Below are 72089 nucleotides of genomic sequence, written 5' to 3' on the forward strand. Positions count from 1 at the left end.
TTCTGACCTAAATATTATTTTTAATAGTTCTAGGTCTACATAATGACAATGCAAATGATCTGCATAATAATATCCATAATTTTAAAGCTTTTTACTCTTACTCTTTGTCAACAATATCTTAATTGTTTTGTATTTCTGAGATGTCTGATACATAAACGAAACATAACAAAGGTCTCCATTAAGGCTCATAAGCTTTAAAAGAGCAGTAAATCTGTGGTGTGGTCACTCACCAGGGGTGTCTGAGAGCCTGTTCTGTGTCATAACGCATCTTAGGATTCTTCTGCATCATGTTGCGGATGAAGTCCTTTGCTACAGAGATAATAATTATACTTGAGGTTAAAGGCAGAAGGTTGCAGGTGTGTATTAAATGAGATGATTTAGCGGTAGGGAAGTATAGGATGCTGACCAGACTCAGAGATATCATCCCAGAAGGGCGAGTCGAACTCGTACTGTGCCTTCATGATTTTAGAAAAGAGACGAGTCTCTGTTTCTTCATAGAAAGGAGGATATCCACAGAGACTGTGAAGATACAGCAACATAAATAAATGAAAACTTCCAGAAGGGGGCGCCATCTATCTGAGAGACTTACAATACATTGTGGCTTTAAAAAGTATGGCTAGGGTGAAGCAGTGGCTCATTCTGTGCTAATCTATCAGTTTTGTCAAACAGCCAGGTTTAGGTTTCTAAATTAAGAACATGGCATCTGTTTATCACTCTCTGTAAATAGCAGTGATTTTTTAAAGTCCAACTCACTTGTGGAGCACATATAGTACAGAAATTACATCCCTACTAGGAAGAGACTTACAGGATGTAAGTGATGACTCCAATAGACCAGCAGTCAACGGCTTTGCTATAGGGCTTCTGGGCCAAAACTTCAGGGGCTGGGAGAAATACAGATAGAAACAACTTGGTTTTAAAACAGACCTTGTTTATTATCTTGAATGTCCTTGGATCTATACACATACATACATACATATTCAATCAGAGTCATCAACTATAAGTGTTAAGAATAAGTGCAAGCCTACAGTTTGTATCTAGTGATTTTCCTACTTTGCATGCTGTGTTAAGGAATTATATAGTTTCATTTGTCGAATAAGTGATTCAAGAAATACAATCATATTGGTCTTAAATGATCCCAAGTTAAGTGAACCGGAAGCACTATGTTGTTGTTTTTTAAATAGTGTTTGATGTATGTAAATTAATGTTTGCATGTAATTTTATTCTTTACTTTTAATATTGTGATATGGACCTAAGGGTCTGAAATAAAGAGAGAATAATACACTATTACAGCGCACTAACCAGTAAAAATACTGCAGTATTATCACTCAGAGAAACGTCACATTACTGAAGGTAAGCATTTTGTGAATGCAGTCTCATGATGCCTAAAAAGACAACGGATTCCAAACCAGCTGTGTATTTGGCCTTTTTCGGGCTGTTTTACAGATGTGTCTCTGGTTCTTTGACATTCACTGGCTGTTTAAAACCCCATTTGTTTGACATCATTCTTACCGACATATCCTGGGGTCCCACAGGCCGTGGACATGACACCATTATCTTCCATCTTAGAGAGGCCAAAATCACTGATCATGATCTTAGAGTTTTCATCAGGGCTGTAGTAGAGCAGATTCTCTGGCTGTAGAGAGAACACAGATGCAGAAAGTCCAAGTTTTGTGGTTTATCTGTGGTATATTGCATATGTTTGTGTGAATGTGGCGGCTCTGTACCTTGAGGTCGCGGTGGACAATGCCGTTTTTGTGCAGGTAGCTGACTGCCTCCAGCACCTGTCTGATGAGCCGACTAGCATCAGCCTCTGAATACATGCCCCGGTCCAGGATCCGGTCGAACAGTTCACCACCTGAAACGCTGACGGGATATGAGCAATGTCACAACATGCTATTGAGACACAAAAACACTTGACGTAACGGGTTCCAGTGGGTGCTTACAGCTGCATGAGCAGGTAGTAATGTGTCCGACTTTCATAGAAATCCTCCAAGCAAACCACATTGTCGTGTTGGATCCTATATGACAACAGATTAGTAAGTTAGAAGATGGTTGTGTCAATTTAACATTGGATAAAAGTTGCTGAACATGCATTTTATTCTCAGTCTATTTTTTCTTCCAAACTGTAATCCACAACACTCCAGCCCATCAATGAACATACGGTGAAAACAACGAAAAAAATCCATCATTGAGATGTTTTAACTTTAAACCGTTGCCTCCAGCTAAAATATGATATTTTATATTAATAATGTCCAATGAAAGAGTCGCCTCATCTGAATCAGGAGAGAAATATGCACAGAAGACAAAGTTCTATATAAATACGTTGGTGGATTTTGATAAAAGAGGACAATATGGTTTCTATTGATTATGAGCTAGTGTTTTGGCAGGAAGCTTTTAATTTCAGAAGACGTTTAATTGGTGGACTGGAATGGTTTGGATTATTGTGATGGTTTTATCAGCTGTTTGGACTGTCATTCCGACGGCACAAATTCACTGCAGAGGATCAGTTGGTGAGCAAGTGATATAATCTGATGAGGAAACACTCATCTACATCTCGAATGACTTGAGGCTGAGTACATTTTCAGCAAACTCTCATTTTCTCTTCCTGTAAGGTTTTGACACCTCAGCATTTTACACACAGTTGGTTTCATCGAGTCTTACTTCCTCAACACGGCGATTTCATTCTCCAGGTTGACGTCCCTTTTGTTTTTCTTCTTCACACACTTCATAGCAAAAGGCTTCCCTGTTTTTCTCTCCTTCACCATGAAGACCTCTGAGAACGCTCCCCTGGAGAAAGCAGAGAAACAGAGATGAGGTAAGGTCAGATGTGCAATTATCCAGGATTATGTTTTTATCCATGGATCTGAGAGAGAGCACGATCATTGGTTTATGTGACGCTGATGTGGCTCTTCCCCTGAGAGCAAAACAGGTTTTAATGAAGGTGAGGATGTGACCTTTTAAACCTCGCCGAGACCTCAGGGAAGCAATGCAAGCCATCTGTTTTATTACAGCTAGAAATGCTTGTAGCGTTGCTAACAGGTACATGTGAAAGTGGCCAGGGCTCTGACGAGATGAAGAAACCTGTGAAGCGATTACTATAAGTACACTAGTACTAGTACACTAAGAGGCTAGGTGCAATTAGCATGAGATTGGCTGAATAAGACAGTCTTATCTAGAGTATAATGAACGCTCCTCTGATTTGCCCACTGCAAATCTTCATATTACTCATGTAATACTCTTATCAGTGTTTAATAGCTGAGGTTTTCCCATCTGGGTTTTTACACTCTGAAAATCAGATTTTTAATCATCATCTCTGTCTTCATTATCACGTAAACAGATCAGAAAAAAAGTAAAACTGCATAAGACATAACATCTCAGAGAACATAAAAAATATTAAGGGTATCTCTCACTAAATGTATTATGTATGTATTAAATATATATAACATTTACTGCTTAAAATAAATATCAAGAGAATATATCTTGAAAATAATACAGCAATTTAAGTGTAAATCTAACTGAATATATTACTTTTAACTGCATACAATGCTTTAGTAGCATTTATAATTCAATATTATCTTCAAAATAATACAGTATAATTTGAGGTTAAACCTCACTGAAAGTATTAATTGTGTATAATATTGTAAAAACCTTTAATATTTAAAATACTATTCTATTCTAATTCTATTCTTACTTTTTTTTACCTTCCTTTCTTATCTTTTTGTATTCTATTTTCTTTTCATTTATTATGCAATTGTGTGTGTGTATGTGTGTGTGTGTGTGTGTGTGTAAAGACCTCTAACACTAGCTTGCTCTATTCTTTTTTTATTATATCCGTTTTCTTTTTATTTATTATATTATTTAAAATCCCATGCTACATGTACTGTGTTAAGCTAACTGAGACTTGTTATAGCACTTATATATCATTGCTCTTTTGTTGTTTTTGATTCCTTCCACTGTCCTCTTCAAGTCGCTTTGGATAAAAGCATCTGCTAAATGAATAAATGTAAATGTAAAATACACTAATACTGTATATTCAAGATATATATTTTTAATTGTATAAAATATTTGTATAGCAAGTATTAAAAGATGTATCTTCAGTGTATTTTGAGTGTATATCTCACTAAATGTATTATTTTTAACTGTACAAAATGTCCATAACATTTGCTACTTAAAATATAAGCAGTTGTTGCAGTGTAGGTCTTTCCTGATATAACACTGAACTGGTAATGCAAAGAAAACTGCCAAAGAAAAAGAAAACTGCCAATGAAATATATAAAAACATGATTTTTTCCTCATAAAATCTCTGGCTCACCAATATAAGCCAATTTTAGATGCCGTACTTCATCCTGATGGGTGTTAAGTCCAATAGAAGCCTGGTGAAGGATTCTGGGAGTTTAATTTGGGTTGTTTTTGTCAGTGGAAACCACCGCGCTCAACTCCCCGCGGCCCATAATGCCCCGCTGGTGTCATGAACACCCATAGGCAAAGGCAGGTTGTGACAGAGCTATGTCTGAAACTAGCTGAAACTCGATAACTATTTTGCTTTATAGAACCTGTGTGAATTGTAAAGTCAGATTTTTGGTTTTTAATGCACACATTATATCTGAGGACAAAGTGATTTTTAATTACAATACATATCTTTAAAGGCTTTGTTTTAGTTTTTTTTTCTCTTCAGTAATGCTTATAAAGACTATACCGTTTTATTCCTCTATATACTCTGAAGGTTTTCATACTGATTTTTATTCCTAAAATATGATTAAAAAAATACTTTTTCTGGATATTGACAGTATTATAATTTATAGAGTGGGAATAAATTGAAAACTGTAAGAGATTTTTCAAAGTTGTCAATAAAGCAAAGATTATTGAATTACATCTGACAAAAAATTCAGTATTTGAACTTCAAAGTTTGAATGTTTAATGTAACTTGCCATTTCTGTGTAATTTATATTTTTTTAAATGTATAATTTATTTGCAATTTCTGAGTATTTTTTTTCTTTTTTCTTTTTATGTAAAAAAATGTAAAAGGAGAGTTCAGATGATCAATGTTACGATTATTGTTATGTAAATGTATGCAAATTAGTACATATGTAATTAGATAATACCGTGTTCACACATAACACTTTAGAAAACGTAATACAAAAAAATTACATAAAAAACAAAACAAAAGTGCAATTATTAATTGCATCAATCAAGTGGGAAAGTATAGTCATATTTGTTAGTTACATTTTTACCATATTCGGTGTCTGGCCTTATTTATGAAAATAATCAAGTATAATAACTTACACACACACACACACACACACACACACACACACACATACACACACATACACACATACACACACACACACACAAAATCAGAATCAAAGCAATAGACAGCACATTGCAGGCCATGTCCTGTAGATTATTGTAAATCTGTCTCTATCCCGTTAGCTGTGTACTGATGCCTGTGATCCCTGTTCATGTCTGCCAAAGCGATTAACACACTTAACCTGTGCTTTACCCTTGATTCACCTACAGACCGATTCAATGAGAATGACAGACGCAGGGTTTCCTGAATACTGCACTCGCAGAAAATAAAGGAACAAAAGCTATCACTGGGGCAGGATCTTTTCGAAAGGTACAGCTCGGACCTTTAAGGGTCCATACACCTTAAAGTGTACATACTAGGGGAAAAAAAGGAGGTGACTTGTGGCCAAGTATGGTGACCCATAATCAGATTTTGCACTGTTTATTCCACTCATCCAAGTGCACACACACAGTACACACACAGCAGTGAACACACACCCCTAGCAGCGGTCAGCCAGGTGCCATGTACCTAAAAGGTACAAAAGATTTGAAAAGGTACAATCACACTCACAGCTTTTGTACCTTTTTTTTTTTTTTTTTTTTTGAGTGTACAGCCTGAATAAAACTCAACATCAGCCAATCAAACAAACAAACAGAGACATTCAAATCCTACTGTCGCTGATCATGTAGTCATTAATGGAAACAGGAATAACTGTTTCTGATGCTTTTCTTCAACAGCCTTGACAAACATTATTCTTCTTGGTGATCGCTGTACAGTCAGCAAAGAAACCGTACAGCTGCTCGTGTCTGCTGAGCTCATAGTCTAGTCAGCTTTTTGCCCTCACAATGACATCACCACGGATTCAGGCCGGATCACTGGTGTCTAGTTTACAGTCTGAGACCTGTTAAGTTGCTCAGATGGGATAATGGATTTGGGATTACACATTTAAACAGTTTATTCACAATCTAAATCATAATTCAATCTCATTCAAGGTGAAGAAGCGTCAACAAACAGAACTGAAATAATGTTTTCAGAGAGGATTCCTGAACATTTCTCCTTTCTACCTCCTATTGGCTGGTCAGAAAGATAGTCCCGCCTACAAACTCAAGCGATTGTCTTGATATCATCCTCATCATCATCATCACAGACCAATAGTGTTAAACTTTTCAGTGAAATCAGTCTGCGAAAGGTTTACATGACTCTGCGTATTAAATGTAATAAATCGAAATAGAAAATAAAGAAAAAGTTGTTTTCTTTATCAAATTACTGCAAATGACAACACAAGGCTCAAAACGTTAAAGCTGAAAGCTTATGAGCTTTATTACTTGAAATACCAAGCTCATTAACAACTAAAGTCTGGTGTAAACCTTTAAAGTTGGTATTTACGGGTCAGTCCTTAACCGGCTGGGTGAGAAAAAAAACAGCTTTCTTGGAAATGTCTCTAACATACTTAAAATACTCAGTTAAAAATACAAACATGGATATTTTTTTATAAAAAAATTGAGGAACAAAAATGTGCAATATAAATTACTTTTAGTGTAAAAAACCTTTACTTTTACACTTTTTTATCTAAATGTTATTTCTATATTTATTTATTAAGTACATTAAAACTACACTGAAAAAAATAATGTATTTAAACTGTAAAAATTATTTTTAAACTGTAAAAAAAGCTTTTTTCAAAAACAGATTTTATACAAAAATATATATACTTTATGTCAGACTTTCTACTTCTTTCTTTGTAATTCTAAATTAATATTTAATTAATAACTTGAAAAGTCTTCTTTTTTTTTTTACTTTGTAATTTGTTAACATAAAATTGCACCTGTGGCATAAATTCTGTAAGGATATATTTACTTCCAAAATTGTCAGCTTACCCTATTGACAAAAATATGTTAATAAACCATTCCAATCTTATAAAATGATAAATAATAAGAGCTAAATGTGTACTTACGATCCGAGCACCTCCATGAATTCAAACACATCCTGGATGTTATCCGTGCTCTTTTTCCAATCACAGTCGCCCTCCTTTCGTCCCATTTCTGCGTGAGCTTCTACAGGGATTTCTGGATAAAAGAGGATAAAAAAGATCATAAAAGATTTATAAAGTGACCAACACAGACCTATGTTCAGGATATGTAGGATCTGTCCTGAAAAAATTAGATGCAAGTCAAAGATCTGTGAGTATACCTTTACTTGCAGCCAAATCAATCCCTAATATTCCAGGAGCCACGAGGTTTGATTTCTAATATATAGCTATCAGCTACTGAAGGCCAGACGATGCTTCACTCCTGATTGGCTGTCTGCTCATCTATCAGTCTGTTCAAATGTGTCATAGACCTGCAATACCATGTTTAAAAATTCCAGAGCTTCTCATTGGCTGTCCTAAATGACTAAGAAGGTTGCCCGAAAACACCAATCAAGTTTTGACTGGTCAGTGTACAGACACGTATATGTGAGTCTCAGAACTGGAGTTTAGGATTCCTATATGGTTGATGATGCATTTGTAAAGCAAATATCTCTGATTCTATTTTAACTGGAATATCTACGGAGTTGGCAGGTGGATTTTGACCAAACCATATCTCTTGCATGTCCAAACCCAACACAAAGGTGTCCACATGCATCAAATCATTGAATGCATTTGATAAAGTCATCATCTTCAACAAAACACATCTAAAAAAAAAAAAGAACAACCCAGCAACTGCACACAAAGACGGAGGAAATTGGCAGCTTATCTGGAATGACTGGTTATTTCTCACTATGTTTCCCGTGTTTATTTTGAGGTTTTTTAAAAAAGGTGTTCAAATGTAAACACTGTCCAATAGATTTATCTTCCAACATAAAAAAGACTTCTCTGGGATTAGTAGTACTAGGTAAGAGAAGTTCTGGTAAGTCTTGCTTTGGTTCCGCTTATATAACAGGTTAAAGACTCTTGATAGACTCTGATCTTCTGAGCCGACCTTAAAACAAATCAGCACCTGCATTCACAAGGTCAATTGCATTTTATTAGCCTTAAAAGCCAAAAATATCATCCGTGTGTCACTAAAAGTATTACTGAGTACCACAAGGTGGAGAAAGCCCTATCGAATGAAGTATTTTGTATTATTATTATTAGCAGACCACTAATAGACTTCTTAATAAACAAATTAGGTAATCTAAAGAGAAAAGGAACATCCAATTAAGAGACATGAATGGACTACAGCTCTCAAAGAACACAAGGATTTAGCTTGCATGGTTGCCTGCATTCATTATCATCATAACAACCAGTAATATCAAGACTTATAAAAAAGGGACTGATAAAAAAAGTAAATAAATACATAAAAAATGTATTAACTGAATAATCTATAGATTGAACATTTTAAATATTTGTCTTTATTTAAATAAATAAAAAAAAATTGTAAATTTAATTAGTTAAGTAAAGACAAATATATAAAAAGGTCAATCTATAGAATATTCAGTTAATAATGCATTTGTATAAAACATTTAATGAAAATGCATAAATATTTAAAGTAAAACAAAATCGTCGTCGAGTTCTAAATCGTATTTTTAGAACTCCCATCACAGTATACTTTCAATTAATTTTAACATGTCACATATTTATACAATTTTCCAGATAATTCTAACACTGCCTTGTTAAACCTATAATTTTCACCATAACAGTTAATCATTTGACATAAACAGTTTTCTCCTCTTACCCTTTGATTTCCTCTGTTTTAATTAATATATTAAAATGCATAATGCAATAATGCACAGCATTGCAAAATAATCAATGCGAAGTTGTTGCACTCACAACATCATTCACCTTGGTAGACTTTGCCTTTACGATGCAGCCTTTACGGCTCAGCAAGGCTTATTGGTCTGTAACAACTCCAGCACAATCTTTGTCTCTTGCAGAAACAATCGGCTCAAGCAAGGACAGCAGTGACAAACAATGACATGCGAGGAGAGAGGATGCTGGGAAGATCTCAACGAAACAGACATTTGCAACACGTCCGAAATGCAACGATGCACATTCCCGTGCAATTAGTGCAATTTTATCGGTTCACACAAAATCTTTCATTGACATGCATTTAGCATTAACCCTGAAAATCACTCAGTCATCAATCCAGGAGAAGTTGATTTCTTCATCAAATATTGCATGGACGCAAACAAAACGGTCAGATAAAGAGTCTATTGAAAAAATGACTATAAATTACAATGTCCGTGTATTGTATGCAATTATAATTAATTACAATAACTGCACGTTAACATGAACACAGTAATTTAAAGTCAGACCTGTTTTCTATCAGTGCAGTCTGGTGTCTGTGAATGGGACAGGAATCGGCTTTAACCTTCCTTTGACTTACCAGAGACAAGTGCGCAAAAGATGCCTCTCTCTGACTCTCCTGCCAAAAGCCCGCAGCAGTCTGGACAGATTAAACCCGTCGAGAGGAGCACAAATAACCTGAGCTGAATGAAGGAGGCGGGTTCTCAAGGACTACATGTGATGCATGTGATGTCACCTTACAACGGACAAAATAAGCCCGGCAAATTTACTGTAAAAGCTGTGCTTCCCAGCACTTTAACTCATAGCAACATTTTTGGTTTAACTAGATTGAATGGTAAAAACTGTAGGCTATATTTAAGTAACTAATGCTCATATGCCATCCTAAAATCTATTTTATACTTCTAGACTTCTAGAATATAATGATAACCACTGTAATAACACAAGTTATACATGAGACAAAATAAGCTAATCACACACAGATATATATATATATATATATTCTTCCCCACTTTTTCTTAACTAGCCTATATGGAAATTTATGTAAGTAATGGTTTCAAATAGTTCAGTTGATGGTAAACTTTGACTTCTATAATAGAAAAACTACTCTGTAAGTCAATGGCTACCATCAACTGTTTCTTCAGAATATCTTATTTTAAGATGAACAGAAGAAATAAATTCATTCATGTTTGGAACAAGTGGAGGGTGTCATTTTTGGTTTTTAATGGACTTCTCAATACAAATATTTGAAGCATTAAAAGCTTTAACACTTTATGACAGCACGTACTATGTACACAAAATTGCTTTTAAAAATTAAAACCATGCATTAAGTGGCTGTCAGCAGATTGAAACTGACACTAGTGAACCATTCAAATATGGTGGAAACTGCATTAAAACATTATCTGACAATAAACCAGAGCTCATTTGTGTATTTTGCATGTGCATAACTCCCATGCTGCAAAGCCATGGCACTGCTTTTTGGTTGCTAAAAGCTATTCAGCCTATAACTTGATAATGCGTAAAGAAACAAAATCTATTTAGATAAACATTCATAATGCATTCAACAGATATGTGAGTAATAGCAATGCAACTACAGCTTCATCACATCAATGCACGTGAACGTCACAAAAAAGCCACTTTTCATATCAGAATCAAAAGGATAGCAAGTCATCACGAAACAGTTATAAAGCAAGACAATGTAGATCACTTCTGCACAACAACAGTTACCAGGAGGAATGTGAGTCAGCGTTCACGTACTCGTCTCAGTGTCTTTAGAGTGAGTTTATGGGATTACGTCTTTTTGAATCACACATCAAATCTGAAGCCACTGAAAATTCATTACTAAAATGAAAACACTCAGTCAGTTGTGTTTTGTTTTGCAGCGTCCCATGAGCTCAAGGGTGAGGTTATTGCATGCGACCTGTTGGGTCAGTCAGGATAATCTCACAATACACAGCATGACACTTCCTCCTTTAATCGGCTTGAGCAAATCTCAGATGGGAATTTTAGTCGTCCTGTTACTGCACATGCTACAAAACTAAAGATACATGTCTACAATAAAAGGTTAAACATTGTTAAAATGTAGATTTTGAATGTAGATTTAATGGTTCACTGGCAGTCAATTTTTGGAGAAACCTTCAGATTTTTTTTTCTCTCAAATGAATTGTATACAAAACTATTAAATACATAGATACACCACACACACACACACACACAATAATATTAAGATTCTAGATCTAAATCTATTGATTGATTGATTATTTTTATTTATTTGTACATTTATAACTATATATATATATATATATATAATAATATATATATATAATTTGAATAGTATGTATTTTATTAATATTAATATACACTGATTTCTAAAATCAAATGCATAGTGTCTATAAAATAATATTAAAATCTATATAATTTAAATGTATATTTTGGAGTTAATTTATACACATTCTACAATTTTAAATAATAGTAGAATAAATAAAAAAATTCTACAAATTTACAATTTCTAATATCTAATTTTGGTAAAAAAAAAAAAAAAAAAAAAGGTTTTAACCCCTTAACTGTCACTCACATTTTTGAATATTGACTTTGTAGTGCACGATCCAAACTTAAATTTTTATAATTCATGAATGAAAATATTTTGTAACATGATATTGATGTACCATTTACATGGAAATGCAATGTCTGATTTTAAAATTGATTTTAAAGGATGAATTTTGAGATTTTAAGTTTTCAGTCGATATATAACTTCTGATGATTTCTAAAATGTGATAGAGAAAAAGGCAACAAAGAAGTCTTCTTTTTTTATACAAAGGTCAAAACTCCAGTTATAATTTAGATTTTTGAGGGTGCACTCTTGTCATAAATTAATCGATTACTTTTCCTACATAATTTTTAGCAAAAAACACTGGTAAAATCTATATTTGGGAGTCTTAGACCTTTCCAACGATATATAGTTTGTCAAGATTAGATTAGATTTGATTGTAATATAGTGAAGTAAATGTAGGCGTCCCACAGAGTGGACGGGTGGCAGTTAACAGGTTAAAAAGCAAATTCATATGTGCGCACAGTTTGTATTTGGACAAAACTAACTTCAAGCGTTTAAGCAAAAGCCGTTGTATCAAAATGTTTGTTAAACAAATTTGATCAAATTGTCCAATCTTTTGTCTGGCAGTGTACATTGTATTATATAGTTAAAGGGTTATTTCGGCTTACCTTTGTGATGCTGTTTTCTGCTGACCAGTGCCTTGTGCTGCTTGATAAAGTATGATGGCATCGCTGGCAAACGTAATGCTCTCAAGAACACCAGGGAAGACTGACTTGTGTGCAAGATGTTGTCATATGTATCCTGGGAGGAGAGATGAACCTGGGTGAGACAGTCCTCTCATAAGACACTCACTCTGTGTACAGTGTTGCTATGGTGGGGAGAGGAAACAACGGACACCAAGATCTCTTGATAGTTCTATTTCAGGGAGGGGGATATGCGTAAATGGGAATACGAATGTGGAGATGAGGAACCTGTTTCCACCTAAGAGGGTTTCATTGAGGATGTGAATCACTTTCAGCTAATTTCTCACATCCAGTGCAAAGTAAATTAACAGACAGTGTTTGCTCCAGATACGGTTACTACTATACAGTCATTTCACACATTAACTATATACCATAGACATGCTTTTCTGCCAGAATCTTGTCCGAACACTTCTTACCTCTTCATTATGTGAATTATATCAATGCTACATTGTATCAAAATGATTCTGATGATATCAGTTCTTCACTGAACATCCAGATTGGAAATCCAATCATAAGAGAGACATGAAACGTCTTGGTTACTGTTTTAATCCTCTTTCCTTGATGAAGGGAATAGAGAAGTTGTATTGAAAGACTAGATACACATATATCCAGTATATATTTTGAAAAAAATCTACCTGTATTTCCATGTATATATTTATATTCATATAATTGATAATCAATATAAATATATTTAGTATATAAACACAACAAATTTATCTTAAATACATGGATGTGTGCATATTTCAGTAAACATAATAAACCGCAAACGCACATATATCACATAAAAAAAAAAAAAAATTAAAATTCATTCATTCAAAATAAATTCATTGATTAATTTCTACACAAACAACCCCTTGTATTTTTTAATATATACAGTAAATGCAAATATGTTTGATATTTATGATTTGAGTTCGGGGACGCTCTTTAAATAATCATAATGACACCAATTTTTTTGCAACCAGCCTTGAATCAGGCCTTAAACGGGCCTTACAATCATGAGGTGTGGCCAGCCTAACAAACCAATCTAATCAAGGATCATTGACCTGAGATGAGGTGACTTATGCAAGTCCAGCAGCTCACAGTCTTCTCATTCTGACCTCTTTAAACGGTTCAGCTGGACTCCTGTGGGTCTCTTATCAGGCGATATTATCCAATTTCCAGCAGCATAACTAGCTTGTAATCTGTTTTGGAAGGGTCTTTCAGTTCCTGGATGTCTTCCTGTTTTCCTTTGGCAGTAGTTCAGTCGTATTTGCTGTAAATCTGTCCTGTCGGCACATGTGTCACTCTGCCAGGTCAAACAGCCCCTAAATGCCTTCAAGTGCTCGCAATACAGCAGGACTCACACTCACAGTCTTCAAAATGCCTGTTATTAATATAATTATGAGCAGAAAAATTGACTTACAAACTCTCTGAACAAAAGATAATGATGCCTCATTTAGATTTTTATCTTAGATAGTGGAGAATAGGAAACCAAATTGAAAATCCTAGTAGTACACGAGTATAGTACAGTGCTAGTCATCAGTCAGTTTCTCATACTGTATCCTGCAGAATAAAATCAGAAGTAAAACATTTGGTGAACAGTGTTAAACGTCTACTGAACATCCCAACCAGACAAGTTATATAAGCCTAAACATGCACGCACGGTATAATGGCACCTTTCACAAACCAACTACAAATAAATAAATAAATAAATATATTTTGTCTCGGCTGACCAGACTACATTCTCCTAGTACTTCACAGGCTTTTCAAAATGTTGTGTATCAAACTTCAAATGAGCTTCAACATGTCTTTTCTTCAATAATGGAGGCTGTGGCGGTGAGTGCATGGCCTATTGTTTTCTCTTTGACAGCTGTATCTGCTGCCTCTAATCTTTCTGAGTAGTGCTGGGCTCTTGGGCTACTGATCAGAAATCTTAAGAGGATGTCCTGTGCGTGGCCAGCTGATGGTGGAGTAATGTCCCTTCCACTTGAGGATAATGGCCCTAATGGTGCTTTCAGGAACATTTAAGAGTTGTGAATGCTTTTGGTACCCAGGGCTTTTTTTTATGTGACACAACAATCTTGTTGCAAAGGTCTTAGGACAGCTCTTAGCCTCAAGCCATCAGGAGATGTTTGTATACTTGCATTCAGAGGTGAGTGAGCCTTTTTTTCAACATGCATTATCCAGCTGATTCTTATTTGAGGTAGAAATACTTTGTGAAACCAGTTGCTGGCTTTTCTTGGTGTACCGTTTTTTCTCAACTTTTTCAATATTTTTCTTCCTGTGTCATTCCACATATTATAGATTGCAATATCATGATTTCTTTATTTGTGTAGATTTGAGTGTCTGGTCAAAAAATCTCATGTGAATTGTTAAACTTGAAAACATGTTATTTTTCCCCTATGTGTCATGTATGTACATCCATCCTAAAGCCGGTAGCACTTTATTTTACAGTCCTGTTCCCCATGTACATACTATGTACTTATTATAGTACTTACAATAACTATGTAATAACTAGGTACTAACCCTGAACCTACCCCTAAACCTAACCCTACCCCATGTAGTTACCTTGGATTACCAGAACTTTCTTAGATAAATACACTGTAAGTACACTATAAGTACATGTTAGTACACGTACTGTAAAATAAAGTGCAACCCTAAACCCTGTCAATGTATGTTGTTGATATTATAAAAATGACTATAAAAGACAGAAATGCACGTTATTACCATTTATTACTAATTATTATATTACATTATTACATTAATATATATAAACACACAGACTTATTAATATATGCATATTTGTTTGTATGTGTTGCATGTTTTATTAGCATATATAAATTAAATATTGTTGTCATATCATATAGATAAACTTATATTTGAATGTACTGTACAGAATGTACTGTATTTATGTGAAAATGACAATTCTTTCTATGTAGTCGTTCAGTGTGTTACTGGGTAAAAACTCACACTCCAACACATTAGGTGGCGCTATAACATTGGTGCCATTCACCATAAAAGAAGGAGAGTTTGGCGGGATTTTTTTTGGTAGAACAACAGTTGGAATCCCGGCGTAAGTCTAAAACTGATTTGACGAAAAGCTATGATCAGAATGTGTGTGTTGTGCAGTTTAGTGATCATGCTGATACCTGCCTTAGGTAAGACATCATTTATATTGTTTGAATTGTTTCGATTTCAAGTTCAATCTTGTCTGTGTTAAGTGTGCTGTCTGTGTAAACTGGCTTCGTTTCAAAAGCTAATGAGCAAACACGTGGTCTGACTACATGCGTTAAATCCTGTAAGAGCCAAATAAATGACTGATGTGATAGACTCCCAGTCGAAAGCGCTTGTTATGTGAAGCGCAGGAGTTGATTTTAATCTTAACATACAGCCAGCAGCGTTTCTAACTTGGCTAGCGTCCATGTAGCCCACGTTTAACAGTCACATGTGCAGCTACGCTAATACTTAGCGCATATAATTTTCTATGAAATAACACATTTAACCAGATTCCTTTATCTTCATCACTTTATATTTGCTCAAATAATTTTTTTTTGTCCAAGCTTGTTGCATTGTTGGCTTGTTGTATTGTCTTATCTGTGAAGTATTTGGCAAGAAGCTCGCTAGATTTTGAGACAAGATTTCTTCATAATCTGCCACTTCTTGAAGGGAAAACTGCAACGTTAGCTCTATTCTGAGTATTTTTATGTTATATTTAATGAAGAAATATAACAAAATATATTATTTCAGTAACAATGTATTACAAATATATTTAAAAAACTGGTCGGTGGCTGATTATTTGGATTGATATTTGCCATTTTGAGATTATGCAAATAGATTATCAACCTTGTTGACAAACTAACAGATTTATTAATGCCATTTTTTGTGCCATTTTATTGAATTCATTGCCACAGTTCTTCTGAATGTGTCACTATAAATTTGTTATTCACATATTAAGAAACTGATCATTTACTTACAGTTCAAATATTAATTTTGTCAGGTTCCTGTGTACAATATGAGGTGGTGGAAGTAATTGAGGGTGGAGATGCTATCCTAAACTTCACAGCTTCTAGATTGACTATTTTCTACAAAATGCATTGTGAAAATCGGACTAAAATCACTCAGATTGGTCGATACTGTGGCCTTGATGATAACTGCAGCACCAGCTCGAGAACACCTGAGGTTTCAATAGAGACTGGCCGTCTAATTCTACATAATATCACCTACAACAGATGCTACAGTGCAAAAACTGTAAAACGCCAAATTTTATTTTATAATGTTACCGTCAAAGGTGAGTTAAGTGACACTTAACATTTTTTGTTTGTTTTGGGGTTCAGATGGGCTGTAGAGAAGTTGTAGTTTTATAAAATGCTTTTGCTCTTCTGACCCTTACAGAATTACACTTTACCATCAGCACAGAAATGCCCATCTTAAAATTCACTACTGAAACACCCGACTATTCTTTAACCTCAGACAATTTCTGCAACAATACATCATCCAATGCAACCACCACACATATTGCTGGTGCTGTTGTGATCTTGGTGCTCATTGGTTTGTTCGTTATCTGGTACAAATGCACAGTAAGTATTTTCACAATAATTCAACTGTTCTTAATTTGACCTCATTAATAACTGTGTTCAGGTAAAGACTGTGTTATTGCATATCAGAGCAAACAAATTTGAAGTCTATTTTTAAATGCAGGCATAAAAGCAGTGCATGGGCAAAGCACAACTTAATTTGAATTTAAAAGCCACACTTGCTAGTTTTTAGTTGGACATTATCATTATGGATCAAAACGAATTATAATAATTCCTTATTAAATACTTTTTGTGCACTTTAAAGCCAGCAGAGGTACTTGCCAGTGAACGCAAACGTTGCAGGGTGATGCTGGCTAAAGTGTCTCATGAAGAAATCATCATGGGTGAGTCCTCACAGGTGTCTTTGGCCCCCTTTACACCCGCCACAAACAGGTTTTTTTATATAGTATCTGAATTAGCTAGCATTTGCACCATGCATTCCAATGTGCCTCCACTTGGATAATTGCATGATAGCTGATAATAGTGAAATGATCTAGGTAGGTCAGCTACATAACAAATGTCCATATATTTTGTGAGGGGGGTGGGGGGATAAAATAATTACATAATAATAGATGATGACAGAAAAATCACCAAGTCTTTGAAAAAGGACGGATGGAGATCACTTGTACTGCAGTTGTACTTGGTTATTTGAACATGTCTACCAAAACTGCATTAGCATTTACACCTCCCTGACCACCACTCAATGTGTTTTTTTTTTATTCACTGTACACCTTGTAAAATCAGCATATATGCCATATGTGATTATGATTGCATGTTAATACCAGATTTAACAGGGCTTATTTTTGAGTGGCTCTCTCAGGGAGAACATAACTACAGTCAAGCTCATTTTTTTCATGTGGACTCAGGACCATTTATACTTTAACCCAGTTCATCTGTAATATAATATGATCTGGAGTACTTAATAGTTTGATTCAATAATTAGAAATGTACATTATGTGGTGGTTTTGCAGGAAACCCAGCAGCAGCCAACTGACTTCTCACAACTGTGAATGAAACTCAACTCTAGATGGCTGCTCCACCTCCAAGAAGGCACTTTACTGAAGGATCTCTACCTTGAAGGATTGAAATGAAGGACAAAAACAGTCAAGAAAACTATTGAAGAAGTTCTGCCTTTTGGTTCAGACAGATCTATAAGACTGAACCTTTTTTGTTTACTTAATGTAAATTATAGATTTTATACAGATATTAAATATATATCCCATCCACTTTTGCATTCAGCTTGTCTTTTAGGGTTTAACAAGACCACTAGACCACTTCCTGTTCCACTGAGTTCCATATAAGCAACACAGAGTCAGAAAATGCACTGTGGAACATCTGAGCTTTATGCACGTGGGTTGTGGTGGGTGGACAGAAGGGTAAAACCATTTTGTTTCTTTCTTTTAAATATTGCACCTCTTCTATACAGGAAAATATCATGTTGATGTAAGATCAACACAAAACAATGAATAAACACATATATTAATAATAATAAAAAATTACTGAAATTTTAAATGGGAAAACAAAAACTATTTTAATAATTTGTAAAACACAATTACACTACATTATTGTTATTTTCAGCAGTGTGCCAATTACTGAGTGCTCTAGTGACAATGTTTTTTAAACTCAAGGGTGTATGGGTAATGCAGTCTCTGCTCTCGGTGGGATGAATTAGGAAGCGTGCATTGTGAATGGCACTCTGAAAAGCGGCAGTGCAAAAGGATTAAAACCTCTATTAAAACAGATGTCCAAATGAGCGTACCGGTACACTAAAAGTATGTTCTGGGCGCATGGAGAGGTGGCGGTACGCTCAAGAGCTATGTTTGGAATTGGCGGTACTGAGTACCGGTGCGTATCGGCCCACTGGTGACAGGTAAAAGTACACAACAATAAAAGGTCCAACATATTAGCAATACGTTTAACTTTATATTTAGCTTATCTGTCACGAAGAACTCAGCAAGTTTGTTGTACAGATTTAAACCCAAACATTGTATCAAATTTCTCCATCTTGTAAAACACTGCCAGTGTTTTCCCTTTCCCTATCCAGTTATCATTCTCTGTGTATCTGTGCCAAACAAAACTCTAGATAGACCAAAACTGCGTGCTTCTTTGACGAATATTCGCATCAAGATTACTCGAGTCACAGAAAGTTTTTTATGTCACTCGCGCAAATAAAATTATTGCACAATGCTGTTCCTTCATTTTCAGATACAATCAGAGGTGTCAAACTGAACGTGTCAATAAGCTCTTACATGATTGGCTTGTGCGAAAGGCGAAATTATTCAACTTGCGTTGAAGAGGCAATTGAACATATCAAGACTTCGCGGCAATCGTGTGGCCTGGCGTCTATTAGTGTCTTTGCACTGAATGTAATCTACTTGCATGAAATGAAGTCGCTTATGGTGTACACACACCATTATGAATGGGAGAAAATGCAATGGGCAAAAAATAACAATAATAATCATATTCATTGCTATTTCAACATAAGAAACAACATTCATTGGTGATTTCAAATTAAATTTAATCATAAGCTTCGTGAACAGCTTTAGAGAATTTGATGTTCGAAGAGATAGGAGCTGTACTTGCATGACTGAAAGGTTGCCAGAGAGGCGATGGACGCTGATTGAAATGAGTTGTCTTAAAGGAACTTTTGAAACAATTCTAACAATTATGCTTGCACATCCTAATTTCATTATTTCCACACTAAATAAACGCTCTCTGTCCAGCCTGCTATTGTAGTGATTTTGTCATTTTATTTGGTGCTGCCCATACCCTTATAGAACCTACCATGACAGTGCCTTTAGCAAACGGACTGATCTCTTCCTTGAGTTAAGCACAACATCAACAACTGCCATTGTCTCCATTAAGAGACACACAAGTTGCACAGAGTTCATTGTGGTAGAAAGTGACTTCCTGTCATTTTTTGAGTTTGTGCACCTTCATGTGATGGGCAGATCTCTTTGATGTGAAGATGGATGGTCTTATTGCTCACTGGATTTGCAGCCGTGCAGCTGTAGTCCTCTGCATCAGTATAAAGGAGCTCTAATGGTAAATTCAGCTTCATGCTGAGATCTGGATTGGTGGTCTGTTTCACAATTTCACCCCCTTTATACCATGAGATGGACACGTCTTGTTCACAGTGGTGGACGAAGTACACAAATCAAGTACTTGAGTAAAAGTACAGATACGAATAATAAAATATTACTCCAGTAAAAGTACTCCTTTTTCAATTTTACTCAAGTGAAAGTACAAAAGTACTCAATTTTGTATGTACTTAAGTAAAAAAGTACTGAAAGATAGATGTTTGCAATTTTATATAGGCTAATTAAATTTTATATTAGCACTTTTTTTTTTTTTATAATCCTACTGCTCAAAATACCTGGGATTTTTTCCCAAATACCCACTATATGGAGTCAAGATATATTTTTGTTGTTGATATGGACTACGCTTACGAGAATAATGTTCACTGTGAAGCTTACACTGTGATGTACCTGAGAGAAAACAGAGATGATAATCTGATCTTCACCCGTAAGAAAAAAGTATTTTAAAGTTTGTGGTTTTACAGAAAACCAGTTATATATGACAAGATAATAAGGCCTGAAGTTAGGAAGAACATCTTAAGGAAAATATAATTATATTTTCTTAATGATTTTTTTCCTTCTCAAACCTTGTCTGCGGTGTAAAAACACCCCTGGCCAAACGGGGTGCATCTCTTCCCCTCTTTGATAATTACTGTAGTAACCATGTTCTGAACATCACATCCTTTCTTTTCTCCCCAGATGTAATCTATATATCTATATCTATCTATGTGTATATATATATCTATCTATGTGTATATATATATATATATATATATATATATATATATATATATATATATAGGTGGTTGAATAAAAATATTTGTACATTATTTATAAAAATTACCTCAAGTTAGCACCAGCAAGCCTGCTAGACATTTAGCATCAGCTACAATATTTACTTATTTTCAGTACCGTTCTGAATAAACATTAATGTCTGTCTAACGTTACTCGTCTAAAAAAAAAAAGCCTCAAGTTCAAATATTCATTTATCACCAATTAACTGTTTGACAAACACTTCCTGCTTCAAGATCTGAATAAAAAAAAAAATCTCAAACAGGCTCCGAAGTCCCAATCTGAATCAACCGAGTCGCGAACATGCTCCGAAGTCCCAATCTTAATCAACCGAGTCGCGAACAGGCTCCGAAGTGCCGATCTGAATCAACGGAGTCGCGAACATGCTCCGAAGTGCCGATCTGAATCAACCGAGTCGCGAACAGGCTCCGAAGTGCCGATCTGAATCAACCGAGTCGCGAACATGCTCCGAAGTGCCGATCTGAATCAACCGAGTCGCGAACAGGCTCCGAAGTCCTGATCTGAATCAACCGAGTCGCGAACAGGCTCCGAAGTGCCGATCGGTATCAACCGAGTCGCGAACATGCTCCGAAGTGCCGATCTGAATCAACCGAGTCGGGAACATGCTCCGAAGTGCCGATCTGAATCAACCGAGTCGCGAACAGGCTCCGAAGTCCTGATCTGAATCAACCGAGTCGCGAACAGGCTCCGAAGTGCCGATCTGAATCAACCGAGTCGCGAACATGCTCCAAAGTCCCGATCTGAATCAACCGAGTCGCGAACAGGCTCCGAGGTGCCGATCTGAATCAACCGAGTCGCGAACATGCTCAGAAGTGCCGGTCTGAATCAACGGAGTCGCGAAAATGCTCCGAAGTCCAGAAGTCCCGATCTGAATCAACCGAGTCGCGAACAGGCTGTGAAGTCCCGATCTGAATCAACCGAGTCGCGAACAGGCTCCGAAGTCCCGATCTGAATCAACCGAGTCGCGAACAGGCTCCGAAGTGCCGATCTGAATCAACCGAGTCGCGAACAGGCTCCGAAGTGCCGATCTGAATCAATGTAAAAAAAAATTATATTTCTCTAATAACTCTAACTCTACAACTCTATGAAAGACTCAGATCACGTATCTAAAAATAAATCGCTATAGTAAAAGAGAGAGGAGTGAAGTTTCCTACCGCTCTGCTGTGTTTGGTCCTCAAGCGCGTCTGACGCTCTGCGGCGCGTCTCCGCCCCTCACACGCGCGTTTACAACGCTAAATTAATCATCTTTGCTAATTATTATACTTCATTGTCAGCTTCAGGTACTTCATTTATTATTGTTCAATGAACTGTTTGAAACAAAAAAAGGTTGTATTTCGGTAATAATTCTAAATTATCAAAATAAAATATATAAAATAAATAATAAAAAATATGATTTTCAGTTACAATAATTAATCCTAAATTCCGACATTAATAACTTACTTTTAGCAACATCAGACGCACGCGCTCACAATATTTCACGGTTCTTACTTCTGTAGACTCACACTAAACGGTTCATTTGAATCAGTGAGTGGTCGACTCCAGAACAGCTGCAATCGGATCATTCTAATTCGTAAACGAATCGTTTGGTGCGATTCGCGATCCGATTTAAAGGTTTATTTTGAAAAGACTCAGTTCGTTCATGATGAATCAGACACCGCTTCTGCGTGTCGGAGCACGTGATATATTATAGGGAGTAACGATATGTTTTATGAAATGTAGTGAAGTTAAAAGTACGATCTTATGTTTTGGAATGTAGTGAAGTAAAAGTAAAAGTTACTCAAAATAAAACTACTTCAGTAAAGTACAGATACTTGAAAAATGTACTTAAGTACAGTAACGAAGTAAAGCTACTCCGTTACTGTCCACCACTGCTTGTTCATTTTTTACAGAGCAGAGCACAGAGCAGAGTTCTTGATTTGGGTGAGCCACCCATGAGCTAATTCTGATGGCAGGTACAGAAACTGGCTCTTTAAAACACACACACGCACAAACACTTTATATACTGATCATTAGTAATGAAAAAGATAAAGATTTTTTTTTCTATTGGCTATAAGAAAATCTTACCATAAACATCAACTTTGAACGTCCTCTCTGGCAAGAATCCACTGATGGTGACTTCATAAAGTCCAGATTCCCTGGTGCTGATGTTCCAGATAGTCAGTGATCCAGTTTCTCTGTCCAGCTTTAGTCTGTTGACGAGTCTAGCTTCATAATGAGTGAATACTGTTCCTTTATACAGCTGTGCTATACGACTAGTTTGATCTCCAATTTCAAACAGCCACATTACTTCAGCATCTCTCTGTAGGCCAGTAGCTCCTGTTTGCAGAGTGACAACTTCTCCCTTCATCACAGTCTTGAGCTCATCCCACCCACCATTTACAAGAGCTAAAACGAAATTAAAGTGATTTAAATAGGAGTTAAAGTACTAAAAATATAAACACACCTGCTACAAGAATTTTCAACAATATCTGAAATTATGGCCTGGAACTTCTCTAGGATCAGCGACATAATATTCAGGTTTAAATAACAATTAAGCATCTGTAGCAAGTTGACAGTTATACCACTGGAAATAATATCAATTTGAAAGTTTAAAAGGGTCATATGATGCAATTTAAATTTTTCCTTTTTCTTTGAAGTGTTACAAGCTCTTGGTGAATAAAGATGATCTGTAAAGATGCAAAGACTAAAGTCTCAAATCCTAGGAGATATTCTTTATAAAAGTTAAGAGTCTGCCACACACCCCTAAAACGCCTCATTTAAAAGTGCCCCTATGTTTCTATGTCATGATATGGGAAGATTGGCAAAATGTCGCCCAAATGTTCACGCAAAAAAAGGCGGCGTAACCTTGGATTGATCTATCTCATGGAAACACTGTTTCATTGTGAAATGAAAACTACTTTGTTTGGCACAACTAGAAATCAGTGGTTAGGTTGTATTTACAACACTGTTCCAGAATAGACCAACCAGAATATTTAATGTACAACACATTTTATGGAGGACTGTTTCCTGATCCTGGGAGAGAAGACTACAATGCCAGCTGTACTGACTCACCGTATGTAAGTACGCTTACCTATGTAAAAGAGTTGCCACTGATGATTTAAACATGAGTTTTGAGCAGTGTATAGCAAAGCGGACGTATGTGTTCCATTCAAAGTGCATTGAAGTGTGCGAGACGTGAATTGAAATTCTATTTATTTACAGATGTATATGATGTCACACTTATCGGTGTGTGAAAACGTTGCGCAGCACAAATCCATGAATGAATGTTCTGAAGTTCAGATTTCCTCTGTTCAGGGAGTAGGAAGCAATGAACACCGTGTAGGGACCATGTCAATGGGAACACAATTCATGCACGGAGCTCACTTCTGGGCTGATTATCTGAATCAGGTGTGTTAACAAAGAGAGACATGCAAAATACGCAGAGCTGGGGGGCACAAGAACTGGAATTGAGAACCGCTGGTGTAGAGTATCGCTCGTTTCTCTGATCACAAATGCAGACATGGTTTTATGTTTATGTGGCGCGATGCAACACATCACGTAAAAAAACACAGTCTAAACTGTAATTATGTCACCACTGAATGCAACAAATGGCTTGTTTGTAATGGGATTTATTGTTTTTTTCTTGTCTCACTGGTTTTCAGACCGGGACACACATCACAGTATGGTGAGGGGCGTAACATTTCCATAACACGATTGAGGCATTTGGCCAATCACAAAGCACTGGATAGCTGGCCAATCAGAGCACACCTCGCTTTTCAGACCACTGGGCTTTGTAAAAAACAACGCATTTCAGAAAGGCGGGGCATAGAGGAGGAACAATAATGTACATTACATTATTTCCACATGTATGTGGAAAATAATGTGTTCCTTGAACCTTAAACTGCATTAACATTTCATTACACAAAATAATATTCTTTTTAGCAACATCATATTACCCCTATCAAAATGAATTACAAAGTTAATTTAGATATTTTATCATGCTAACACAATCCTACCATTTTAATTACAAGTGTAGGTCTACATTAAATCAGTTGAACATACAAAACTATCAGCTTTTCAGAATGATTTCTGAAGAATCATGTGACAAAAAACTGGATTAATGATGCTGAAAATTCAGCTTTGCATCACTGGATGAGATTATATTTTACAATATATTCAAATAGTCAATGGTTCTTTTAAATTGTAATAATATTTCCCAAAATGTCTGTTTTACTGTATTTTTGATCAAATAAATCCAGTGTTGGTGAACAGAAGAGATATCTTTCAAACTTGACCGGTGGTGTTTATTGGAGACCAGTAGTTTATATAAGAAGTAAAAACAAAATTCTTATCCTGAGTAAAAGTTCTTAAAGGAAAGTGTGTGGACGTGTGCTATAAACGATGAGGTGGAATATTGATCTCTATTTATATTTAAGTTAAGCAGACAGTTCTTTGGATTAACGGTTTAAAACTGACTCTAGTGAGGTACCTCTACCTTATTTAATGGTCATGACTTTCAATAATTTTTCAGAGAACAGCAGCATAAACATTGACAAATTTATTTCTCCTGGTCGCATTGAGTACGATTCACAGTTTGCATGATGGCGTCAATGTCTGATGCCAGCCAACCAGCAACCATAACCACAAAAACAATCTGCTTGTAAAACAAAGAAACAACAACAACTACAGAACAACATAGGCTGTAGATAGCTCACCTTTCACGCTGATGAAAAACGCAGTGTAAACCCACATACAGGAGAATATTTTAGCAGGCATCATATCAGAAAACATTGTAGGTTTTCCAGGACATTCAGTGAAGATTAAGATTCAGCAGATGTCAGAAGAACTAGATTCAGCAGGAAGTGACACTGACCATGACATCAGGCTGGTCCTGCCCCAGGAGAGGATCCGAGTCATCTGAAGAGCCAATTAAACCATATGAAACAGTGCTAAATTCTTATCTAAATTGGTTTTTCATGCGCCAGAATTGAGCTGATTTATTGATTGTCCAAGTCCATCTATGCAATCATCGTGCCTTTAAACGCCTTGTGACTAAACACTCTGAACTGTATTCTGAAATGCACTCATTTTATATATTAACTCATCCCAATCTACCTTATGCTATCTGTTCTCACTTCCAAGGTGTTTGATAATAAAATGAAAACACACATTTCAGCTTTAATAAGGTTTATAAATTCTCCAGCGTTTTTCTATAGGTAAAATGTAATATCATTAATGCAAGTTTACAAATCACTCATTCAGGGGCGGATCTACCGGGGTGGCATAGGGTGGTAAATGCCACCCTAAAAGAAAGCCTGCTGCCCAGCTGACACCCCAGTTGGTAGCAATTTAAAAATTTACGAGCACGAATCTTTCGTGATTCGTGATCCCGCTCCGAACTCCCAAACCGATTCAAATGATCGCGATCCCGCTCCACTGACTCAAATGATTTGCGAACCCGCTCCGAACTCTCGAATTGATTCAAATGATCCGCGAAGCCGCTCCGAACTGTCGAACTGACTCAAATTATTTGCTATCCCCAAACTGACTCAAATGATTCGCGATCCCGCTCCGAACTCCCGAACTGACTCAAATGATTCGCGATCCCGCTCCGAACTCTCGAATTGATTCAAATGATTCGCGAACGCGCTCCGAACTCCCGAACTAATTCAAATGATTTGCGATCCACAAACTGACTCTAATGATTCGCGAACACGCTCCGTACTGCCGAACTGACTCAAATGATTCGCGATCCCGCTCCGAACTCCCGAACTGATTCAAATGATTCGCGATCCCCAAACTGACTCAAATGATTCGCGATTCCGCTCCGAACTTCCGAACTGACACCAACTCCCAGAGGGGGCACCATCAGTTGCTCAAAAAAAAAAAAAAACCACCTTCATCCATTCTCCAATCCGCGCTCGCGACCGCTTGCACCATGTATGCGGCTGAATGTTCATAACTGATGGATGAATCCAATCCAGCAAAGAGAAAAGAAAACTAAAAGTAAAAAAAAAAAAAAACAGACATAAAGTTGGCTTGACCTTGGACGAGTCTCAAATTTAGGGACCGTCTCTAAAGTTACATGCGATATTGGTATACTTTTCTAACGTCAGTAGCATTTGAGGAGAATGACTTATAGTCATAAAAACAACTGTACTTGTTCATGTAGGTGTCAGCTATAAAGCACAATTTAATTAAATGTTTGATATTTATTAAAATAATCTGTAAATCATATGTAAATTATGCTACTCTTTCACATAGGCTCAAACGCAAATTTAAAACGCAATAGCATTTGAGGAGAAAGACTTGCATTCATAAAACTATTGTAATGTGTTCATTTAGGTGTCAGCTACAATGCACACCTTATACATTTTTTATATATATTAAAGTATAAATCATTTAGGTAAAAATGAGGCCCGTTTATCACTTTCAGGCACATTCCTGTGAAAGTTTTTTTTTTTTTTTTTTTTTCAAGTTCCCTTACGAAATTACCCATGGTTTTAACTATAACACCACAAATCATTGTTCTTGTAGCCGTGGTAACTGCAAATTAACCATGGTTTTGTTACTTCAAATAATAATTTCCAAAGTATTAATATACTGTAATATTTTGTTGTTGTTGTTGCTATAAAAACAGACCTAAGCCATCAATAGCCTTTAAAATGACTTAAAATGCATTATATAAAAAATAATGATGCAATAATGATTGGTTGATAATAACACTGTTAAAATACATAATGTAGGCAAATACAAAATAAAGAGTTTATGTACATGTTATTACAAATGCCATGTGATTGCTGCTGTTACACTGCACGTCAGACCCGCAATATTCCCGTAACATTGCCTGGTCGCCTTCTGTGTGAAAAAAACCACGTCCCGGAATTGATTACCGAATCGAACCTGGGTCGGGGACATAGTAACATTGCGGTAATCGATCCGGAACGAGCGCTGTGTGAACAAAAGCCAGATCTAATTCCGTATCGAAGTGATGATGCGCGTTATCGCGCGACTCTTTTACCGGCTGTTTTGAAGGAAGATCAACATTCGCGACGAAAACATGTGCAAACTGTAATGAAGCAGAGATCAGTTAGTTCCTCACTTTCCGCGCTGACGCAGAGATCGTTTGCTTGCTTCAGTTAAAGTATAACGTGCCAAGCGTTGTCGACTCGTACATTACACGTCACTCGCTGATGTCACGTGTCGTTACGGGATCTTCAGGGGTTGTGTGTGAAAGCACGCACATATACCGGGTCATCACTGGCAGTGTGAAAGTGCCAAATCTAGCGACCAGGGAACAATTTACCCCTGTATTTGCCGGAATGGCAGTGTGAAGGGGGCTTTACAGGACAATCAAATCCTTGTTTAGGCTACTGACCAAACATTTAATTTATATTCACTTAATCTTTCATTTTTGGACACCTTTTTGCTATAAATGACACAGTCTTTATAATTTCTTTAACAAAAAAGGTGCATATCACAACCGTAACAAAAATAAAGCATGGTTTTATCATAGTAAAACTGTTTAGTTTCCTTTTGCATGATTTCTGAATGCTTGAGACTATAAAATAAATTAGAGTCATAATAAAGTTACAGCAATAGGTAAATGTCGAGAACTACAATTGTGATTTGTAAATAATACAATTTATTCATTTAGTTTTTTATTTGATTAAAGTTCTTTTTTCACCCCTATAGTAGGTGTTTTTTCCATCATCATATTTGAGGAAGGGGCACAACAATACAGTCTTGCTTAGGGCACACATTTGGCCGGCAGCGGCCCTGAAGGTGTTGATATACAGGTCTCTGGGAATGTGTGCTCTACTACACACACACACACACACACACACATACACACACACACACACACACACACACACACTGAAGCACGCGTGGTGTTTTCAGCTCTTCACTATATTGACATGATGTATGCTACACGTGCACGTCAGCGCGCTATGAGAGGATTTCACCATTTCATTTGATAAAACTATCGTCATTCTTTCGTATCGTATACACAGACTGACAGAAACGGCAATGTCTTTACCACAACCTGTCAAAATAAAATCTCGGTATAACTTGAAGAAATTAAAACAGAAATATAGTACTATTACACAGTAGAGTATGATATACTTCAAGTAGTCTTAATAGCTAATAATAATAGTTTATTAATAAACACAGAAACTCTGTTTACAACTCACCAAAAAAAAGTTTGGTCTAACTCAAAGAAATTATGTAAGAAATTGCACAGTAAAATATACTTAAAAAAAAAGATCTACTAAAACGTTATTTTAAAGGAATATCACACAAGTTTTCATATATGTTTTAATTTAAGCTTGCCAAAACAGTAACACCATATTTTTCAGAAACAATTTCTAAAAGTACATTTGTATTTGTGCCTATAATGTTTATTTATTTATTATTATTGTCAGCTAATAAAACCTATGCTTCAGGGACCATATTCATATAACATCTAAGGCTAAATGTAGCTCTTGACTGGTTGAGTTAGATGATGATTAACACTAAACAGTAGAAAATCAGTTGAGTCTCTCAAGCTGGAAATGTCATTGGCTGTTAAAATCTTGAGTTTCTTATAAAAATTTGACATTGATAACACTGAATCTTTTATAACGCTCTTAATTACATGTCGATTCATACTGTATGCATTAGTGAGTGTGGTGGTGCTTATGGGGTATGGTCACTTATTCCTTATATGAACTGTTTCAAATGCAAGACATTGATTGCATGAGATTAAGTTTGTAAATTATAGCATGTGTCCTTTTGTAGTGTGCACATACATGTATCATCAAACTGTGATAACTGTGACTTAAATTCAGTATATATACGTCTGCCATATGTTGCCACCCCTCAAAAATTCCTGCCCCCTTCTCACCACCCCATCAATATTTTTCTAGATCCGCCCCTGCTCTCACATAAAGCTGATTACCTCTGACAAACCTCTATTGTGCATCTGCTGGACAGTAAAAGCAGCTCTCATCTCATCTAAAGCCAGTGATAATCTGAAAGTAATGTCACACGGTCAACAACAATGATGGATTGATGTGTGTGTCTTATGAAACTCACATTGGAAGTTCAGCTGAAGGTATGAAGGGTCTTAGACGGAAACAGAGGAAAAGAGAGAAAGATACAAGACATGATCGTGATAAAAAAAAAAAAAAAATAGGACAAAAAAAAAAAAGGTAAAAATGAATCATAAAAATCTAATTTGCTCGCTCCCTCTCCCTCTCTCTCTATATATACACATATAAATCGAGGAAAAGCAAGAGGGAGCATAGGAACACAGTTCTGGGTTAGAGACTTTCTTGCTAATTTAAATCTGTCAGTAATCAAGGCAACAGACTGCAGCATGCTGTCGAGAACAATACTTTTTAAAGCAAACAAATCAGTATAATTTTGCACCGCATGCCACGGTTTTTCAGAAAGAGCACTTTATGAATTCATAGATATATTATAGTTGCATAACTAGTACCAGCTTTCATTACAAACTAAAACTAATACATTCAAGTTTTGAAAGTTAAAATAATTGTAAATAATTTAGTACAAAGATATTTTTTAATAAAATACAAATTAAGATATACAGTAGCCTAATATACATTTATTTCATTGGGTTAGGTAGAAATATAAACGATTGATAAGAAAAACAACCTTATTGTTGACCATTAGATTGCTTCCAAACAGACTATTTTATAATCAGTTTTCTCTCTCGCTTTCTGTCCTTCTCAAATCAAATTGGTTTTCTAGAGAAGGAACAGCAAATGCAATTGAACATGAATTGTTGATTAAAAAGGCCATGATCGAGGAGCAGGCACACACACACACACTCAAACCAAATGAGCATCTGCTGTGCTGCAGTGGAGCTCTTGATTGAGCAGCACACAGGTGGATCTGCACTCATAGATGATGCCAGATAATTACAGGCTTCTGCATCTGACCTGAGATTTATTCACCATCTTTACTCTAGAGCAGTGGTTCCCAAACCTGTCCTGGCGTACCCCCAACACTGCACGTTTTCTTTGTCTCCCTAATTAAACACATCTGATTCGACTCATCAGCTCATTAACCCATGTGATAATGAGCTGATGAGTTGAATCAGATGTGTTTAATTAGGGAGACAAAGAAAACGTGCAGTGTTGGGGGTACGCCAGGACAGGTTTGGGAACCACTGCTCTAGAGCAAACTCCATCTCACCTATATGACCCTTGTGAGACCCATCAGCTGGACCCTAAGGGATCTGTCCAGTTTTGATGAATCTGCAGTGTGTGCTGCTCTGAAACCAGTTCGCATCAACCATCTGAGATCAACTGATCCAAGATCTGCTGCAGTGATGCAGGAGCTCAGGTCACAAATCAGTACATTTAGATCGGCTCTTCGGAGCACATATCGCAAACAAATAATCATTTGATGATTTCTTTAAAAAAAAAATAGGAAATCAGAAAAATATAAGGCAGTAGTTATAAAAAGAAAAAAGCAAGCAAGTATACAGAGTTACAAATCACTTTAGATAATTAACCATGGTTACAATATAGTAAAAGTGCAGTAACCATATTTTTTGTTGTTGTTTTTTATACTGTGGTAACTGTAGCTATAATTTCTCTATTTTGTGGTTACCGAGTTGTTGTTTTTGTTTTTTAAACCTCATCCTGGTCCTTGTGGAGCCTCTCGCTCCTGATGTCCTGATGTAGGAGGCCCTCTAGTGGTGAGATGTACCTTTAAAAAAAAATAACTAGAAAGTCTAGGGCAAAAACAGCAATAACAGAAACTGGCATTTTATGAGATAGGTATGTGGTTACGTCTCCATTTGAGCAGAGATTTCAAAAGGATATACTAGCAGACAAAGGCTACATTATGTGCAGATAGCAAACTAACATCCAACCCTCACTATTTCTGCAGTATAGAATGTAATGTAAACTGTCTACTGTACTATACTTACAAGTCAAGGCCAACTACAATATAGCTTACTTTTGTAATATGTTTCAAGCTGAAGTGTGTACTGTTTCACATGCACTGTTAAAAAGCAGTCAATGCTCAAAATCTGTTTCTGATATGAATCAAGAAACTAAGGCCTTTCCACAGCACTGAAACCCAACCAAGACAACAAACATAAAGTGCTTGATATTTTATTAGCATATTCAGTAATTACTGTCCCCGTAGAAAAGAAACCACTGGTATCTGTGTGATGTGTGTGTTGTGTGTATGTGTAAACATATTTAAAGAAAAGAAATACAATTAGGGAGCAAAAACAAACTGCAAAAATTACACCAGTTCCCAAAACACAAGCACAAATTTCCTCTCTGACAAGAATTAATGCCACCAATTATTCACAGTGCTCAAAAAATGAACAATTTTATCAAGCACATAAAAATACCTAATAATAATTCTCTGAGGGAATTCCATACAGCAAAGGAACGCAGACTTTCTGCTTCTTTGTGCCTCCCTAAATTAATTCATGAACGAGTATTACAGTATAAACACTTCCAAATAATGATCAAAATATAGAAATGGAAACCAGTCCAGGCAGATGTACCCCTGAGAGAAAACCATCATCATGCAGAAAAAAAAAAAAAAAAAAAAATCAACAGTGAATAATAATGAGTGAAACAATCGTACAATCACTTACAAGGATAAAAAAATAAATAAAACCTTGCAAAAAAAACTCATTATGATATTGAATCTCTTGTTGCAAAGCTGTAATATATTCAGAATTATACATTGCAAGTGCTGTTTACGATGATATTGGCATCAGGTTACACCATTTCTGACAAATACAACATCATAAATATGTAAATACCTTTTATATAATATCTTTTAACGAGGACATTGTGTATCGAAGCTTATTTCTGCCGACTCAAGACTTTCTCACAATTCTCTTTCTTTCAATTACGTTTATGTTTTACAACTGCTAATTATAAACTTTCAATTCCGAGTTTACATCTCAGAGTTATAAATTTACATTTTTCAAAAAAAAAAAAAAAAAAAAAAAAAAAGAATTCTGATTTAAGTTATTTTAGAACTTTGGAAACTTTTACTTTTAGAATTTTTATCCGAAAATTCCGACTTTTTTTCCCCTGTAGAATTCTGACTACATTACACAAGTTTAATTGCCAGTTTACATTTTGCAAGAAAATTCAGAAATGCAAGACAAGTGTCATATTTTTTTTATTCCATGATGAAAACGAGATTTACTTTTTTACTCTCAGAATTCTGACTTTCCATCACACAATTCAGTTTTTTATTATAATAGTTTTTTCTTACAGCTAACTACATCTTGCAATTCTGCAAGAAAAACTCGCAATTACCTTTTTAGTTTAGTTTAAATTCGGTGTCAGAAATAAGATCGAATAATTTGAATATTTAGAACATACATGACCTTGATAGACTCTTATAAAAGTGCCAGATGCAATCCAATCACACACACGAGTACACAATCATCTGCCTCAGTAAAGTCCGTGTGTTTGAGCGCGAGAGTCTTGTGAAAAGGCTGTGTCTGGGCAGTGAAGTCTGCGACGGATGTGCAGTTCCACAACATTTTCTACAGTCTCCAGAGTTTCTCTATCTCTATCATTTATGTTGGAGTGAGACCGTAACGGATGGCGCTAGATTCCAGATCTCGAGTGTCTTAAACCTGTGCACGCAGATGCGTTTAACTCTTTGGTTTTCAAGAGCAGAGTCTCTACACAAAGTTGTGCAATGTGCAATGCATTTGTGCCTACAATTCATAGTGTGTTTATATTGTGTGACCAAAATAAATATTCTGTCATCATTTATTCATCCTCTTTTCGATGCAAATCAGTATGACCTACTTTCTTTCATCGAGTAGATGACATTCTTTCTATTTTCTATCCTATAAAAGTAAACGGTAAGCTGTTGAGGACAAAAAAAAAAAAAAGACACCATAGTAGTCTAAATGTGTGGCATTTGGTGGAAATGTACTGAAATGCATTCATGGTTCACTGAAAATTTTAAGCACTGGAAAACTGTTTATGATGCAGATGAGAATTGTTAATGTTCGACATCACTGAAACTAGTCAGAGTCAGAAAAAACGACTTAAAACTTTAAATGAAAACCAAATAAAACTTCATATCAATCATGTGGCTTCAAGGACTGCTTTTATGATGATTTTATCATTTATTTCATTGTGCAAAAAAAAAGATCATCATGCAACTTTTTCCTTTTGTTTCCCACAAAAGATAAGAAGTGCTAGAAGTTTTAGAACGGCATGAGGATGAGTAAATGGTGAACTACTGTATTACGGTGTTGTGGTGTGTTTGTGGTGTCTCGGTCCCAGGGCACCTAGGATGCTGCGGCCTCCAGCACGGAGCTCCCCAGCAGCTCATCATCCACTTCCTTCAGCCTCTTCTCCTCCAGGAAGGCCACCAGTGAATCCCTCATGTCCACCACGTCCAGCATCTCCTGCAGGACCTGACTCTCATGCTCTCGCTGCTCGGGGCTTTTCTCCGAGTCTACAAGCACAAGAACATCCAAGCACGTTAATGCATGTGGGCACGTTCACACAAAATATATTTTTAATTAATACTTTAACTTTTAATTTGACATTAATATTAACTTAATCTATTTAATTTATTTTACATAATTTAAAACAACAACATTTATGTTTGGCAAAACAACAATAACAATTCATAATTTTATACTATACATTTTTTATTACTTAAATTATTTTAATATAATTATTAATTTACATATTTGTTATTAAACTATTTAAATAATTAAAAATATTTAATATAACTTAAAACTTTTAATATAAGTTAATAAAGTTTATTTGGAAGTTTTTTTATATATATTTTAGTAAAAAAAAAGTTTACTTTGTATTATTATTATTATTATTATTATTATTATTATTATTAATAATAATAATAATAATAATAATAACAATAATAACAGCAATAATAAAATATATATAAATTGAAATATTAGAAACTTAAATATATATAAACTGAAATATTAGCAAAAATCATTTCTCAGTAAAACAGAATGTGTTTTCATTTCTCACCGTCCATTTCCATGTATCTCCGCAGCTCCATCTCTAACATGCTCTGTTTGTCTTCCAGCTCCAGCTGTCGAGATCTTTGAAACACAAAACCAGAAATCACACAAATATATTCTGCTGCTGTTAGCACAGCATGTCATTTAGTTTCTGCATAATATATGCCAAACACATGCAAAGCAGTGGGTTAAATAAATGAGGCCACTCAGAGCATTCCTCTGAATTGTTAGAGCTCCTCAAAGACATGCAGAAGAGAGACCAGCTGGCTTTCGGGGAGGCCTGAGGTTTTTTCTTCAACAAATGCAAAATAAAATGCAGTTTGAGCAATAACTGCTATTGAGCTTCGTATTGTTAACTGTATTTCTGCTGACATGATGGCTTGGTTAAGAAAGCAAGATGTTTATTCATTTAAGGTTTCTGGAGGTCACAGGGTTCAGACTTACGCCACCATGAGATCGGACTCCTCTGAGAGCAGACTGTTCTTCTCCTGGACCAGATCAATCCACTGATCAATCGTTTCTGGGTCTGAACCTAAAACACACACACACACACACACACACACACACAATTATAACAAGACCTCTTCATTCTCAGACGCACACTTAGACAGCTCTTGGCTTCGCTCAACCAACATACAGTGCATTCTGGGATGCATATAAAACATCATGCAGGGCACAAAAAAAAGCTTTGAAATTGATTTAATTTAAAGAAATCCATACGCAAAGAAAAACATTTAAATAAATACATTTAATCATTGATTCTTGTGTGAATATTCATTGAAAATCTTAAATTAAAAAAATCAATTGAATGTTGTTCTAATGTTAGACAGAAATATGTATTATATAATAAATTATACATACAATAAAATTTAATACAACAAAAATGTATTTGGCTTACTAACAGCTAGACAATGACAATAATAATGTTATATTTATTAATTATACTGTACATGAAGCTTTTATGACTTCATATTAATTGACAGATGTACTGTGTGTTATTCATATTACATGACTATTTACTGACTATATAAAGAAAAAATTGTGATAAGAAACTGCATTTCAATAGTAATTTTAATTATTAAATAAATTTAGAAATAAAAAAATTGCAGTCCATTCTTTTATTAAATAATTTTTAATAATTTACATTCGTCAGACATGTTTATGTGCACTAATAGCTAGATTATAGCAAAAATAACAGCAGTAATTTTTATCATTATTAGTGCACATCGTCTAACAAATTAAATAGAATATATATATATTTTTTTTTTTTTTTTTCTTTAGATGGGTGTTAAACAGACGCAGTCTCAGTGCTATCAGGGTGAATACGTTCGATGGGTTTCAGTGACTGCTGTAGAATGAGATGAAGTCAATGTGGTTTTCTGTCGTACCAGCCTCTCCTCTCAAAGCTCTCTCCAGCTCCACTCCTTTCTCCTCCAGCTCTTTAAAGGTCACTTCGATCTCATCCAGGCGTCTCTGAATCGTCTGTAACAGGACACCACACAACAACCAAAGTCAGATACTTTTCATCTTAACATGAATTAATACTGATGTTTCTCAAAAGTTGCATCAGTTAAATGATTTAATGGAGCTGATCCAACATTGACTGACACTGAACAGCTGTATGTTAATGTTAGGTAATGCATTAACTGATGTTATCTAATAGGAGCCAACTGTAAAGTGTTACCCTTCAATTTAAACTGCATATGTTTATTACAACTATGAGAAACGATCTACACTGTTGCTCACCTGAGCTTTGTGGAAGCGGTTGATTTCGCTCAGCCTTTCTTTCCTTTGCAGAGTCTTCATCCTCTTTAGCTCTCGTTTCTCAGAGTCCGAAATCTCAAAATCAGCCCCCTGAACACATTTAACACAAACCCAAATCAACACCTTCCTAGAGAACAGGATTTAATCAGTCTACCAGAAAACATGACCACATGGTCTAGTGTTTTCCCACCAAAATAAAAGCAACAGATTTATTTATTTCTATAAATAATACTTACTTATTGTATTATTTTACAGTGAAATAATACAATAGTAATGCATTTTTATTTTGCCTAAAATTAGTATTTAATAATAATAGTAAAATATATAAATAAATATACACACACATTGTGTGTATATATATATATATATATATATATATATATATATATATATATATATATATATATATATATATATATATATATATATATACACATACACACATTGTGTGTGTGTATATATATGTGTGTGTGTGTGTGTGTGTGTGTGTGTGTGTGTGTGTGTGTGTGTGATATTATATATATATATATATATAAAATTATAATACTGATCACATGTCATTTATTCAGAAAAAATAATAATAAATCAAACCAATCCTACGGTTTATCAAGGAAGAAAATGAAAAGGGAAAAAAAACCTGAGCAGCCTTTGATCATGAAATGCCTTGGGTTTTATTCTGGGCAGTTATGCTCGAGTATCAACAAGAAATAACTGTATATTCCTCTTTCTTTGTAGAATTATGTTTATAAAAAATGTCTTGCATATAAATGTGGCCTTCTGACCAAATCCAGGGCTCTTCCTCAGCCGAAATAAACTATGGACCAAGTGTTAAAACACTAATCTGAACATGATCGAACCTTGCAATCCAAATAATGCTCTTCTCTTGTAAGAACCTCTTCCTCCTCCTCCTCGTCATCATCAAGCCCTTCTTCATTATCATCCGATGCATAATAATCTGGTTGAGATTGTCCTGAAAAAAGAAAAAAAAAGAAAATCAGCGACTAAAAAAATGAATCTAAACCTAGAGATGTTCAGTACTAAAAGACACGTCATATTCAGTAATATTTGACTTTACTGATTCTGGCATAAACCTTTAACATTATTGTCTTCTGTAGAGCTGCTTTATAGCTGAATCTATTTGGTTTCATAATTGACCCAAAAATTGAAATTCTGTCATCATTCACTCCCCCTTTAAGATGTTCCAAACCTGTATGAGTAAAAAAAAAAAAAAAAAAAAAAAAAAAGTGGGTAACCAAACAGCAGGTAGCCATATACTTAAAATATATACAAATACTATGGAAGTCAATGGCTACAGTCAACTTTTTGGTTACCCACATTCTTCAAAATATCTTCTTTTATGATCAGCAGAAGAAAGAAACCCACAGCAGTTTAGAACAGGATGACTTTAGGATGAGTGAATGATGACAGGATTTTCACTTTTGGATAATAAAAAAAAAATTCATTTAAATAACTCCTCTTTTAAATTCTTTAAGTCTTCTAGCTGTTTTTTTTTTTCTAAGCAGTTTTCTGCCAAAATTAGAGCTTGATGGTTTGAAAATGAAGAAATTAAGACGGTAATAAATATCATTTTACTATACGATTATTATTATTAATAATAATAAATAATTTTTTTATTTTACAGTAAAATAAGTCATTTTGTTTAATATTTGGACAGTCTAAATATTAGATAATAACAATATTTAAAAATTACAACAACGATATATGTCATATATATATATATATATATATAGAACTGTGTGTACAATTTGTCCAAAAAGACGTCTTGTTATTTTCCTGTTTCTCTCCTTTGAAGCAATCTGTATTTTATATGACTGGAGTACAAAACAGTGGGCTTCTAACCTGAAGGAGCGACTCGGAGGAAACTGAAACGCTGCTGCAGTCGAGGTGAAGACAGATTCCACGCGGAAAACTTAGAGCGCATCTTTCCGTGTTGCGGCTCAGTGGAAGGTTGCGGATCGCTCTTCTTTCTAATGCAGCGCCGGTTCTGCTGGTCCCGCAAGCTCTTCTCGCTCCCGTAGCCCTCGGCAGAAGACCAGACGGGCGTCTCAGTGTCTGAATCCTGGCCGAGCAGGACTTCTGATCCCTTGGGCGTATGTGAGGGTTGAGGCACCACATTATGGACAGAGCGAGGTTTTGGGACAGGAACTTTGGACAGTCGCGGGGCCGGCACTGGAACGGATGGACTGCCGTTATTTTGTTGTTTCTCGATGCCCGTGCTCTCCGGATTGAGCTCTGAGGGTTTGCTGGGTTCATGAGCGATAAAAGGAGGTTGGTCTTTTTGCTCTGTGGGAGTAAAACACTCAGCCAATTCATCAAAGTCAGGGTCAACGGAGATCTTATACGAGCCCTTCCTTCGTACGGAGCAGTGTGGAGCTGGGGAGGAAATCTCCACGGGTTTACCATTTTGAGTTTTCTCCTTATCAAGACCACTTTCAGCATTATTCTACAAAACAGAGACACATTACATTTCCATGATATAGCATTCATATATGGCATAGCATTATAATCTTCAGTTGTGCATTAGCATTATTTTTGTTTAAAATTAATACTAAAACTTTTGTTTTCAAGTCATAAAGTTGAATAGAATGCAAAAAAAAAAAAAAAAAAAAAAAATTATCAGTAGCTCACAGAAAACTGCATCAGCTCTGAGGACTCTTATGACCAACCACTAGGAATCCAATTCCACAAGCATTACTTCACACAGACACCCTCTTCTCACACACACACACACACACACACACACACACAGAAGCACTACTCTGCACAAGAGCTGGTGAGGAAAGGAAAGGTTTTCTCTGATGCAGCAGCTGACCCACATTATTTCTCCTCGTATGTCATTTCATAACAAATGGCTGAATATATCTTCGTGAAGAAAAGACAACCAGCCTATCATAGCATCATAACATCAAGAAAACTCGACCTAAAACTTTAAATTTGCACTAATGACACTTCATTACATCGGTCTTGTTGATAATGTGCAATTACTGTAATAATGTGCAATGGTACTTGCAATAGATTTTCATCTGACAGTACAAATATTACCATGGTATCATATACAAATAAATCAATTTAATATATATTTTTGCATATATGAACTACAGAACTATGAGTGTGTGGGGAGCATAATAACTTTATTACTAAGCCAGAGTAACACCCTTCCCAGAATCCTCACACTAGAGATCCGACAGTAAATAGGAGGCAATCAAGCGTCTCATTAACTCTGATGTGATTCATACCTGTGAGCCTCTCTGACCTTCATCACCCTCCTCTTCCTCGGCTGTTGAGTGCAGCTCACAGTAGAATCTCCCTGAAGACAAATCAAATTCAACAACATGTTCTGGACTGTTAAAATCAAGGGCTGAAGAAGCCCCACAAGCAGGAGCATAGAAGACGATCTGTTTCTGAAGGGGTGCATAGGTGGTTAATTGTCATTAGACATGCATTGTCATAATTATAACCTATTAAAACCGCATTCAACACTGCAGAAGTTATGAATAGCTTTAAAAGCTTATGTAATAATTTACATAACATCAAGATGTATCAGTCCTTATGACAGCAGATGAGAGACAAGTGCATGATAATTAAATAAACTGCATTATGTAACATATTGTTATTCATAAATTACAAATTCTATACTGTATTTAGACCTACTTTTACCAACTCATTGATCTACAGTACAAAAACAAATGAAAATAAGTAAAATAAAATGTATAAGGTGAAATAAAATAAGCCTTATACTTCATTTTAGATTACTTTGTGTATTAAGCTTTTACTTAATTCTCATGCTTCACTAATAAGGTTTATTCAATTTCATTTTATTTTACCTTATGATTAATTTTATTTTATTGTGCTTGATTTCACTTCATTTTATTTTACCTTATTATACTTGGTCAAATAAAATTAAGCATAATAAAGTAAAATAAAACAAAGTATAATAAGGTCAAATAAATAGTACAAATGTAGAAAAATAAAGTAAAATTATAAAAAAAAAATAGTAGTGTAAATAAAATTGTATAATAAGGTAAAATAAAATCTAGTACCGTATTTTCCGGACTATAAGTCGCACTTTTTGTCATAGTTTGGCCGGTCCTGCGACTTATAGTCAGGTGCCACTTATTTATCAAAATTAATTTGACATGAACCAAGGGAAATGAACTAAGAGAAATGAACCAATAGAAAACATTCCCGTCTCCAGCCGCGAGAGGGCGCTCTATGCTGCTCAGTTCTCCTGTAGTCTAAACTAAAACGGAGCGCCCTCTCGTGGCTGTAGATGGTAATGTTTTCTCTTCGTTCTAAATGAATGCGACATAGTCCAGTGCGACTTATATATGTTTTTTTCCTCATCATGACGTATTTTTGGACTGTTGTGACTTATACTCAGGTGCGACTTATAGTCCGAAAAATACGGTACACTAAAGTAAAATTAAATAAAACCAAACAAAAGCTGTTCTTCTTGATCAAAGACTTCTGGCCTGTCCATGTATCCCAGACTTACCCATGTCGGAGAGGAAGGTGTATCCGCCCTGCCGCAGAGTGGAGCCGCACTGATAACAGTTGAAACAACTGCGATGGAAGAACTTGCCCTCTGCACTTCCTCTCTCCAGCACATACAGATGCTTGTTGCAGAAATAACAGAGCTCACTGCTGCCCACCTCTGAAGAGGACATGGACACCACAGGCTGGAGATAAGAAAAGGTTTAAGATACTGCACATATATATATCTCCAAATACACACACTCATGTGTTAACTGCATCGTAATAGCACTCAAGCACCACTCACTTCTTCCTCTTTCACAACCTTATCCTCCTCTTTCTCCTTCATCTTTTGTGGTCCTGGTCTTTTCTCCAATGTCAGTCGGTCCTGAGAGACAGGTCACATGATCTCATTTACAGCTCGGGTTACATAATGTGGCGACAGCAGAGTGACAGAAATAAACAGTGATTTAATCATTATCCTGCACTGCAAAAGCACAGCAAGCAAACGGTAGCATCCTTTTTGTCTTGTCCTTTTATCATTCGTTTAACTTCCCCATTGTGGCGACGGCATGGGAGTTATTAGCTTTGGCAACAGTTGTGTGTGTTATGGGGGTGTTTAGTGTTTTCAGTGAGATTTTAACATGACTTTATGCTCTATTTGAACCCAACACACTACACATGAGCTTGTACAGGCACTACTACTGCAATGTCAACAACAGGGGTCTGTTTCACATGATAACAGGCAGGTGTTGGAGTACCTTGCGTCTTTTGAGAGAGTCGCGTTTGAGTGTGTTGAGGAAGGAGGTGGCCGAGCGGGTTCTGGACAGCGAGAGGTTGTTGTTGGGAGAGAGGCTGATGGAGCACTCTGAGGAAGACAAGAGGAGCGAAAATAGTGAGATGCAAATAAATCTTCCAGAAATGTTTCCACAAGTATATCTGAAGACACATTAGCTCATGCAGCATTAAAAGCAAAAGTACAATTGTATAAATTAAAACATAACAATGTGACAAAAAAATAAATAAAAGTAAAAATAAAAAGTAAAAATGCTTACATTTTCAAACTAAAAATGATGTTCAAAAAACATGATCAATTTAAGCTTTTCATATTGCAGCAAAACCTTATTGATAAAAATCTTAAAAGTATTGATTTTGTTCACTCACAGTTTTTACACACACACACATATGTAAACAAATGTGTAAACCATTAAATAATAGCAAAATCTTAAAAGCACTGTATTTTACATGTAGTTCAACAACTCAAAGCAATAACAAATAAAGTTAAGAAACGTGTAAATACAATTAAAATAAAAATGAACATTTTAAAACTTTTTTTTTTAAATGTAGTACAAACATTGTGAATTGTAAATTAAACATGCAAATTAAAAATGCTTAAAATGTATTCATGCTAAGAAAATCATAATGACCAAAGAATAACTGAATAAGAAAAGCGTAATTTGTAATCTTTCATAATCCAGAACAGCTGTACAAAAACAGTGCATTTTAGATGCAATCAGCTTCAGCAATATATAGCAATAAATAAAATATAATAATACAACAACGTCATACCCTTGGAGCTGGAACAAATACACATTCAATCACACATTGTGTTCAATACGCGGTTTACAGCGGAGTGTGAGAGATGAGCTGTTTTGGATCCCAGCCCCTTCCCCAGAATTCACACATCCACAGCCTGCGTGAGTGACAGCTCCACCTGGAGCACATCTGAGTGAGATCCCCTCCCAAACACAGCATCCAACAACTGAACGCTCAGCCCCGCTCCCTAAAGCCCCTCGAACAGCTGCGGATGTCGTTTGGTAATCCGTCTCAGAGTCTCACTGAGATCCACTCCCACAGAGTCGCACATAAACAGCTGATTTCTCCTCGGATGAGTGTGTTTGCTGCCGCAGCCGCTGCTGTCAGACTACAGACATCAGCGGAATACTGCCCATTCACAGCAGTGCATTCTGGGAAGGGGTCTTAAAGGGACAGCAGCACTGATTGCAATTATATTTTAAAATATATTGAACCAGAATTTTTTTTTTTCACAATATTACCATTTTAACTATTTTTTAAATCAAATAAATAAGTAAATGTTACCAACAGTAGTGAACAGCAGTGTACTACCTCCCACATTTACAAATACAGTACACTACCCCTTCAAAATATACTAATATGTACTATTTAGGGGTAAATAAGAGTACAAATATGCACATTTGAGCTTTTCTACTGCTCGTGACAGACTACCATTTTTTCTGTTTATAAAGGCAGCAGCTAGTATTCTATATTTTTCCGACATCATTAAATATGCATTTGAAAGTTATGGATGCCTCCAGAAACAGCCCTAGTTACCTGCTGGGCTCTCTTTCTCAGTGAGAGCGTTGCGTATCTGTGTGAGGTAGAAGACCATACAGAGCTGGTCAATCTTCCCACAGCTGATCATTTCATTGGCACGCATGACGGGGGGGATGCCAAACTCTCTCTCCATGAGGTCAAAGGCCAACTTATTGTTCCTGATGACATTATGCTCATCTAGACTAGACAAGTCACTGAAAGAGAGGATAGCATGCATATTATTATACATTTATTTACAGTGTAGTATATCTATCCATCCGTCTGCCTATCCATCCATCCATCTATCCATCTGCCTATCCATCCATCCGTCCTTCTATCCATCCATCCATCCTTCTATCATCCATCCATCTGCCTATCCATCCATCCATCCGTCCTTCTATCCATTGTAACGGATATGCAGATCATCGATTCATGTGTTTAATTCAGATTTTCCAAATGAAACTCTTTTTGCACCAAGTGCCTGGCCTGGCGCCAGCCTGGCTGGACTTAAATTATTTACGATGTCCATGCGCGCTTCAAAGAAGAAATGAAAATCCCCAACCACATTCCAACACTGGAGACAAAGGAACCTTTCGTATAAGTTCCTTACTTTCATTTTATTATTAATATGTATTTTAAATATGTTTATGGATTGCATAAAATGGTTAATCCTTGTTATGTGAAGAGTATAAGTGCTAAGCTTATACTTTAGGAAATGTCTTTCCTCACTTTAACCTTCTCAAAGAGAGCCATGTTTCTGCAACCCCCACTTTTGCAGGTCGTAAAAGTTTACGACCACACAGGACAGGAGAGAAGCCAAGTCACTGGCTTCTTTTGAACAATGCATTCTATGGAATGTATTCATTAACTTTCTGTTTTTATGTTTTATACATGTATTGCGTATTCCCTTTTGGTACATTTAGATGTTTCCCAACATCTGCAGTGTTATCATGTGTTAAACCAATCTTTAAAAATGTGTAATTCTACATTTGAATGTAACTTCATGTTTTGATCACATATATCTATTATGTTTAGTCTTGTTCTAATCGTCATGCTCTGACAGACCCATTTATCTAGCGCAAAGTAATGAAATATGTATGTAATCTGAATTACAAACTTGCTAGAATAATCCCTGGAATTTGGACAAGCCCTAGATCTCCGGGGGGGGGGGGGGGGGGGGGGGGGTATGTCTTCACAGAGACAAAGGAACTTTTCCCTCCGCCTCAGATCGCGGACTTCCATTGGCTGTTTACGCGAAAAAGGGGCGTGAACTATTTCAAGCTATAAGAATTAACCAAACAAGGTCCACTTGCTCTTCTTCCTCTTCTTCTCGTTCTTGGTTCTCGGACACGCTGCTCTCCTGTGCAACCCTCCGCGCGGCCTCGCGCCGCGCTCATAGCGCAAGCCCCCCCCCTCAGCACAGGGGCTGAGAGAAAAAGCCATTTTAATGGCTCCTTTAGAAGCTTTCGTTTCGTTCATTTCTTTTCTTTACTAAGTTTATTCAACTATTCGCCTCTCCACGCAAGGAAGACGAATTCTGGGACATTGTTTGTTGAACCTTTCAAATACCGCGCGAGGACAGAACAAAGGACCACGTGCTCCACGCTCACGCAAAGATCCAGCGAAGCGTGCACGCGCGTCACATGGCCTCCGGCACACGCACGCTGTTTTCAAAAGGACAAGCGCACAAAGCGTCACAAAAAGACCACGCTCTCGCGCTGGGCCATGCAAGTATCACTTTTCTATGGAGATTTAAATGCTGGTTTAAATGGTTTTTATGATCCGATTTGTTGTTGGCTTCCAAAAGTTACTGACTATGATTTTCATACCTGAGCTCCTTATGTGATCTCATTCTATTCTCGCTCTCTCTCTCTCTCTCTCTCTCTCTCTCTCTCTCTCTCTCTCTTTTATTTGGACTCGTTATGTATTGTATAAAGCTTACTGTTTGTATTGTCGTACGCATATTTACTCTGTGTGATTTGTAGTTTGATGTATTACTAGTTTAATTATTAAAAACCCATATACTGACGATTGGCTTGGACTCCACCCCACTCACATTACGATTCACTGAGATGTCTGATCTATAGCTACAAGCTCTAAATTTAGAAACTAAATTTATCATAAGGATAGGATAATATTTTCATGGCCAGAGAATACTTTTCCTTGAATTATAAGGCGTGATAACTTTATTGAAAATTGATAGGTCTACAGTGGTTTGCTGGACATACCACGGTTTGATTTGCAGTAATTTACAGTAAGAGATATCACAATAATTGATATGAAGAATGTAATATTGACATATTAATGAGTAAGTTACAGTGCCCTGTGATTATTTATTGTTATAGGCAATTGAGCTATTTTTCATAAATCAAATTTAATGTAACTGTCATCTGAGATATAAATTAATCATATTCCTGATTAATTATTCAAATTCCCTATATATCATTTGAGTTAATTACTACGTAAAACTCATTGTTGTTACACCATCCATCCATCCTTCTATCATCCATCCATCTGCCTATCCATCCATCTGTCCGTCTTTTTATCTATCCATCTGTCCTTCTATCTATCATCGGTCCTTCTATCCATCCATCTGCCTATCCATCCATCCGTCCGTCTGTCTATCTATTCATCTATCTGCTTGTCAGTCCATCCATCTATCCATCCCGCTCAAATTATCATTGGATCAAAAATACAGTGAAAACAGTAATATTGTAAAATCTTACTACAAATGGAAATGTTTTCTATTTGAATATATTTTAAATTAGTAATTCGGAATGATTAGTAATTCGTGATGGTAAATCTGAATGCTCAGCATCATTACTCCAGTAATGAAAACTATAGGAGACCGTAACCATCACTGAATAAAACTTTGTAAAAAGGTAATTGCGACTTTCTCACATTTCTTCCCTCTTGTCCCTCAAATCAGCGAATTACTTCACGCGATTCTGACATTATCAGGCAACTGCAAATGTATATATTGCAATTTTGAGAAAAACTGCCAGAATTGTGAGAAAAAGACAGAAATACCTTTTATTTATTTATTATTTTTTTATATTCAGTTGTGGAAACGAGCTTCATTCTATTTTTTTTAATGGAACTTTTGTGTAACATCATAAATGTCTTTACTGTGACTTTTGATGAATTTAATACATCCTTGCTGAATAAAAGTATTAATATCCATGAAAATCTTATTGTCCTACTTTTGACAAGAACTTTTCACAACAAAACTGAGCTCTGCGTGTTGAACAGTTACTAATATTCTTGTTCTCTGTTGGTTAAGGTGATCTTACATGAGTTTGGGTCTGAAGTTGTGGATGAGAGCGCAGAGAGCCATGCCGGACCTCCAGGACTCGCTCAGGTCTTTCACCTTCACATGTTTGTACCCAGCTGTGTTCTTCTGACACCAGGACAGCAGATCCTCCAGACGCCTGATAGAGTCTAAACACAAATTCAGTTCAGCACTTCACTGTAAAGTCTGTGTTTCTCTGCATTTTCATAAAATATACTATGAAGACCAGCAGACCTATTTACATGTAACAACAGCAGGCTCTTTAAAAACACATTTTTGAGATGTTAACAGATATATAATGTTAATACATTAACAGATTTAACATATTAATGTAAACAAATCACACAATTTTTAATTGATGAAGGCGTTTTGGCATTTTTTCAACAAACAAACTAAATTAAAATGCTTACTTTCAGTGTTTTAGAAGTAAAAGTGATAAACATACATACCATACATATACATATACACATACATACATATATATATATATATATATATATATATACATATATATTAGGGGTGTAACGATACGCGTATTCGTATTGAACCGTTCGGTACGACGCTTTCGGTTCGGTACGCGGTACGCATTATGTATACCGAACGGTTCGTTGGAGTAATTAATTATATTTGAAAAAAAAAAAAAAAAGAGAGAGAGAGAGAAATATAATGATATGCGTTCAACAAGGTAGCCCAATAACCCAAACAACGTAACAGGCAACGCCCCTGACACTCCCGAAGAAGAAAAAAAACACCATCTTATATGTTTATGTTAGGCTACTCAGCAGGCGCTCGCTCACTCAGTACACGCTGAAGGCTCGTTGCAAAATAGCCAATGCGTTTAACAGACTAGAAATGAGAAGATCCTCCAATAACCAACAGGTCTGGTGTTTGGGTGCACTTTGGATTCCCTTTAAGCTATAATGGTGATGGCAAGAGAGTGGTGGATAAAAAAACAACGGTATGTCGCATCTGCAACATGACAGGGTACACCAGCGAAAAAAAAATAAAAAACACCAGCGGGAATATCTGGGATATATGCGTCAGTACTATCTGGGAAAAGACGAAAAAAAGGAGAAACATGCACGCAGCAAACTATCCCTGCAGCATTTAGAAACTATAGCTTACAGGGAATCCAACCCAAACACCAGACCTGTTGGTTATTTTAGGATCTTATATTTCTGGTCTGTTAAAGGCATTCGACATTTTGCAACGAGCCTTCAGCGCGTGCTGAGTGAGCCGTTCACATATTGCGCCTAAAAACGCATGGAAAACGCTAAGCGCGTCCTTCTCCTCCTTTCCAAAGCGCTTGGGCAGAAGCGCTCATGAGGCGTCTGTCTTTGCTAAGCAACAATGACGTGCTCTCTCCATGAGACGCGGAAATTTCAGCAAAGGATAAATGGATTTGCAGCTCTAAAAATCGCTTGCAGTAGCTCTGCTACTAAATTTATTTCAAAATTGCAATCCATATACAACTATGATCAGCTGTTCCTTCATCTTGGCTGAGCTCTCAACGTTGTTACGGGAAAGGATGAAGCTGATTGGTTAGTTCTTGTCACATGACCCGCGGTGCGCTTGCGGCATTCTGAAAAGTTGAGATGTTTTTACATTTTGCTGTATCTAAAACGTATCGAACCGAACCGAACCGTGACATCAGTGTATCGTATCGAACCGAACCGTGAATTTTGTGAACCGTTACACCCCTAATATATATATATATATATATATATATATATATATATATATATATATGAATGACAACATATTAAATAGATGTAGTGAGTTAAAGCGACTTGTCTGGCATTTACCTTTTTTAGGTTTCACTTTTAGGATGGGTTTCGGCTGTTTCTTGGCTTTACCATCCTCTATGTCATACAGACGCTTGACCTTTAAATTGAACACAAACAATCATAAATCATCGAACACTTCAATTGCTAGTTACATCAGGCAGCTCTTGCATGTGTGTAGGTGTGCATCTAGGACTGTGTTTGACCTGTGCGGGTTTGATAGCGCACCGGCTGATGTTTGGGTAACGCGTGGCTGGATCGATGCTGTAAGCGGCGTAGTTCTTGCTGATGTTTTCTGGAGTCGTTTGAGAGAGTAACTTATACATGCTCTCCCTGTAAAAGATATACGCAGCATCATGTATGCAGTTTGTTTTGTTTATATTGATACAGTTCCTAAGTTCAATTTTGATAAGATTCTAAGGGTTTTTAAAATAAGTACTTTATGCTTATCAAGTGTGCATTTATAAAATCATTAAAAATGCAAGATATTATTACAAATTAGAATACATTGTTCTATTTTAACCTGTTAAAATGTTACCCCGTCCCGTATACGGGACGCCTACGTTGACTATACTATATTACAAACAAATTTAATCTAATCTTGACAAACTATATATCGTTGGAAAGGTCTAAGACTCCCAAATATATATTATACCAATATTTTTTGTTAAAAATTATGTAGGAAAAGTAAAAGATTAATTTATGACAAGAGTGCACCCTCAGAAATCTACATTACAAAAGGAGCTTTGACCTTTGTTTAAAAAAAAGACTTCCTCGTTGACTTTTTCTCTATCACTTTTTAGAAATCATCAGAAGCTATATATCACTTGAAAACATAAAATCTCAAAATTCTTCCTTTAAAACCCATTTTAAAATCAGACATTGCATTACCATGTAAATGGCACATCAAAATCATGTTACAAAATGTTTTCAGTCGAGAAATATAAAAATGTAGGTTTGTATCATGCACATTCAAGTCTATCTTCAAAAACGTGAGTGACAGTTAACAGGGTAATATATTTTAAAATGTAATTTATTTCTCTGATGCGCAGCTGAATTTTCAGCATTATTATTCCAATCTTCAGGGTCACATGATCCTTCAGAAATCGTTCTGATATGCTGATTTGCTGCTCAAGAAACATTTCTCATCATCATCATCAATGATGAAAACATTAGTGCTGCTTTATATGTGTGGAAACCTTAATGCATTTTTTCAGGATATTTTGATAAATAGATTTTGAAAATAAAAATTTCATTTTATGTTATCAACGGTGTGAAAATGGTAAGCTCTACCTTTCCGCCAACAACTCCAGGGGTGGCACACCTTTCCCCCAATTCCTGACCATCCACGCCGTGTCAAACGCAGCCAGGAAACCTCGAGCAATGCCAGTTCCCAGAGGCCAAAACGGCTGCAGAAAAATTAATAAATATATAATTAAAGAAACAAAATATGGCTGATATCTGTATTTATTTTTGATACCCACTGATACACAGTTGTACGGTTTAATAAACAGTGTTTACAATAAAATTCTAATGTTATATAGAATGATCACAGAGCATTATAACGCACAAAAAAAATACACTGTGATACTTTCGAAAGCTCAGATTGAAAAATCAAAGTCCTGATAGTATTTGCCTACACTTTCAGTCTGAAGTCATAATGGACTGTCACTATACTCATAACACACCTCTACTAGAGAGTCTCCCACCAGCGCGATGAGCAGTCTCTTCCCCTTCCTCTCCTTCACCAGAGAGGCGTTCTCTGCCCGGTGCATGCAGGTGAAGTCAAACACGGCCACGTCCGGATGGCCCGCGTGGTTCGTGGCGAACTCCAGGTCCGGCAGCATGTGATCTGTGGAGAAGTCAGCGGCGTCGTATGCGTACGCCTGCAGGGCCTCCTGGTCGACGTTTGAGGGCGCGAGCAGCTGATCGACATCAAGAAAGTCCTGAGAACAGGAAACAAGAAAGGTTTAACATCAGCCAAAATAAATCAGCATATTAGAATGATTCCTGAAGGATCATGTGACACTTAAGAAGCTGAGAATTCAGCTTTGCATCACAGGAATACATTACATTTTACAATAAATTCAAGAAGCTACTTATAATATTTCTCAATATTACTGTTGTTATTCATTTCATTTGTACTCCACCTGAACCAAATATACAGGTTGCATTTCTAAGAGAACATAAATAGCAACTGCCTGCAGCTATTCCAGTGACAAAAGGTCAAGCATAGGTGTGAAGATTGATAAATGTGTGCTGGAAACATGCCTGAAGTAACATCTGATAAAATCATGGCAGCTTTTCAAGCGTTTCTAGGCTCTGTTCAGCCTTTATACGAGATATTCTCAAAGCCTCAGGTCTCTGAACATATTTGACAGTGTTTCGTACCTGTTTTAGAACTCCTTTTTTTAACAAGCTCCCCTTTTTTGCAGTCATCACAAAATAGTGAGTATCATCTTTGTAGTAGACAATATTCTCTAGATCGACGCCTGGAAAACAAATGACAGAGCAGAGATGAAAACGTAGGTTGTAGGTTTACAAAATTGTCCTTGATAGAGAGCTAAATTGAACAAGGAGGAAATATTGATTTCTACACATCTTGAGTAAGATGTCAGTACCGATCTCAGAATGGAGCTCTTGGAAGAATTGCTGGTTGTATATTCGTGCCACGCCGCTGATCTCCTGCACCTGAGCCTCTTTTTTGGTGCGGCGGTTTATGAAGTTTACAGTGATACCGATGGCCAACTTTCCCCTGAGCTCCTTTATCTTAAAACCTGGAGACACATGGGCAAAACAACAGTGGGAAAGTGTCAAATTCTAATTTAAATAAAGATTTAAATGCATTTAATTTAATAAAATAAACGATTGCTCAAGTCACTTGGATTGTATTGTACTCATTTTCAAATTAGATTTTTTTTTCAACAAAATAAAATAATAATGTTGCATAAGCTCACCTTATAAATAAATAATTAGTACAACATAAAATATACATAATTATGTTTACAACATAAAACAAACAAGATGAAAATGTATAATATAACATTCATAAAATAAAAGTAGTACAAAGAGACAAAGTGAATTTCATGGAATCCGCTCATTGGTGTAAAGGTTTATTTACCGTCAGGCACATATCTTCCCCCTCCAGCTGAAATAAAGACATCAAACTCAAAAGCAGCAGCTGTGTGGGACTCAGGAGAAACCTGTGCCCTCCATCCTGAGAGAAAGAGATGAGACCCAAAGTTAAAGGACAGACCGATGTTATTTCTCAACTACACGACTGCAGATCTCTTCACTAAACTGGTTTGTACCTGTAGATCCTGATGGTTCAAGCAGACTTTTAAAGGTCACACCTGTGTGCACCTCGACCCCCAAAATCAGAGCCAGTTTCAGCAGAATCAACTGAAGCTGACGGATACCTAGAGAAGCACAGACCTTCATTAAAGTCTTGCACATTTTCAGCAATGAGAAAAATGTCACTTTAACTAGGATTTGACTGTATTTACCTTCTCAATACTAATTCCAGGTCCTATTGTGCACCATTCATTATTGCACACTATTTTACAAATTATTTCATAATCTTTCATCCAAATGTAGTGTTCCTGTAGCTCAACTGGTAGAGCACTGCGTAGCAAGCAAGCAAGCGCAAGGTTGGGGGTTCGATTCCCCGGGAACACATGATAGGTAAAAATTGATAGCCTGAATGCACTGTAAGTCGCTTTGGATAAAAGCGTCTGCTAAATGCATTAATTTAATTTAATTTAAATGTACAAACTTGCACGGATAGGCCAGAACATACATTAACCAACAAAATCAGAGGTGAACATTTCACAGTCCAATCAAATCTTGATAAATTTAAGTCCTGCCACACATTGGTTTGTGTGTTGAATGACAAATACAAATTTTTTCTAACAAGGATCTATAAGATTGTTTAAAAATGACAGTAAACCTTTATAATGTTACAAAATATTTTTTTCTTTAAACACTGTTCTTTTGAACTTTATCTAAATGATAACGTTTTCACAAAAATAACAGTGATAAACGTTTCTTGAACAGCAAATCAGCTCATTAGATTGATTTTGAAGCGAAAATCAAGCATGGCATCAGGAATAAACATTTGACAAAATATTCAAATTAAAAACAGTAATTTTAAATTTTTAACTTTTTCAGTATTTTTTAACAAAAATATGCAGCCTTGGAGAGCATAAGACACTTTCAAAAACACCTTTTATTTCCCAGCTCTTTAGGTCTTTGAATGTATTTTGGAAGCAAACTTGGGTTGTCATTCATGTTGACTAATTAATTTGGTAACAAAAAAAACATCTAGATGCTCACTTATGTGATGAATGGATCCACTGCAGAATCTGCCATAGAATTTCTTCCCCCCGAGGTTGAGAAGGTCTCGAATGGTGTACAGCCACAGATGCAGGACGTTATTCCTCACAAAAGACACTCTTTTCTCCAGTACAACTACCTGAGCGCCTAGAAGAGCCAATTCGATTGCTGTCCTGAGACCACATGGACCCGCACCCAACACTAAACACTAACACAGAGAAAGATAGAGATATTAGGTGACATCTGCCGCTGACTCAACAGACTTTCCTCGAAAGGGAGTTTGGTTACATTTCCCAGCATTAAAGAACTCCACAGATAGAAACATCATATATCAGGTCATTTATGATACCTTGTTTTGATGACATGTCTGACCCTGTCCGTAGTCGGGATGGGCGGCTCTCTTGTCGATCTTCTGCCAGAGCTCTTTGGCTTTCCAGTAGTTGAGTCTGTCCTTCAGCTTGCTGTAGAAGTGCTTGTAGTCTCTGGGCTCCACCTTCAGGTGGCGACAGAGTTCGATGAAGTTCTGCTGTGTCTCTTTACACGTCTGCGCCTGGACAAAGCAGTCAAACAGAGCGTGGCTGGGATTGACAGAGTCCGACTCGATGACCATTGTGACGGGAGAGGGATGGAGCCTGCTAGATGAGCTGAAGAGACAAGACCGAGAGTTTAAAAGCTGTAAAATGTTTTTAAACAACCTATGAACATTAATTGTGGCATGTAACTCAACCAGTATTTGTGCGATAAATATCTCCGTAATCAAAATTCCTATTTACATTTCTCATTTCAAGTCACATATCTGTCTTGTAAAACAGGCAAAAAAAATCCTATAAAACTTGCACTGAAGGAGAGACTGGAGTCATATGTATAAACTGAAATATAATTTAGACATGAGAATTTGATCTAACGGTTTCTAAAACCACCCTATCACTAAAAACACATTGGCAACCACACAGGACACAACAGCAGTTCTCCAAGAGAAATGCAACACTGATCTTGTTTCTTTAGAAATTATTATAAAAGAAAAAAACTTGTGGCCTGAGCATGTACACCTGAAATGGCACACACTAAAAAAAAAACCTGTTAAACAAGCCTGATTACTGGTCTGAGTTATCTTTTGCATCTAATTGTGCTAAATACTGTCAACACACACAAGGTTTACAAGTAAATACAGCTGGTTTTGTCTAAAGTGTAAGTAATCAGTTGAGAGAAAAACAGTTTATTAGACGCGTGCAGCTCTTAAAGGTCCCGTTCTTCGCATGTTTCCCATGTTTCAAACTTTAGTTAGTGTGTAATGTTGTTGTTCAAGTATAAATATTATCTGTAAAATTCTAAAGCTCAAAGTTCAATGCCAAGCGAGATATTTTATTTAACAGAATTCGCCTACATCGAACGACCCGTTTGGACTACAGCCCTCTAGTTCCTGCAGTAATGACATCACTAAAACGGTTTTTTAACTAACCTCCGCCCACATGAATACACAAAAAGGGGGCGTGGATTAGTTGCGCTCCGACGGAGAAGAGGAAGAGTTGTGTTTGTCGTCATGTCTTCGAAACGCTGTTATTTTCATCTCTGAGTCCAATCACCTTTGTTTGGGCTTCCCAGAGACGCTGTACTTTGAGTTTAATGGTTACAATATATGTTTAACTCGATTCCTGAAATTTATAATGCACATGTAAAACTAAGTGCAGCTCATTTTGCTGAGGACAGCTTTCTCAATCTCAATCAGTTTAATGTCGGATTCGCACAAAGATTATTCCTGAAAGATGGAGCAGTTCCCTCTTTGTCTGGAGAAGGCGTTGTTTATGGACCACAACCGGTAAGTGTATTTTATTATTTAAGTTGGTGCGTTTAACAGTTTCTGTAACTTATTACACAAAAGGGAATGCTGTTTAGCTTTGTTAACTAGATGGTAGGGCTGTGCAAAAAAAAATTAAATAAATAATAATAATAATAATAATAATAATAATAATAATAATTCGAATGCAATTTTCATGCGCATCTCGTCAGTAAAGGCGTTCTGTTATTAGAAGTACATCTCCATCATGTGCGTTCAGATCAGGATTGCCAGGTTTTCACAACAAATCCTGCCCACTTGCTTCTCAAAAATACTCCAAAACTAGCCCAATTCCATATCCAGGAGGGCAACGTGCTCTAAGCTCACACAATCAGAACTCGTTACGCATTTCTGAAGGAGGGACTTTATAGAACAAGGAAGACATCAGCCCGTGACAATGAGTATACAGATAAGTGAATGGTGTGAAAAATACTGTTTTTTTTACACGCAAACATGAACATGTTATATTGCACACTGTAAACACAATCAAAGCTTCAAAAAAACCTGACCTTTAAAGTGACAGCAGTCTAACAGTACTAAACATGCTGCCGCTTCATCCAAAATGTTTAAATTCTGTCATTATTTTCTCACTCTCATGCTGTCCAACACCTTTGTTCATTTCTTTCTTCTGCTTAACACAAAAGATGCTATTTTGAAGAATAGGGGTAACCAAATAGTTGACTTCGATAGTACAAGACAAATTGGGGACGAGCAACTGTTTGGTTACCCACATTCTTACATTTAATCATTTAGCAGATGCTTTTATCCAAAGCTTACAAATGAGGAAAAAAATGGAAGCAATCAGAGAAACGAGAGAGCAACAGTACACAAGTGCTGTAACAAGTTTCAGTTAGTCTAGCATAGTACACAGCTAGTTTTTATATACAGTATATTATTTTAAAAATAGAATGGAAGAGCTAAGTGCTAGTATTAGTTCACACAAAAAAATGTGTGTCTTAACATGCAAACAGGGATGTGATGATGCACCCTGAGCCGGCTGAAAATCTCAAAAAAAATTTGGTTGAGATATTAAATGACTCGAGATAACAGGTTGGGGTGGAAGTATATATGAATGCATCTCCGAGGGAAACCTGACTAACTCCAGAAAAGTTTGATGGTATTTTCTTTTCATCTTTCCTCTGTATAATACCTATTTTAATAGTATTAATAACTGCTTTGTTTACTACGGTAACCAAGGAAACCCTATATTCCATAAGCGCCACCTGCTGTTAAAGAGTGAATTTGCGCTCTCATTCAGCCAGTCTGCTTTTAAGTAGTTTTTCTTTTGTCTAATTTTACAAAAGCTATTATCAACTCATTCTGTTTTTGCTTTAAAATGTTTACTCTGTAAATTTACAAATAAGTTTTCAACCATAAAATGGTTTTTGCTGAAGCACCTTGGTTGTTTTTTAAAAACATGCTAACAGAATAATGGTATACTCATGGGCTAATATTCCTTAATTTTGACTGATGAAGATTAGGAATATTTAATAAAAGTCAAATGTTTATAAGTTTTTTCGCCAATTTTGATCTCCATTAATATTAAATATATATTACATAGCCTACACATATCTTTATACGTTGTAAATAAAAAGTTACACAACTTTGTATACACACACACAATTATCATAAATGTATATATTTACACACACACACACACACACACACACACACACGTATATGAAAAGAAATTGTTCTAGAAGTACACACAAGACAACAAACATTAAATAAACAATATAATTACAACAATGCAAGACTTTATTCAGTTGCCTAAACAAGAGCATTGCATGTTGTTTAGCATGAATGAATCAAGTTCCACAACTTTTCAACAGGAAATATTGTACTGTGCTGTGAAGTTAACCCTCTGCTAACCCAGATCAAGAGACAAAAGTTGCGACTAACCTAAATCTAGTTTTGTGACACATCATTAGTTTACAACAACAGACAATCAAGCAAGTGCACACTGGTACTACTGCATAAAATCACACCGAGTAATTGATGTGACAGTAATGTACATGATCATTTAGATTTGCATTCCATAAAGCCATTTTAACACAACACTCAATGTCACCCTTCAAACTTTTTGTGGCTTTCATAAATGCAAAGTGTCAGTGTCATTACAAACTCTCTGGAGCACACGTCAATTCTTACAAAGCACAAATGTTGGCCTTCAGTCGTTTCTGACCTTCGTTCACTTTGAAACATACAACTATATACTTCGCTTGTGGAAGAACGAGTGCAAAACCAGTAAAGTTAAACAAGCAAGTTCACTTTCAAATCCCATAAAAAAAAAAAAAAAAAAAAAGCTTTTTAATAATATTTAACTTTAGCATCCTACATAACTTACATATTACCGCATTAGAATTTCTAGTAGCAATGAACTCTCTTACCTTTAAATGCTTAAAATCAAAAGTTGAAGTTAAATGATACTCTTCATAGCATATCAGGTCTGATTTTCAAAATGCTGAGCTACTGCAAGAACTTCCTTTAAACAGGCTTGTAACAAAACACATCTGCTATTAATGAGGACAGACTCCACACTGAGGGAACAAGCATGATGCTATGCTCAAGTGACATCCTTGTTTTAATTAATGATTTCCCTGTTTTACCTTCTCTAATGACGTCACTTTACATGGTATTTAGATTGCTTCTTGGTTCCCTGTTCTATTTCTCAGTGTGTTGAAATGATAAAAATCACATTTGCAGAAACCATTGCATGATCTGAAGCATCAATAATGTTAAGAATTCAAGAAAATACTTATAACATAGAATGCATTGCTAAATAGAAGTGAATTCAATGCTGTAACTCATTTATTAGAGAGAAGTCTTGTTACTCTCGCCGTGTACTTCAGGTGGTTTTCGTGTTCAAACCCCATAATAACCCCCTGTGTGCCAACAAGTTGCTTCAATCAGGCTTAAAACAAATGCAGCACTTCCTGAAACATTTTAAGGTCACACAGCATGGAATGCAGACAATCTCTCACACATCACTTCCTGGAAACAAACAAACAAAGTCCTGTCTCACGTTAACGCTTAACAAATGGCAGGGCTTCTGCCTGAAAGAGCTGAAATGAGTCAGATGACAGCATGTTTCTTTTGCTGTTGTTTGCACATAAAGGCCTGTGAAAGGTGGAACAGATGTGAGACGTTCAACACATACAGTATACAGCTTTTCAGGAACAGCATGTCAATCATTACACATATTATGGATGGATATCACCAAACCTGTCAAGATGCGGTCCAAGCTACAAAAACAAATAATAATACAACATTTAAATAATGTTTAAATTAATAATGAGATTCACCAATAAAAATGAGAAAACTCAAAAGTGAAATGTCCAGATGGATTACGATAATTCGATTTAATAGGATAAATTATGACAAAATGTAATGATGCAAAAGAAAGAAATCCTTTTTTCTTTTTTGGGTGCATGAAATGTGATCTGGCCAGGTTTTTGAGATAAACCCTAGTTAAGCCATTACCATCACTAATTTTAAAACAACATTTATTGTTGCTTCTGCAGGTTTGGTGGGGTTAAATTCTGATTTGTTCTTTGTTGATTCAGCAAGGAAGGTGCAAATATGTATCCTTGTTATGAAGCACATGCATAGTGAATTGCTGATCTTGTTATGTAGCTTTATATGCTGTAAAACAATGATATCTCTAAAGCAGAGAGAAACTGCATTTTAGCCCAAAATCCAAAGTTAATTTAATATGATTATTATATCGTATTTAGAAAATTAAGCTTTTATTAGGAATATCAGATCAGAATAAAGAAAGAACAACAAATACTACGGTTATTGTCAGCTGCGAATCAAACGAGTGCAGAAAAGCTACAGCAGTCAAATGAGCTTCAGTAGACCAACTGTGAACTGATGATATGTTGTTCTGACATGTCAGTAAAACACACTTTCCGTCTTATCAGCCGTTTCACTCTGCTCACGGCGCACTCTCCAACAGTATGCAAATATGTGACGCATGCACTGTATGCTCTGTATAACTTTAGTTTTTAAAAAACACAAATGGTCCAACACCAGCAGATGACATTGCAGCCCAAATCATCACAGACTGTGGAAACATATAGACTTCAAGCAACTTATACTATGAACTTCTCCAACCTTCCTCCAGACTCTAGGACCATGGATTCCAAATGAAAGCAAAACTTGCTCTCATCTGAAAAGAGGACTTTGGACAACCCAGGAAAGTCGCCTCTGAAATTGTCTGTGGTTCAGCAAATTCTTTGTCACGTCTTTATTTAAATACACAAGCTTCACAATTTGAGTTGAATTACTGAAATCAATTTTCTGTGCCACCCCATGAAGACATCCTGGCTTCACATGACCCGGATATGTTCTTGACTGGTTTCATGAGTTTCATCCATTCATGATTATAAGAAGTGTTTCAGTTTCAAATTGACATGGGACAGAGCATGTACCACACAAAGATATGCTGTTAATTCATAAAATCATAACACACACTTAAAGAGAACAGCCTATGAAGCAATCTTGATAACAGTCAAAGTTATACAGCAATACTCTACACATAGCCTACGCAAAGATTAAAGTACAATCAGGTACAAAGATGTAGCCTACTTAAGATAGATATATATCAGTCATTAGTTTCAGCTTCGTGAAACCTCAACACTACACACACCGTCAGCGTCAACAAGTTTCTGCAACATCCCAAAGGCCTCAATCTCAGGAAACAGGCTCACTTTCCTTCAATTCTTTCACGCATTTACAGATGAGAAGGGAATTTTAACCGCAAAGACAAAGAGTGCTTAAACTAGTGCAAGTTTGTGAAAACAGCTCCAGGTATAAAAAAAAAATAAAAATAAGTAAAAATAAAACCTCGATCAGTCTTTCCAAGTAACGTTAAGTGAAACCATGTCATCACTGACACAACTTTATAAGCACATCACATCAACACAAGTTAACTAACATTAACGCAAGCTTGTTTCCGCCTTCTTCAAGGTTTGCAACGCTCACTAAAGTACATTTGCTGTTTTAGTAATTAATCGATTGACAGGACATCTCTGTGATTCAAGTTAATCAAAATAATAATTACCTTGTACGCCAATTTAGGATCCTTTCAAACGAGTTGTAGCTCCTGGTTTACCTCTGCGATTTAAACTCACCTGGGGCTCGTCAGTCCAGGCAATTTACGAATCCTACTAGTAAGAACGAACGTCTCATGAATATTAATTACTTAACGTGACGTACGATTATTTGATTGGTTAAAAGGCGTTGGGGATTTTCTTCTACGTTCTTGTTTGGTTTGTTTACATCAACGTTTACTAACTGCATACGTGTTCACCCAGTATTATCTAATAACATAATAATAATAATAATAATAATAATAATAATAATAATAATAATAATAAAACGGTTTACTTGAGTTTTGATAATATATATATATTAAAAACATTCCAGCTAAATGCACAGAAGCGAAAAATACAACCACAGGGCAGGGCAGGCCAGGTCTAGCCCGAAGACTTTCGAAACAACTTTGGAAATTATTTTCAGACACTATTGCAGAGTTTTAGATGTGTTTTTGCAAGGTTATTTTGGCATCTGCCAAATGGTTAAAAAAAAAACTTTAATAAACTCTTCAAAAACAGAAGTTTCTTCATTCTAAAATGCTCAACAGTAAAATATCAAAAGATAGAAAAGTATATAAAATAATTTTACTGTGACTAAAGCAGTGTGGCTTGTTTCTTTTATCCTTTTAGTAATGTCTAACTCAAGTCCAACAAATGAATGTAAATAGTGCAGTTCACGTTAACATAACAGAAGGTGTCGCTAAACACCAGTAAATAGAGAGTTTAAAACTGACGAAACGACTAAAGCCGGGTATTATCATCATCCTATTAAACTAGTTAAAGCTGTTGGATAATATATGATTATGTATTGAGCCCACATACCAAAAACAACAGTCCATTAGACCCAAACTCCCCATTTGTTTAGCTATAGGGTGTAAGATTGAGTGACATTGGTGGGGACATAACAGCAGACAACATCCATCTAACTACCTCAACTTTCTAATAGACTTTTGTCCCCAGTTTCATGTCATCTAAAGTCTTTATTTATAGATATAGTAGCTAACCAGGGGCGGATCTACCGGGGTGGCATAGGGTGGCATCCCGGTAGCCGCCCCTGGTTAGCTACCCCAGTTGGTAGCAATTTGAAAATTTACAAGCGTGAATCTTTCGAGATTCCTGATCCCGCTCCGAACTCCCGAACTGATTCAACTGATGCGATCCCCAAACTGACTCAAATGATTCGCGAACCCACTTTGAACTCCCGAACTGACTCAAATGATTCGCGAACCCGGTACGATCTCCCGAACTGATTCAAATGATTCGCGATCCCGCTCCACTGAATCAAATGATTCGCGAACCCGCTCCGAACTCCCGAACTGACTCAAATGATTTGCGATCCCCAAACTGACTCAAATGATTCGCGAACCCGCTCCGAACTCCCGAACTGACTCAAATGATTCGCATTCCGCTCCGAACTCCAGAACTGACTCAAATGATTCGCGATCCCCATAAATGACTCAAATGATTCGCGATCCCGCTCCGAACTCACGAATTGATTCAAATGATTCGCGAATGCGCTCCGAACTCCCGAACTGATTCAAATGATTTGCGATCCAAAAACTGACTCAAATGATTCGCGAACCCGCTCCGAACTCCCGAACTGACTCAAATGATTAGCGATCCCGCTCCGAACTCCCGAACAGACTCAAATGATTCGCGATCCCCATAACTGACTCAAATGATTCTTGATCCCGCTATGAACTCCCGAACTGATTCAAATTATTCGCGATCCCCAAACTGACTCAAATGATTTGCGATTCCGCTCTGAACTCCCGAACTGACTCAATCTGGGGCACCCCCAGAGGGGACACCATCCCAGTTTCTCAAAAAAAACAAAAAAAACAAAACACTTTTCTAACGTCAGTAGCATTTGAGGAGTACTATGACTTAAGACTTAAGAATGACTTATAGTCATAAAAACAACTGTTATTGTTCATGTAGGTGTCAGCTATAAAGCACAATTGAATTAAATGTTTGATATTTATTAAAATAATCTGTAAATCATATGTAAATAATGCTACTCTTTCACATGGGCTCAAACGCAAATTTAAAGCTCAATAACATTTGAGGAGAAAGACTTGCATTCATAAAACTATTGTAATGTGTTCATTTAGGTGTCAGCTACAATGCACACCTTATACATTTTTAATATATATTAAAATAAAGAATAAATCATTTAGGTAAAAATGAGGCCCGTTTATCACTTTCAGGCACATTCCTGTGAATTTTTTTTTTTTCAGGTTCCCTTACGAAAATTACCCATGGTTTTAACTATAACACCACAATCATTGTTCTTGTAGCATGGTAACTGCAAATTAACCATGGTTTTGTTACTTTAAATAATAATTTACAAAGTATTAATATACTGTAATATTTTGTTGTTGTTGTTGTTGTTGCTATAAAAACAGACCTAAGCCATCAATAGCCTTTAATATGACTTAAAAATGCATTATATAAAAAAATAATGATGCAATAATGATTGGTTAATAATAACACTATTAAAATACATAATGTAGGCAAATACAAAATAAACTATGTATGTACATTTTATTACAAATGCCATGTGATTGCTGTTACACTTACAGGACAATCAAATCCTTGTTTAGGCTACTGACCAAACATTTAATTCAAACATTCACTTCATCTTTCATTTTTGGACACCTTTTTGCTATAGATAGCACAGGCTTTATAATTTCTTTAACAAAAAAGGTGCATATCACAACCCTTACAAAAATAAACCATGGTTTTATCATATAAAACTGCTTAGTTTCCTTTTGCATGATTTCTGAATGCTTGAGACTATAAAATAAATTAGAGTCATAATAAAGTTATAGCCACAGGTAAATGTCGAGAGCTACAATTGTGATTTGTAAACAATACAAAGTATTCATTTAGTTTTATTTGATTAAAGTTCTTTTTTCACCCCTATAGTAGGTGTTTTTTCCATCATCATATTTGAGGAAGGGGGACACAACAATACAATCCTGCTCACGGCACCAATTTGGCCAGCAGCGGCCCTGAAGGTGTTGATATACAGGTCTCTGGGAATGTGTGCTCTACCACACACACACACACACACACACACTGAAGCACGCGTGGTGTTTTCAGCTCTTCACTATATTGACGCATGATGTATGCTACACATGTGCACGTCAGCACACTATGAGAGGATTTCACCATTTCATTTGATAAAACTATCGTCATTCATTCGTATCGTATACACAGACTGACAGAAACGGCAATGTCTTTATGACAACCTGTCAAAATAAAATCTCGGTATAACTTGAAGAAATTCAAACAGAAATATAGTACTATTGCACAGTAGAGTATGCTATCCCTCAAATAGGCCTAGTAGCTAATAATAATAGTTTATTAAAAAACACAGAAACTCTGTCTACAACTCAAACTCTAACTCAAAGAAATTATGTAAGAAATTGCTTTGTAAAATATACTTAAAAAAGATATACTAAAACATTATTTTAAAGTAATATCACACAAGTTTTCATATATGTTTTAATTTAAACTTGCCAAAACAACAACACCATATTTTTCAAAAACAATTTCTAAAAGTACATTTGTATTTGTGCCTATAATGTTTATTTATTTATTATTATTGTCAGCTAATAAAACCTATGCTTCAGGGACCATATTCATATAACATCTAAGGCTAAATGTAGCTCTTGACTGGTTGAGTTAGATGATGATTAACACTAAACAGTAGAAAATCAGTTGAGTTTCCCCAGCTGAAAATGTCATTGGCTGTTAAAATCTTGTGTTTCTTATAATAAATTGACATATTGATAACACTGAATCTTTTATAACGCTCTTAATTACATGTCGATGCATACTGTATGCATTAGTGAGTGTGGTGGTGCTTATGGGGTATGGTCACTTATTCCTTATATGAACTGTTTCAAATGCAAGACATTGATTGCATGAGATTAAGTTTGTAAATGATAGACTGTGTCCTTTTGTAGTGTTCACATATATTTATCATCAAACTGTGATAACTGTGACTAAATTCAGTATATATACGTCTGCCATATGTTGCCACCCCTCAAAAATTCCTGCCCCCTTCTCGCCACCCCATCAATATTTTTCTAGATCCGCCCCTGTAGCTAACATAATCATAATTCATAAAGAGAGTTTTTTTATGTTAGCATATTCATCAGACAATACTTAAGTCTACACAATTTTGATTATGTAAAACCAACTATATTACAGCAGCAGTTTTAAAGATGTTTTCTTCGCCTTTTTTGACTACTAAAAAAGAGAATGTAGCTAAATTTTATGCAATTAATTTGTGTTTCCTGCTAGCTAAATTTCACATAGCCTGCATAAACAAGAATCTGTCTCAAACTTCTCTGTAAGCCATGGTAACCACAAAGTAATTTGCTGCACTAAAACTATTAAACATGGTATTTATAGTAAAACTGTGAAATGGTAATCAACACACCAAAAAACAAAAACAAAAACAAAACATGGTTAGCCTACTACACTTTTACTATAAACCATGGTTAATTTAGGGATTTGTAAATGTGTATATTTTCTGTCCTCTCACATCAAAATAGACCAGTTTTGGACTGTTTTCACTTGTAAACGGTGCTTTATCAATGCATATTTCTCTCCTGATTCAGACAAGACTTACTTTTTCACTGGAGAAAGCAATGTTATGGATGGAGGACAGAAGCAACAGTTTGGAGTTACAAATGTCTTGATGATGGATTTGTTTCTTTCCAATACAGTTTTCACTTCACAAGATGTTAACGGAGATTTGTGTGGATTACTTGTTGATTATTGTGATGTTTTTATCAGCTGTTTGCCCTCTCATTCTGACGGCACCCATTCACTGCAGAGCATCCATTGCTGAGCAAGTGATACAATGCTAAATTTCTCCAAATCTGTTCCGATGAAGAAACAAACTCATCTGCATCTTGGATGACCTGAGGGTGAGTACATTTTCTGCAAATTTTCATGAGCTACTCTTAAAACTAGCTGTGAATAAAACATAAAAACTTGTGTTTAAATCCAAGCTTTAGAAACATAGTTTATTGCACTTAAAAAAAGAAAAGATAACACTATGTCAAAAAAAGAAAGTACAAATCTCATTTCAGTTTTATTTTCTATTTTGAAACAAGTCTTTGCAGAACTGTACACTGGGAGCAAGTACCTGCAATCTGATTGTGAGCAACTGCAGTTAAAATACAGACAGGAAACTCATAGAAAACAACTGCATAGTAACTACATTAGTGCACGAGTCAACCCTAAAGAAATGCCTCTTTAAGGTGAGTTTATTACTGTAAATAAAAATAAAGAGTCGAAAATAAAGCAAGCGAATTGTATCTGTGAATCTGATCACATGATGGCATGCTGTTTTGTGATTGGCTGCTTCTCTATGCATTCAGTTGCTGTAGGAAAAAACTGGTTTTGTGGAGTGGCAAAGATATTTTTTGTGGTCAGCTTTGAACAGGACTGAACGTCTATCTATAACATTGATCTTACAGGGAGAACCAAGCAAAGATCTGCTGAACATAAACTGAGGCAATATGAATAAATATGAAAAGAATATTTACATACGAAAGTATTTACAGTATATTGGTATTGACAGGCGTCACACATCTACCAGCTAAAGTACCGCGATTACAGCTGCATGCTATTCTAAACAATGCATCAAAACTTGATGTTACTCCACTATTCACACTTCCAAACCCTTACGATCAATGCAAACTCAAATCTATTTCATTCTACATTGTCTCAGCAGTGATTATATTATTTATTCGGCTACCCGAACCATCACTATGCATTCAGTAACCGACCCGAGATCAGTTTCTAACACGAAACACCTCACAGACGAGGTTCATGGCTCTCTGTGGATCTGATGGGAAAGCAGTAGTGATAGAACTGAGGTCGTTACCCACAATTATATATATATAACAATGGCTATTTTGCATATAAAATATTGGCAAGTTTGACTGCACGTGTCAGAATTTGTCTCAAAAAAGCCAAAAACTATTGCAAAAGATAAAACGTTTGAAATTCAAGAACTCTAACGAGCTTTGAGGAGTCAGTTCAAACATCAGTTGAAGAATATTCATGAGTCATAAAAGCAATAGTTCACCTACACTATAAAAATTTATTTTCGTCCTGTGTTTTCGTCTTGTTTTCCTGCATAATTATTCTTAAATCAACTTGAGACGCCAATTACTTAAGATAAAAATTCTTGTTTTCTAAAAAACTTGTCTAAATTAAGTGAGTTTATGCTTAAAATGAGAAATAACATTCAACAATTGGGTAAGAAAAATACTGGATTGTATGGGTAAACGAGTTTCCAGACATTTCACTTGATTTAAAAAAAAAAGACTTTGCTTCTCGGTAAATGTAACTTGATTTAAGAATGTTAAGATATTTGTAATGGGGAAAACAAGACAAAAAAAAAAAAAAAAAAAAACACGGAATAATTTTTTTTTTTTTTTTTTTTTGAGTAGAATTCACTCACCCTCATGTCGTTCCAAACATTTATGCTGTTTTTGCCTTGGGATACAAAAAGAGACATTTAGAGGATGCTTTTCCCATGCAATAAATGTAAAAGTATTGTATATGGAAAAGAGCAGCATGAACTTTCAGCTAAATGTCTCCGTTTGTGTTTTACACAACATGAGGGTTAGAAATGACCAATTTTCAGTTAACTATTCCTTTAGTTTCTAGTTACAAAGCCTGCTCATCCTCTTTGATACAAAAAACCCCCAACATTAATAAAAATACATTTTATACATAATAAAACAGTAGAAAATTGGTTTTTTCCCCTTTGTATTGGCACAGAAAGTAGGACTATACAGTCATATCTGCTTTAAACATAAAACAACGCTATATATATATATCAGTAGTTGTTTTGAATACTAGAAGAGTAGTACAACTGTAGCAAATGAAGCCACAATCTGAACGATTCTCTAATTGAGTCCGTAGCAAAAGGAAGAATGTTTTGTTTCCAGAATTTCAATTTCAGTTTCCAATCACGTGACCAGTTTCAAAAAATCACGTTCTTATTCCAGTTGATCCAGGTTCATACAAAAGAAAAGAAACAAACAAACATAGTGGGACAAAAACTCATTTCTACCCGGCATAAAACACCACGTTCAGATACAGACCCTGGATATCTATTGGAAGACATTAACGGGAATGTCCGTTCGTCACGATATAGAAAGAGAGCTGTAATCACAGATGACACAATCTCATCCATCTGAGCTTGTGAACGGGTCGCAGGGTTCATGACAAACACCAGAGCTGACGGAGGGGGATGGGAGAGGATAGGGGAAGTGAGGGATTGTGGGATTGTGGGAGGAGGATGAATGACAGATCTGGAGCATCCGCTAAAAGAGTTTAGGAGAGAATGGTGGTACATCGAGGTCAAGAAAAACAGCTTGAGATCAATCTACAGAGCATTGGAAATAAAGCCTTGCAACAATTATCAGCAGAAACAGCAAGCTGCACGGCCGAAGAAGCAATTTGTTAGTGAATTTCTTTGCGAATGATGCAGAAAAGATGCATCTCGTCTTGCTGTTTGAAACTCATCTGCGATGAAAGTGGAAAAAAAAAACATGCGATTACAATAACAGAGGGGGAGATGCTGTAACACCGAGAGCGTCTGAAGACCCAGCAACGTGCTTAAAACAGGCTGGATGCTCTGAGATCTTTCCATGTGGATCAGTATCAGTAACTTCCCGTGTTTGTTTCTGGTCAGGAAAAGCATCTCTCTTTCTCTTTCTCACACTCGACTGGATCTGCATCTCTAGAGGTTCTCGCCCGGCTGGTACTGTGGTTCAGTAGAGGTGAAGTAGTCTTCCAGGAAGCTCTGGAGGTATTCGAAGGTGGGCCGCTCTTCGGGCTCCTTGCGCCAGCAGGTCAGCATCAGCTCGTGCAGGGATTCGGGGCACTCAGCGGGACAGGGCATCCTGTAGCCTCGCTCCACCTGGTCCAGCACCTCCCGGTTCACCATACCTGACGAGAGACGGGGGGCGTCAGATTGTGGTGCAGAAAGTGGCATGGCACATTTTAACCAGGCAGAGGATGTGGGTTATCAGCAGGGAGGAACGACCAGAAATGTTTTCATGTGCCCTTTCATGTGGAGGGGGACTCTTTAAAAAGTTATTTAATACGGCAATGTGACTTGTGCGTTATTTAAAAGCAATTGAAAAACTTTTGTAGAGATGAAAACCCTGCATTCGAGTTGATGTGGATAATTTGGAAATAACAGTAATAATAATTTATATCTTTAAGAAATTATTACATTATGGCCTGTGAAAAAATGCCCCACGAAATCTTTTATTTTAAAAAAAAATAGAAATTCCTAAACCCAATGTGTTGGAAGTGAATCATATTAAAAGAAAATTATTTTCATGTAATGTATTTGTAAGTTTAAAAGTATCATTTTAAATTTTTTAGAGATAAAAACCTGCATTGGACTCATATATTATATTTTTAAAAAATTATTATGACCTGTGAGTGATTATAATTTTTTAAATTATTATAATTAATTCATTTATTCCATCTTTTTTAGAGAATTATAATAATATGTTTCATTCTTTTAAAAAAGATGGAATACATCATTTCATTTTTATTATTATAATTATTATTATTATTATTGGTAAATAAAAATTATTTTGAGGATACAACACATACAAAATATACATTATTAATAATTTATAGAATAATTTATACTTTCATTTGTTATACATTTGTTATAATATTTTAATTATTCTATAAATATTCTGATTAATATTTGATTAATATTTGAAATATTAAGTTTTTTTAGAGATGATAAACCCTGCACTGGACTATATAATAATATAATAATAATAATATGTTTTAAAATAATGTATATGCTTAATAATGAATGCTTTTAAACTGATTATTTAATTAAAAAAAAAAATATATATATATATAAATATATATGTGTGTGTTTGTGTCTGTGAGATATATATAAAGTAGATTTGAATGTGAAGGTGAAGCAGTGACTCTCTTTGATTCATTCTTGACGTGGAGCAGCAGTACCTGGGTAAGGCACCCTGCCTTTGGTCGTCAGCTCCGTCAGTAAGACCCCAAACGACCACACGTCAGATTTGATGGTGAAGCGGCCGTAAAGCGCCGCCTCTGGCGCAGTCCACTTGATGGGAAACTTGGCTCCTGTTGTAATAATGATTTAAGAGAGGCCTGTCATCATGATTAAACTGATTCAGTTAAGGTCAAACCACATAAACGGCAACAGCAGTAGGTCTTGAAAACGAGACAGAGACGTTACGGCCTCTGGAAAGAAACTGGAGAAGGAAGAGAGAGTCGCTGTGTTCCTGCTCACCCTGTCTGGCCGTGTATTCGTTGTCCTCTATGAGTCGAGCGAGGCCGAAGTCAGCCACTTTACACACCAGGTTATCACCCACCAGGATGTTGGCCGCCCTGAGGTCCCTGTGCACATAGTTCATTCTTTCCACGTACGCCATTCCAGAGGCGATCTGAGGACAGCACATATATTATAACACTGCTGAGTATCCACAGAATAGAAACAGATTTATCTATTATTTATATATTATTATGAAGACAATGGCAGTGGCGCGTGGCCAGCACAGTGCTGATTTTAGTGATGCTCTCTACAATATTCAACTCTCTAAATATAGTCCCTCCTTTAACGCAGGGCTATATAGTTTCTTTATTTATTTTGTTTTATTTTAGTCAGCCTTTGAGTCCTGGAAATGTGTTTTATTTTAACTTCAGTTACAAAATCTAATAGAATTGATCAATATGAATACTTTTATTCACCAAGGATTCATTCAATTATAAGGCCGTTCTTGTGAACTTTCTATTTATAAAAAGAGTCGTGCAGAAAATGCATCATGATTTCCAGAAAAATTGTGTTTTTCAAGGCATGAATTCTTTTAATGCATTCAGTTGGTCAAATGTCATAGTGATGTCTTCTGTAATGATAAAAAACTTATGTCAAATTATAATTCAAAATATTCAAATTTCAAATAAATTATGTTCTTTTGAACTTTTTATTCAACAATGAATCCTGTGGGGGAAAAAATCAACAAGGAATAGATTTAAAGGATGTTTTCCACACAAACATATTACCTGAATATATTATAAAATATATTAAACATTGATAATTATAAATTAATTTTTTTTTTCTTGAGCAGCAGATCAGTCTATATCAGAATGATTTCTAAAGATCATGTGACTCTGAAGACTGGAGCAATGATGCTAATAATTCAGCTGCGCATCACAGGAATAAATTACATTTGACAATATATTCAGATAGAAAACATCTATTTTAAATTGCAATAATATTACAGTTTTTTACTGTATTTTTTTGCAAACTAAATACTGCCTTGGTGAGCATGAGATGTCTTTCAAAAACATCATTCAAATAATGCAAATTTTCTAATATAATGTTTCCAATTTTCATTACTTTTTATTTAAGTATCAAAACTGTTAAAGGTTTACTTTTCTTTGCAATTTCCACAACCCAGTGTGAAAGTACCTGAGATGCCATATCCACAAGCTGAGGCAACCGCAGCATTTTGCCCATGTCACCCTTCAGGAAATCCAACAGACTTCCTGTGAAAGCAGAAATCACAGCGTCACATCTCCATTTACACTTTTACTGGCAGACAAACTGATAAAATCCAGATTTGAATGCTCTATTTACATGCTATCTTCCTGCCAGTTCTTGTTTCTTGGACACCTTTATCCCAGTATAGTTGACTGGATCTCTGTACTGACCTTGTCCCATGTACTCAGTGACGATGTAAATGGGCTCCTCCGAGACGACAGCGTAAAGCTGCACCAGCTTCTCGTGCCGGAGTTTCTTCATCACCTGTGCTTCCTGCAGGAAAGCCTCAGGAGACATAGTGCCAGTCTTCAGAGTCTTGATGGCCACACGTGTCGTGCCGTTCCAAGTGCCTGATGGAAAAGAGACACCGAAATCATCGTCTGTTATGTGCTGTTTTGTTACTAATTAATGGAAGGAAGTTGAACGAGGAAGTCTTACCCATCCAGACCTCTCCGAAGCAGCCCTGGCCCAGTTTGACGTCCAGTCTCAGAGAGTCTCGTGGGATCTCCCAGGCGTCCCGTGCCAGGCCCTGCGTCTGAGGCTTCAGCACGGGACACACGTCAGTCAGACAGTGACACAGGCCGTCTGTGTGCTCTGTGACAGACACGGACAGAAAGAAGCGTCTTTTTCTGTTAAATATTTATGCAACATATCGTAAATGCAACAGAACTTTCAAATCACTTTTAGAAGACGGCCTCATTTTGATTCTGTATTAATGCACTAAATTAGATGCTTTTGTTGCTTGCAATTACAAACAGAATTAAAATGAGCAATGGCAATTGATCTACGGTAGATAAAAAAAGTTGAAATTTAAATTATGATTTTTAATAAATAAATAAAAGATAATACTTATCAACTTAACATAATTATTTAATAATACTTATAAATATTATTTTAAATAATAAAAATAATTATATATACTTTTATAAACTAACAATAATAATTAAAACATAATAATATATGTACCTAAAGTAGTATTTTATTATAATAAAATAAAATTATGCTAATATAAAAAAATTTAATGAAACATTTTTGGAATTTTAATAAAAAAAACAAATAAAAAAACATCTTACTTATAAATAACATAATAAATTAACTTATTACCATATGTATTTAATCTCACATGGTTTTAGGCCCTAGAGCAGCACAAGAAATAAAGGATGATTCATTCTATATTTCTTTGTTTATAGTTTTACCGTCTTCTTATTTTGCAACAGCTCAAGTTCCCACTTCCAGAAATAACAGTCTGTATCACTTCCATCACAGACATTCAGAGAGGAGCAGGCGTCTGTGAGAAAGTGACTTACGGCGGTAGTGGTTGACCAGCTGCTGTAAAAGTACTGAACTGTGTGCGGGACGTGATGTAAAATCCCCCGCTGTCCAGCTTCCGGATCTTGTAATGTTTCACATTTAGGCCCTTGACGTTGTCGTAATCCAGGACAGAAAGACAGTAGGCTCCTGGAAAGACACAAAGAACACATTTTAGAGGTGAACTGGATGACATAGATGCACTAACAAACATTTACCCAGGTTTTAGATTTGAAACTGTCAGATTCTACACTTTTGTAGCATTTTATTTATCTTTGAAATCGACTAAACTGAGCAAAACATGCATTCATTGCATTTCTTTCTTTCTTTCTTCTGTCGCACTCATAGCACTATACTATGGAAGTCAATGGCTACCATCAACTGTTGGTTTCTGAAATTCCTCTTTTGTGTTTAACAGAAGGAAGAAACTCATACAGGGTTGTATCAATGAAGGGTTTA

The 72089-nt window shown here is 36.0% G+C and overlaps 2 protein-coding genes and 1 pseudogene across 3 annotated transcripts in view; all 3 read right to left on the reverse strand.

The window, feature by feature from the left end:
• LOC113065664 (calcium/calmodulin-dependent protein kinase type 1D-like) overlaps positions 1-12394 on the reverse strand; it is a 22309-nt gene extending 9915 nt beyond the window's left edge. The window contains exons 1-9 of one of the 2 annotated variants that reach the window (XM_026237109.1): positions 12270-12394; positions 7242-7353; positions 2662-2787; positions 1944-2018; positions 1725-1863; positions 1510-1633; positions 806-881; positions 407-519; positions 231-309 (exon numbers count right to left, since the gene is read on the reverse strand). In XM_026237109.1, the coding sequence (XP_026092894.1) occupies positions 231-309; positions 407-519; positions 806-881; positions 1510-1633; positions 1725-1863; positions 1944-2018; positions 2662-2787; positions 7242-7353; positions 12270-12330 (905 nt within the window). In that variant the 5' untranslated portion in view covers positions 12331-12394. Of the gene's footprint in view, positions 1-230; positions 310-406; positions 520-805; positions 882-1509; positions 1634-1724; positions 1864-1943; positions 2019-2661; positions 2788-7241; positions 7354-9633; positions 9680-12269 lie in introns of those variants that run through there. The other variant, XM_026237111.1, reaches the window with a different exon arrangement.
• A 19605-nt stretch (positions 12395-31999) lies between these two features.
• Positions 32000-59823, reverse strand: LOC113065666 (F-actin-monooxygenase mical1-like). The gene is made up of 24 exons (XM_026237113.1): positions 59689-59823; positions 53136-53430; positions 52787-52994; positions 51763-51870; positions 51573-51668; positions 51073-51228; positions 50843-50943; positions 50140-50397; positions 49745-49860; positions 48658-48784; positions 48473-48551; positions 46669-46816; positions 43394-43590; positions 41803-41909; positions 41349-41429; positions 41064-41247; positions 39805-39875; positions 38408-39011; positions 37405-37517; positions 36530-36637; positions 36172-36265; positions 35228-35315; positions 34791-34864; positions 32000-34242 (listed from the first exon to the last, which is right to left on the reverse strand). The coding sequence occupies exons 2-24, from the start codon at positions 53394-53396 to the stop codon at positions 34073-34075; spliced, it is 3549 nt and encodes a 1182-aa protein (XP_026092898.1). The 5' UTR covers positions 53397-53430; positions 59689-59823; the 3' UTR covers positions 32000-34072.
• A 4920-nt stretch (positions 59824-64743) lies between these two features.
• LOC113065667 (proto-oncogene tyrosine-protein kinase Src-like) lies at positions 64744-71841 on the reverse strand (annotated as a pseudogene).
• Positions 71842-72089: the final 248 nt, after the last annotated feature.

The sequence above is a fragment of the Carassius auratus genome, chromosome 48 (assembly GCF_003368295.1).
Source record: "Carassius auratus strain Wakin chromosome 48, ASM336829v1, whole genome shotgun sequence".
NCBI lineage: Eukaryota > Metazoa > Chordata > Actinopteri > Cypriniformes > Cyprinidae > Carassius > Carassius auratus.

Excerpts from the sequence above, each read along its gene's own strand:
- LOC113065666 (XM_026237113.1), bottom strand. The coding sequence starts at position 53,396 with ATGGTCATCGAGTCGGACTCTGTCAATCCCAGCCACGCTCTGTTTGAC. Across the intron at positions 51,229-51,572 it reads GGGAAGATATGTGCCTGACG|GTTTTAAGATAAAGGAGCTC; the intron begins GTAAATAAACCT and ends ATGTGTCTCCAG. Across the intron at positions 41,430-41,802 it reads ACTCTCTCAAAAGACGCAAG|GACCGACTGACATTGGAGAA; the intron begins GTACTCCAACAC and ends CCTGTCTCTCAG.